The following is a 72,089-nucleotide window of genomic DNA, read 5'->3' as shown; positions in this document are numbered from 1 at the left end:
TGAGAAAAGAAAACTTGCCTGGGTCTTTATGAAGCAAATCCATTGAATCAGGGGAGCGGGCTTCCCCGTTGTTAGCTAAAAGCGGTTTTCCGTGATTCCAGTCACAGACTCCAGGCCCGGAATCTAATGCACGTGGCTTCCTTCAAAATGGCTTCCCGCTACGACGGGATCGCTAGCGTGTCTCCTGGTGCGTCTGAAGGGGTTGTCCCCCCCAGACCCTCCTTTATACTTCCTCACGGGGTCTCCAATGTCAATCAGGTTGGGATGATGCAATCTCTCTCTCAACCAGCCCACTTTGCCCAAGGCCTTTACACGTGGTCTCCATGAGACAATAGTCAATGTCTCCTTATTTTGCATCGTGGTGGAACGCGGTATTCGGCACGTCTCTCCCATTTCCTGTGTCTATTTGGCACGTCTCTCTCTCTCCCCCACTTCCTGTGTCTACTGACCCCCCCCTCAACTAGTGCTCTTATGATTCTCACAAAGGAGGGGGCTGCAGACATAACAACTGTAAGAAGACTCTGTATGTTCTTCCTGGGCGTTTGGGTTTCCTCCCACATTCCAGGGTCGTACTGGGTAGGATAACTAGTCATTGCAAATTGTCCTGTAATTAGGTGAGGGTTAATTGAGGTTTTGGGGTTGCTGGGGTGGCACGGCTTGAAGGGACAAAGTCTGCACTGTGCGGCTAAATAACTAATAAATTTTAAAAAACAGAAAGAGGTCTGAAGCACCATCCTGAAAGGTTACTGACCAGAAAATCTTAACTATGGTTTTCTGTCTCCATGGATGCTCCCAGACCTATTGAGTACTGTATTTTGGAACTTTGTTTTTTTATTTCAACATAGAACTTTGCTTTTGTATTTTTGCCTTTACCATTCTAGGTATTCAGACACTTCCATTTCCAGAAAGTTAGACTTTGAATGCCAGTGTCATAACTACTATAATAGCATCAACATCGTCCAGCATAGAGATGAAAATAGACAAGCAGCCTCTACGGAGAGAAAGAGTGTACAGTATGTCATCATTTTGGGTCAAGACCTTGCTTCAGGCATGAGAGATTGCCAAATTATTAGCAGTTCAAGGGAGGGATGGCAGATGATAAGTTACCAGACTGCAACATGAGATGTTGTCCCTCTGATGTTTACAACTCATCTTCACTTGTCCCATCATTAAAATGCTCCCACAACCCAAGAACTTGCTTTCAAGAACTCCTCATCTCATGCTCGTGATATTTATTACTTATCATTTATATTATTGTTTCTTCTTTTTGCATTGGCATGGTTTGTTGTCTTCTGCACTCTGGTTGAATGCTCTAGTTGGGTAGTCTTTCATTGATTCTGTTACAGTTAGTATTTTGTAGATTTATTAAGTATTCCTATATGAAAATAAATTGCAGGGTTGTATATGGTGACTTATATGTACTTAGATAATAACATCTACTTTGAACTTTGAACCCCATGGTATGGACATTGAATTTTCCCGTTCCAGCCCACTTCTTCTCTGTCTATTGAGGTCTCGTATCTCTTTGTTCACCTTTCCCATCCTCTCCACCTTCTCCTTTCCCTCACCTGGTTCTATCTGCCACTACACTCCTCACCCCATCATTTGGTTCCATCTACGCTCAGTTTAAATCTTCCTTTATCTTGCCCACATAATGAGGACTAAATATGATAGAACACAAAACATAAAATGCTGGAGGAGCTCAGCAGGCCAGGCAGCATCTACGGAAAAGAGTAAACAGTCAATGCTTCGGGCCAAGACCCTTCACATCAGGACTGGATGGAAGGCTACTGGAGGTTGAGGCCCAAAGGTTGAAGAACTTAGTTCAGCATGTCTGGCAGTTGGAAGCTCAATGTCTGCAAGTCTGGGACCAAGCCCTGAAGGTCAGATGCCCAGAGGTTTCCTGTCCTGGAATTAGAAGCCTGAGTGTCCAAGTGTGAGAGTGGGAAAGAGGCTTGTTTTGTTGTTGTAGATTCTTGTGTTGTTTCTGCTGAACATTGTGGGCATGTTATGTTGGTTCTGGAGTGTGTGGTAGCATTTGCAGGATACCCCAGCACATCCTTAGGTTGTGTTCATTGCTAATGCTAACAACACATTTCACTTTATCTTTCAATGTGCATGTGATAAGGAAGTTAATCTGATCTGAATCTAAATCTTTCTACAGATGCTGCATGCCCTGATAAGTGTTTCCAGTATTTTATGTTTTTATTCATTTCCACCTAGCCTTTATTGACTGTCTTGTCCGTCCTGCCTCAAGGGTGAGAATGAATTCCCTGAACCCTCAGATTTGTCTGGGATGTTATCTAGACAACTGCAGACTGGCTGTGATGCACCAACATAACTGACTTTCCTTCAATCTTTATGCAACATTTCTAGTTTAACCAGGATACCTTTAAATGAATCTCAAAATTCAAAGTACATTTATTATCGAAGTGTGTATACTGTATACAACCTGGAGATTTGTGTTCTTGTAGGCAGCCACAAAACAAAGAAACACAATGGGACACACTGAAAACTCCCACGCAAAGACAGTCAAACATGCAATGTGTGGGGAGAAAAAGAACAAATCATCCACAGAACATGAACGACAGAGACCCTGAAATTATGTCCACAGCCATGGAGCCAATGCAGCACAGCAGGAACCTGATGGCTGTGGGCCCCAGCCGCTGAGCCGATTTAGTGAATCAATTCACCGCTGAGATGAGTAGAGCCCCTTGGAGCTCTGAGTTGAACAACGATTTGTCCTTTATTCCTCGCCCTGGATGCCTTGATCTTTTAAAATTGCCTCTGTGCTTAAATTGGCTAAACATCAGTTCATTTAGCAGTCTTGGGCCCGGGTTTGGCCGCTTCATTCTTGCCCTAAGTCCGCTCCAGCAATGGCCACCGTGGCCGTACTTGCATTGTTGAGAGTCCAGTTCGCCGAGTGCTTCAGGAGACCGCAAAGATGCAGATTGTACAGGCAGCTAAAAAGCACAACTCCCACAGGGAAATTGCAGGTGGTGAATTGCAGTGATCATAGTCCAGAAAAAGTAGGATTAAAAGCATAGCTAGTAGTTTTGTTTGCTGCCCACAAAACATTGCTGTGTCTCACCAGTGCCATCTTTGCAGGAAACATTAGCAGCAAAGTACATAGCTTTTATGAGCACAATGCTTTGTGGTTCCATTATGAACGTACGTGGCATATCCCTTTATTCCTGTTAACATTCCATGCCAGGGCACATGATGAACTGCGTATTAAGAGGAAGGATTGTGTTGTACAAAATGCAATAAAATAAATTCCATCTTTGTTTCAATTAGTATAGCTGCCTGCACAATAAAAAAAATCTGTAAAATGAACTGAAATTAATTATATTCTTCAACAGAACGAAATGATTTTATAGATTGAACATTCAGAGAACTAGGGAGGCGTTGTGTGGTCTCAGGGTGGAGGGCTATGTAGCGGAGGCAGGGAGGTGGGAGTGTGAAATGATAGAGAAAAGATTTATATTCAAGTGCCCTTGTGTTGAACTGAAGTGAGTCATTTTGCTGCTAACAACAGAGACTCAAGTGATTTCCCATTACGTTATATAACTGCTTGGCTTACGTCTAGCATTTGGATACACGTGAAAGGATCACAAGACTGCATTTCTAGCCCTATGATGCGATTCAATGTTATATAAAGGTGGTGCAAAATCAGTAGTGTGCAGCAATCTGTAAAAGGGTGACTGTTTTGCTGTAATTACCTCATGTGGAGTTGGTGGAATGAACCAGATTATACTCATGCACGTGTCCATGGAGATTTCCTGGCAGGTGAATGTGACACAGCAACAGCATTTCATAGTACACAACTTATGAAAAGCTTCTTCAGACTTGTGACTCAGGAATTAGATCGTACAGAAAATGACCACAAGCTTTGCAAAAGAAATTCAAAGTCAGGTTCAGATACTTATTATTCCTGACATATGGCATGAAATTTGTTGTTTTTCCACAGCAATAAAATGCAGTACAAGAGGGCCTAATTTAAATGTGATTGGAGGGAAGTATGGGGGGATGTCAGAGGTGTGTTCTTTACACTGAGTGTTGGGAACATGGAGTGCCCTGACTGGGGTGCTAGTGGGGTTTGAAGCCACTTAATTATTATTCTGGTAGCATACCACCCCAGAAGCTGTTGATGAACATTTCAACTCCTGTCTGAGAAGTGGCTTGAATCTGCTCCAATTTGCCTACAGTCAAATCAGGTCAACAGCAGATGCCATTTCATTGGCTCTTCACTCAACCCTGGAACAACAGGAGAGTGAAGATGCTTTTCATTGACAACAGCTTGACATTCAATAGTATCATACCCTCAGAATTAATTGATAAGCTTCAAGACCTTGGCCTCAATACCTCCTTGTGTAACTGGATCCTCGATTTCCTTATTTACAGACACCAGTTACTTTGGATTGGCATATCCTCTACGATCTCTGTCAGCACAGGTACACCACAAGGTCGTGTGCTTAGCCCCCTGCTCTACATGCTTTATACTTATAACTGTTAGGCTAAGCACAGCTCCAATGCCATCTTTAAGTTTACTGATGACACCAGTGTCATCGGCCAAATGAATGGTGGTGATGAATCAGCATATAGGATGGAGATATGTTGCCACACAATAACTTCTCACTTGATGTCAACAACAATTCAAGAAGGAAACTGGAGGTCCATGAGCCATTCCTCATTGGGGGATCAGAGATGGAGAGGGTCAGCAACTTTAACCACGGATTTGTCAGTGCAGTAGATACAGCAATTGCGCTTGAGAATTTGCACATGTCGGCTAATTATTATTTAACCATGATATTACTTAACTCCATATTTGTCGTCATAGTGCTTGTCAAGACATGGACAGAGCACAGCAAAGCTTCGCTGCCTGTTTGCATCAGTCTTGCCTGAGAAATTGGACTGTTGAGTCAACTGACTCCGAAGACTATTGGTATTCATTTAATGTTTAGATGTTCTTTTCAGCTGAAGTGTAGGCTTTGTTTCCTGTTTGAGAGTTTTAGTTAATGGCCCTGTTTGACCTAGCATTTATTGTTTTATTTTCCCTTTAACACTATTCACATTAAACTCTGTGAACTATCGACCTGCTTCAGTGTCTCTCACATTGCACCTGGGTCATATCCGAGCCTGGTGACAACAAATCTTGACCACACAAAAATGGACCCAGCAGAGAGAGGGCAACTGACCTTGGCCATGAGATTCATTGGTCAGGAAGGAGACACAAGCTACAGGTAATAGAATCTGTTCCCAGTGAAGTTACGGAGGCAATGAAGCAGATAATCTTATGCTGACAAGCCCAGTCTCACTTGGAGGAACAGGTATTGTCCCTAGCCACGACTGTTCAACAGCTCACCACAGATGTTCGGACTAAGGTGTCTGCGATTTCTGCACTCACAGCCGTCGTCCACAAACTTACTGTGAAGAGCCAGCATCAGCTGACAGCCATTAACGTTCTGGCCAATGCAATTCAGCCGCCTCAGGCCGCCTCGGTCCCACTCCCAGCATCTCACAGGTCCTCCTTTCCTGCTGCCTGGACAACCTCTGCTACTGATGCTCCCGCCCCGCACCCACACCAGCGCTGACCCCCGCATTCAGACCCCCACAGACACTTGCGTCTGTACAAGTACCGAGTATTCCACTTCCAGGCAGATATTCTGGTGATCCCAATGGTTGCAGGAATTTTATTACCCAATACGAGCTGACATTCCAAGCCCACCTGGTCGTTTTGGTAATGATGCATGAAAACTGGCGTGCATGGTCAATCTTCTTGACAGACCTCCACTCAGCCTGTTCAACACTTTACGGGAGCAAGGATACCCTGCAGCCCAGTCAGTTCGAAATTTCGTGGTGGAGTTAAGGAGGGTTTTTGATCTTCCAGTACCAGGTCAGGAGGCTGCCCACTAACTATTGGACCTGCGTCAAAGCAGAGGAATAGTGACAGTCTATGCAGTCAAATTCCGTACCCTTGCAGTGGAGACGGATTGGAATGAGAGATCTCTCATCACTGCCTTTCAGTGTGTTCTGAATGCAGGGGCCTGGCATGAGATTGCTGTCTGGGACGAGCAGGGTAGTCTGGATGACCTGATTAACCTGGCTATTCGAGTTGACGACTGGATAACTGAGTGGCGTAGGGAAAGAATTTTTCAACCTTCCTACACGTCGGCAGATCACTGTCTTTCCTCATCCTCTCCCTCTCCCTCACCACCCAGCACCCAGCCTACGGACACGGAGGAGCCTAAGCAAGTGGGGTGCATGCATCTCTCTCAGGAGGAATGAGAGCGGCACCAGAGAACAGGTTTCTGTCTCTCCTCTGGTGATCCAGGACACTTCCGGGGGCATGTTCCAAGTGTCCAGTAAAAGAGAATGCCCATCAGCAGGGAGGGGAATCCTGGCAGGTCGGTTCTCTCTTCAGTCAGCTTCCCTTAATTCTGTAATGCTTGCAGCTTCCTTGTCGTGGAGGTCTCTGACCCATGAACTTAAGGCGTTTATTGACTCTGGTGCAGCCGGGAATCTTATGGACATCTCTCTCACTGAAGGATGGGGAGTTCCAACTCAGGAATTAAGAGAAAAGATCAATGTCAAGGTGCTGGAAGGTCAACCTCTGGGAACCGGAGAGATCCACCTCTCCAACCAACCGCTGCAAGTGGTGCTTAAAGAAATTTCTTTCTATCTGGTTAATTCACCTGAACTGCCTCTGGTACTTGGTCTCCCCGATTATCCCGATATAACCTACAGATTGATTGCTCTTTGAAGGTACTCCAGGAGTGGGGTAGACAGGTCTGGGTCCAGCTGAAGCTCTGTTCCATGAAACCCCTCCTGTGTCAGCTAAGGATGTGGACCTGTCTGGGATTCCAGCTGAATATGCTGATCTCCTTGACGTTTTCAGTGAAAGAAAGGCCACCACCCTGCCCCCTTACCAGCCATACGACTGTGCCATCGACCTCCTACCTGGCACTAGTCCTCCCCGGGGTTGACGCTTTTCGCTCTCTCGTCCTGAAACAGTGGCCATGGAGGAATACATTAAAGAAGCGTTGAACATGGGGTTAGAGCTCAGTGAGTTACACAATCTGTTGAAGGGTTAAAGCCTATTCAAACCTTGTGGGTGCCACTTATCTGCTGACAAACACAGCAGATTGATAGGAGGCTCATGCTTTAGCAGTTTGATGCAGGACGAAAGAGTCAGCAGACATATCGGGTTAATAACGGTTTCAATGCAGGCAGCAATTTGAATTGATTGGACTACATCACCTTCAGCTGAACTTGTTTTAATGGTGTGAGCACTGAACCTACTGGAAATGTGAAATGTGGGAAGATTGTATTAGACCCACAAAGGTGGCTTTTTGATGTTAACAGAGCATCACATGGCTACTAGTTTTACATTACCTGTGTTAGTCTAAATCTTGTAGTATAGCTTAAACTGATTTCCTGATATCTTAATATATAAAAGTTAAAAATAGGAAATTTATTAAACATGTCACCAAATACTAAAGATTTACTTTCTCGCAGGCGTTCACAGTAGAACAAAGACATACAATAAATTTCAATGAAAAATTTCACACAAAACTTCAAGCAACTGATGTGCAAAAACAGAAATTTTAAAAATACAGAATAATGATAATAAATAATAACAATAATAAATAAGTAAATAAATAATACTGAAAATATGTGTTGTAGAGCACTTGAAAGTGAGTCCATAGTTTGTGTTTAGTGATCAGTTCAGTGCTGAAGTGAGTGAAGTTGTCCACACTGGTTCAGGAGGTTGATGGTTGAAGAGTAATAACTCTCCCTAAACTTGGTGGTGTGGGACCTCTACCTTCTTCCTGTTGGGAGCAGTGAGAAGAGAGCATAGCCTATATGGTGGGGGTCCTTGATGATGGATGCTGCTTTCTTGTGTCAGTGCTCATTATAGATGTGCTCAATGGTAGGGAGGGATTTTCTTGTGTTGAACTGGCCTGTGTCCTTGCTTATATAAGAATTATGTCATGGTTTTTCCATCACATTGTTTTGTAGGAAAATATTCAATCCTAGATATAAATACAATTTAGTGAAAACTTGGAGTTTGAGAGCCATTATTACTCTTTCCCAAATAAGGGAATAATGTCTCCTTAATCATCCTATCAAAATGTTTATAATTAAACAAAGCTGCCTTGTGTATCTTCTACAAACAAGAGAAAATCCACAGATGCTGGAAATCCAAGCAGCAATATCTTCGAACTGCTCTCTGTCCCTATGGGAACTTTCCCAGTATTCTATATCTCTCCACGTGGCAACCATGTTAACCACTAGTAACCCTAATGGACAATATTAATGTTCTTTGTATAACTTAGAGAACCCTATACTTCTTGTAGTTAAACCACTGAATGTGTATCCTTACCCTTTCCCTAAGAAGTCACCAATTTTCCGTAGCTTCTGCTGCTGCACTTCATAACTAAACAATTGACTTTGCCAAATGACTATTTCCTAAAATAAATCTTTAGTCAAATTCTGCAGAAACACAGAGTGAGTGTGAGTCATCAGCAATTTTAATTCCACTTCCCATTTCTCTTTGCAGCCTCCTCTGATGACAATTTGAGGCTAGAGACAGATTAGAGTATCAGGGACTCGTATTCTAGCTTTGTGGTCTCCAACATAATGGCATGAGCATTGCTTTCTCTAACTTCCAGTAAGCATTCATTCTGGCCCCATTAACCTTTCTCTTCTCCCTTCCCACCTTCTCAATGTATTCATCACCTAAACAGTCTTCCTGCTGGTTCCCCTGTTCATCACTTTTCTTCATTCCATGGTCCACTGTTCTCTCCTATCAGATTCCATCTTCTTAAGCCCTTTGTCACTTCCGTCTATCACCTCTCAGCTTTTACATCATATCCATTCTCCCTCCCCCACCTACCTATCTCACGTGGATCCCTCTATCGCCTGCTCCATCCCTTCCCACCAACCTTCATTATACTGCCTACCTCCCGTGCTTCTTCCCAGTCCCGAAGAAGGGTCTTGACCGAAAATGTTGACTGCCCATTTCCCTTCATACTCCAGATGTCTAGCAGTATCTGCAGTGTTTCTTGTGTAGGCAGTCCGCAGACTGCTAGCTTTGCAATAAAGGATCAACTTTCTAATGCATTGCGACAGCTTTTAATGTACATTGAGTAACCATGCAGGTAATATGATGAAGTACGGTTCACAGCAGGTGTTGTCAGCAAGCCACATCCACCTGGCTCTTTGCCGTAGTTATCCACCCCAGTAAGTGGCTTTGAACGACCTCAAGGAAGGATCTGATCTGGGTGTGTAGCTGTGTCTGAACATTCTCAGGAAGGTGGCTGGGACTGGGACTGGAGCCAGCTATGTGGGCACTTTACAGCCTCAAATAGGGCCAGATGTGTGGATGGAATGGGGCAAGATGTATGGAACCTACCAAATATTGAAAGGCCGGATACAGTGGATGTGGAGAGGATGTTTCCAGTAGTGTAAGAGTTTAGGACCAGAGGGCACATGCTCAGGACAAAAGGACATACCTTCAGAACAGAGATGTGAAGAAATTTTTTTAGCCCAAGAGTGGCGAATATGTGGAATTCATTGCCACAAATGACTGTGGGAGACATGCCAATAGGAAAAGTTAAAGCAAACATTGATAGGTTTTTTTATTTAGTAAGGGTGTCAAAGGTTATGGAAAGAAGACAGCAGAATGGGATTGAAAGGGAAAAATAAATCATTCACGATCAGCCAGACTCAATGGCAAAATAGCCTAATTCGGCTCCTATGCTTTATGGTCTTGTGGAAGACAGTGACAACAGCAATAGACAAATTGTAGCAGCAGTGGGGTTCTATGCATAGCTGAGTGCCAGGGCGTAGTGAGGTATGTGAGCTGAGGACTGAAGTGTTGTCTGGAGCTTGGGCAGATATGCTGAGAGAGGGAGGACGTGTAAGAACCTATGGGAGTCACCTGTAAAAGGGTGGAAGGAGAAAGCTGGGAGAGTGGAGATTATGCTCAGAGAGATGGCGTTGAGGGATGGAGAGAATTGAGGGTATGAGAGGTCAAGAGGAGGGAGGATAATGGAGGAAGCGAAGAAAGAGGCTATGGATAAAGGCATCTTATTGTGTGTGTGTGTGTGTGTGTGTGTATGGACATGTGTTCATGTGTTTATGACTGTGTGTGCATGCATGAGCTAAGTAATACCAATGCATGTACCCACCACCCCTTTTCAGGATGTTAACAGCCGTACAACAGAGCCTAGTTTTAGTTACCTCGGTTGCATTATAACTGGATTAAGATCAATCTCTCTATTATGTCTCTGTGGATAGCTAGAATGCAAAGCAAACCCCCTGTTAAAAGAAGCTATGCAAATGGACTTACATTGCACATACTGTGCAGACTTTAATACTGACAACACCACAGAAGTGTGCTTGTTCTTCAACACCAGGACCTTTGAAATGTTTTAGAGAGATTCAACAGTTCCAGATAACAGCAATGAAGTTTATCAGATGTCTGGTAGAAACTTTTCATTTTCTCATGATAGCTGATGTGATATTGATCTGTAACTTTGAACAAGACAACACAAGGATGCTGATCAAAGTAAAGGTTTTTGTAAAGCAAAATATTGAAGATGTTCATGTTTATGCAAGTAGTGAGCTGTTTGCTTAGAATTCAGTGCTCAACAAATCATGGTTTCATGTCCAGGTTGTACATATCATAAAAACACTAAATGAATGTTTCATCCCTCAGTTAAAGGTCCTGATACTGGAACCTGAAGCAACAATCTGCTGAAGGAACTCAGCGAGGAAAGAAATTCTCAATGCTTCAGGTTAAAACTGTGCATCAGAGCCCTGCTCCATTTCCAATGTGTTTTCAACATTGACAACCAAAGAATCATTTGGTCACACCAGTTTTGAAGTGCAACAGAGTGATAACAAATATCACGGTGTTTAACATCCACAAAACCCTCGAGGAACTCAGGAAGTCGGGCAGCATCTAGGAAAATGAATAAACAGACGACATCTTTTGCCGTGACCTGGCACTCTGCCTGGTAAAGCTTTTTTAACATGCAATGTAAATCCTATTCGAGGAAAACTTCCTTAGCGAAAAGTTTGTTGACTCTGTAAATGTAACATCAATGTAAATTTTGGTGGTGCTCAACAAGGTATGGTGAAGGTTGTAGGTCAGATTAGAAAATGAGATATTTAGTAAATGGTTGTGCTCGTGGTGTTTATAAACTTTCTACCAACAGCTGACAATCCTCCACTTGACTTGAAGAGTTTTGCTGTGAAAGTTCATATATATTTTCTCAGTTATGCTGTTCTTGTCTGAAAATTGAAAAGTGCCTGCTGCTTCGTCGGTCATCAGTATTCAAAATTGTTAGAATATTGCAACACATAGTTCCTGTGCAGAATATTGTCTACTTTTGAGGGAATGGTAGGGATGCATCTCTATTGCTTGAGAAGTGTTCAATATGGTGGAAAGACATTTTAAATAACTGCCACACCAAGCTGTAGCTGGCTTTGTCAGCAAAATAAAGGGACCTTTATTTAAAAAAAAACAGTAGTGGTGCGATCATTTATTCCCTGAATGGAAAACCCCTGTGTGTGACGATATTTAACATAGGGAGGTTGATGCATGAACAGCCACTGCATGGTCCTTAACAGACTGGGATCAAGGCCCAGTGGTGTTGGTGCAAGATGAATGGGGACCCTTCAGTGCCATTGTGATATGTCATCATTTTCCACCGTTGATGTCTTGGTTGGATCACTCTTTGCTTGGAAACTCCCCCTTGCCCTACCAGCATTGCTCTTGGGATCTCAGGATTTTGGGAAAACACTGGAGGCTATTGAGAAAAATGAATAGCTGGTGACTGAAGTTGCACTGTAAAATTGTATGCTGGCAGAGGACTCAGGGAAAATTTTCAAAAGTTCAAAGTATTATCGAAGTATGTGTACATCACCATATTCCACCTTGAGATTCATTTTTGTAGGCACTCACAGTAGAACAAAGAAATACAACAGAATCAATGAAAAACTACACACCTACAGAGACTGACGGACCACCAATGTGCAAAAGAAGACAAATTGTGCAAATAAAAAAGTCAATCAGTAATACTGAGAACGTGAGTTGTGGAATCCTTGGAATTGAGTCAATAGGTCGTGGAATCAGGTCAGAGTTGAGCTGGTTCAGTAGCCTGATGGTTGTAAGGTTATAAAGGTCCTGAACCGGTGGTGTGGGACCTAAGGCTCCTGTACCTCCTTCCGGATGGCAGCAGTGAGAAGAGATCATGGTGGGGGTCTTTGATGATGGATGTTGCTTTCTTTTGGCAATGTTCCTTGTAGGAACCGGAGAATGCAGCAATTTAACAAGAAGATTTATCACGAGTCACAAAGATATTCTTACGTTGTCTGGTGGTGATGGGGAAACTATTGAAGGGGATTTGACAACGCTATTACTTTTCTCCCCTCAATGACACTAAGGCTACGTCCACACTAGACCGGTTAATTTTGAAAATGTCGGTTTCGCGTAAAAATGATAGTCGTCCACACCAGGCGTTTTTGAAAATAACTCTGTCCGCATTAAAACGGGTATTTGGGCAAATCTCCTCCTACTGGGCATGTGTAGGACACATCTACAGAAAACAAGTGACATGTTTTGTGTCGAATCTTGCAGTGAAAGTGCGTGCTTGTGCAGTTACAGACTAGAGAAACTTAAAAGGAAATTGCTAAACGACGGACAGCTGTAGGCTCTCGGCAAGGAGGACTTAAAACTAAAAAAAGACAAATACTGGAATGTATGGAGGCAACCGACAGGGAGTTCATGGATAGATTGACCCGGCTGACGACGAACATTGAAAAACTGACTAACTCTGTTGTATTAATAAAGCACCTTGTTAAATGTATAAAACATGTCTACATCAGTGTTATCTTGTATCTCCATACAATGTTACATTAGGCTCTTACACATCTATTGTTAGAGAAGTACTTGCATAAATAGGTAAACCACCTTCATACAAGCAAGGACAGAAAACAGGACAAAGTGAAAATACTTACTTATTCTGTAAGTTATGGGTCAAAGTATTTGGTGAGTACATTTCTAACTCTTCTGGCTTCATTCTCGTTGCATTCTGTTCTGAAATTGTTAGGTTGTGTGAAAACAATGAAATAGCACACTGTCATCTGTTCTGGCACATCATGACAGCATTTTTAGAAATCTCCGGTTGCCCGATCCACATTGCTCTGCCCAATCAGCATTTTCAAATTTACACACACTGGAGAGCATTTTAGAAAAGCTCTATTTTTGGGGGAGGAAAACATCGTTTCAGTGTGGACGGAGGGTCAAAATGAAGAGAAAAAGCTTTGGTTACAGATTTATCCAGTCTAGTGTGGACATAGCCTAAGTAACACACACAAAATGCTAGTGGAACACAGCAGGCCAGGCAGCATCTATAGGGAGGAGCGCTGTTGACGTTTCGGGCCGAGACCCTTCGTCCTGACGAAATGTCGACAGCGCTTCTCCCTATAGATGCTGCCTGGCCTGCTGCGTTCCACCAGCATTTTGTGTGTGTTGCTTAAATTTCCAGCATCTGCAGATTTCCTCGTGTAGCCTAAGTAATCTGGGTCTGTGGAAAGGAGCTTTTGAATGCACTGTCTGGAGGGGGTTTCTCGAACATATTGGTGTAGAATGATATGTAATATAGTTGTGCCACTTGCTAGTCAAGAATTGCCATCCTAATTCTAAGAGGAAACAATGATTGTTTAAGTAAATCAACAAATGTAAAAGCAAAAATCTTTCTACAGATGTATAGAAGTTCTTTCTGCAAACTGACACAATGTTTTTCAGGAGATGAATGGAAATATGATGCAATAATTAGATTTGGCAAAGGCAATTGAATTCATGCAGAGTCAACCTGGCAGCAGAGGCCCCACTGAACAAATCATTTTCATAATGAACACTCTCTGGTCACCTGAAAAGTCGTTCACAGTGAAGGCTATGTTTTGTGTAGAGAAATTTTGACCTTGGACGACTTTTATGATAAACTGTTGATAGACAAATGGACTTAACAAAAGACAGCTTCAAAACAAAAACATCACCCAGAGAAAGCATTGAACTACAGAGAGAACAACAGTGAGAAGGTTCTTTCTCCAGAGCAACAGATAATAGAGGAAGTACTTAAAAATTGATAGCAATCAAGGTACAAAAGTCACGTCCTTAGATGGAATGAACACAATGTTTCTGTGAAAGGTAGGAATGGAAACTATAGAGATTTTAACTATGATCTTACAATTGGGTTGCTGTTAAAGAAATTAAAAATGACCAAATACAAATTTTTTTTTAACAAGCGGATAAATCCAATTTGTAATTGCCAGACAGCCTAGAGAAAATAATCTACTGCAGTATAATATGGTAGATGGAAATAAGGCTTAATAAATTAAAGCTTAAATGGCCTTGTTAAAAGCAAAATCATGTTTAACTAACCTAACTGAGCTTATCAATGAAAGATGAGAAAAATTGATAATGACATTATTATGGAAAATGTGTAGATGTGCCATCAAGCAATTTTGATTTAACATCACAGACCAAAAGTTAGCAAAATGCAAGTACATAGGATTAAGAGGACATTGACCATGTGTATGTATTTTTTAATGAGGGACAAAAAGTAGTTGGGGGTAAGTTCTCATTATATCCTCCTAATTTTTGACAGAGAAATTCAAAATTTTCATGAGTTATATAGGGTAGGTGACTATCCAAGCCTTTCCAGTGGTAATAGAATCAGTAAACTGACAATACAGAATGGTAATTGTCAAAAAGAATTAGAGACAAAGGGTACACAGAGAAGAATCATCCATTTTCACAATAATATTCAATAATTCTAAACAATATTACTCAAGGATGTGTACCACAGAGAAAATTATCACATGGTCATCTTCCACTGTTTCACATTAACGGTCTGGGTACTGCCCCCTGAACTGATGTGTGCATCTTTCCATCGAGAGCCATGATTGACATGATCCATGCAGTGCAAAAGCCCCAGGAGAAATGCTGGAAACAACATCAGATCTTATACATTGCCCTCACTATAATCTTTTTACTCCAGTATGTGAGGGAGATTGTGAATGTTTCCTTCTTAGCTTTGTTGCGTGTGGAAATTCCTCTCCATTTTACATCTTTTTTGCAATGACATGGAAGTTATGATATTAATGATAAATGCACAACAGATCTAATTAAAGTTCATACCAGTGCCAAGGAAAACTGTATCACTCAGTTTTATTTTACCCATTAGTTTTTTTTTCAGTCCTTCTCATTATGATGCTGCACCTCACTTCCAACAATCTTACAACTGGAGTAGCGCAAGGATGAAGGACAGATAGGAAAGTACTGAGTCTACGTCCCCTCCATTCTAGAACCAAGATCACCTCACGTGTAGTCGTCTACTTGTAGAACATTAAGAATGTTTGCATATAAAAACTTCTCAAATGCGAATCACTGTCAACTTGTTCAATGAAGCTTAGGATCATAGAAGGGGCTATTATACTTAACATTCTCAAAATAAAGCTCTCCAACAAACTGTCCCTAATGCACAACGTTATTTTCATAACAATAAAGTCCAGAATGAGCTGGTGAAAAATGTGGATTATGTGGATCTCTCAGGAGCCAACCCTCGATGAAGGCAGACATTGATGGATCACCATTAATTTCAATATTCCAAAATGATATTTCACCAACTGAAGAATTGAATATTTGAAGATCTGGACCTCAGACCTAGCACAAAGTTTATGTTCCATTAGATTGCCGTGACCCCTTCCTTCCTGTACATTTCTGAGACATAACCTAACAATGACAGACATCTTGAAATATTGAGAGCAATAACAACTATTTCTACAAAAACCTTTGAAGTGTACTGGTTGTAGTGTTCTCACTCAGGAGTAAGAGAACGCTGAACTAAACACTGAGGTAAACCGTAGTCAATGAAAACAGGATCGCAGTAAGATTAACCATTTACTGTTCACTCTTCCACATTAAGGTATGGTGAAAACTGTTGATAAAACAATACAAAATGCACACAGTATTTGTTTCCTTCTTGATATCACACTTACATCATAAATACTTGCAAAAGTAAAACTACAACAACTACATTACATTAAAGTGCAGCATATAGTCAGAATCTACCTACGCCATTGACTGCTTTAAATACACTTCAACACAAACTATCCGCAACTCTTTAACTAACGAAAACATAAACCTTATCAACCGTCGTTAATTTTAACAGAATGAGTGTTATCATTTTTAATTCAACACATCGATTATCTCATGAACTTACGGAATTGTTTCACTGATTGCGTAGAAAGAAAACTTTTCTTGCGCTGATCCTGCACATGTGAGCCCCCTCCTTCCCGTTTCTCCAAACCGGTATTTTCCCACAAGACGCGGCAAAACTGGGTGTGACATGATCGCATGCCGCGATATATCACAGACAACAAATTTACTTTAAACAATCTTAACTTTAACTAGAAAATGCTAACAAACGAATTACTAAAGCAAAAATATTATAAACTAAACAAATGCCATAAAGGCAACACACTGGTGGTTAAACAAAACCAATGTTTGTGTCCCCTTCCAGGCTATCATCCCTGGAATGATTTCCAATTAAACTTGATTGCCCTCAAACTGCAGGTAACTTTGTTTATATGCTGAACAGCTGAGGTACAGTATGTCCAAGATTCCTCCTTCTTCAGTCTTTGAACATTCACATCCACCAGGCTTCACTTATCAGCTGCCCCTGCCCCCTCCCTCTCTCGGCCTGAAACGTTGACTGCTCGTTTCCACGGATGCTGTCTGACCTGCTGAGTTCCTCCAGCATGTTTGTACGTGTTGCTTTCATCTTTCAGCTTCCAGCTAGCCTCCTTCCCCTCCCCCCATATTCTGGCTTCTTCCCCCTTCCTTCTCAATCCTGAAGAAGGGTCTTGGCCCGAAGTGTCGACCGTTTAATCATTTCCACAGATACTACCTGACCTGTTGAATTTGTGTGTGTTGCTTTGGATTTCTGATACCTGCAGACTGTCTTGTGTTTAAAATACGTTGATAATTTCATGTTGTGTCATTACTGTTGTGTTTGCTTAGCACTGTTCTTTAGCTGATCCTAAGAGGCAGTAAATGGGCAGGGCCTGAATGTGTCCAGAATTGTTACAAGGATTCATACAAAAAAGAGGAAAGATAAAACTGCTTGTGAACTAGCTAACATTCTTGGATACATGCTCTTGCTTTAAAATTGGCTATAAACTCAATGCTACTTATAACAAAGAAACTAAAGGATATAAGAACACAAAACTAAAATTTGCAGTTTCACTCTCCAAGCTTAAACCAAATATTTTTAAAGTAGTATTAAATTTAATTGCAAAGAAACTAATTAATACTCTTTTTTGGCACCTACTGACTATTGACAAACCAAACTTGGCTGATTTATCTTTACTACAGTTTAATTAGGCCGATGTGTGACCTGACGTCTTGGATTAAACAGGCTCTTGTTAATCATGATTCAATTACTTTACTTTTATTAATGTGGGATGCCATGTATCGAAAATATAACACAGGGTCAGTATGACCTTGTTTTTGTTTTATCTGAAAATGGACAAACTGCATCAGACCTTCCACCCTCTTTAACACAAAGATACTCAGCACAAATTCTGAAGCACTTTAACCAGTTATATCACGTATAATGTAACTGCAATGGCAAAGCCAGAAAACAGTGTGTTGTGGAGTCTGTTACAGCTTCACAGATGAAACATGGACATAAGTCAAGAACCTAAATCACAGCAGCATGCAAAAAGTGCTGGAGGAACTCAACGGGTTAGGCAGCATCTACAGAAATTGATAAACAGTCGATGTTTCAAGCCAACAACCTTCTTCAGGACTGAAAAGAAAGGGGGAAGGCGGGAGGAGGGAAAGGAGGATAGCTAGAAGGTGATGGGTGAAGCCAAGTGGGTGAGGAAGGTAAAGGACTGGAGAGGAAGGAATTTGGTAGGAGAGGAGAGAAGAGCAAGGAAAAAAGTGAAAAAGGAGCGACTCCAGGGGAAGGTGATAGGCAGGTGAGAAGAGATAAAAGGCCTAAGTGGAGAATGGAGAAGAGGGAGGGGTGAAGGAATTTTTACTGGTAGGAGAAATCTATGTTCATGCCATCAAGTTGGAGGCTACCCAAACAGAATATGAGGTGTTGCTCCATCACCCTGAGAATGGTCTCATTGTGGCAAAAGAGAAGGCATTGGACTGATATGTTGGAATGGGAATGGGAATAGGAATTAAAATCATCAGCCATTGAGAAATTCCACTTTTGGCTTATGGATGGAGGTGCATGACAAACCGATCCCTCAATTTATCATGGATCTCACCAATGAAGAGGAGGCAGCTGAAGCACTGGATGTAATAGATGATCCCAACAGATTCACAGGAGAAGTGTTTCTTAACCTAGAAGGACTGATTGAGCCCTGAATGGAGGTGAGGGAGGAGGTGAATGGGCAGGTGCAGCAACCAGATGGCATGAACATTGATTTCTTGTTCCAGTAAAAATGTTCCCCTCCCCCCACTGTTCTATTCCCCTCCTTGTCCTCTTATCTCTTCTCACTTGCTATTATCTCCTCTAGTGTCCCTCCTTCTTCCCTTTCTCTCATGGTCCTCTGTCCTCTCCTATCAGATTCCTTCTTTTCCAGCTGTTTACCTTACCCATCAACCTGGCTTTACATATCACCTACTAGCTATCCTCCTTCTGCTCCCACACCATTTTATTCAGGTGCCTTCCTCCTTCCTTTCCAGTCCTGAAAAAGCGTCTCAGCCCAAAACATTGATTGCTTATTAACTTCAGTTGATACTGCCTGACCTGCTGAGTTCCTCTAGCATTGTGTGCGTGTGTGTGTGTGTGTGTTGCTTTGGATTTTCAGCATCTGCAGAATTTATTGAGCTTAGTTCACAGCTGAGATGTTCTGCTCGGGCTCTTAACTTTGTAAAAGTTTAAAGTAGTCCAAGCACTGCTCTAATAATTCATATTGGTGATGGTGTTCAAAGGGGAAAAAAAAACATAATTAAATTGTCAAACCTGTTCAATGAAATGTAATGTGGATTTAAGGGAAGCATATGAAAATAAATGGATTATTGCCATTGAAGTTCTTGTTCTTTTTAATTTGTATTCCCACAGGATGTTTTTTTTTGATCCACCTGAGATATTTGGGATATGGAAATTCTATAATTTAAATTCAATGAAATCCATTAATAGCTCAAAGTAGATGATTGCTATTGGGTGGTATCTGTGCATGACAATGTTTTTAAAAACTGCTATTCCTATTTCTTGAGTCCTGACGAAGAGTCTCAGCCCGAAACATTGACTGCTCGTTTCCACGAATGCTGTCCGACTTGCTGAGTCCTTCCAGCTTGTTTGTACGTGTTGCTTTATAACCATATAACTATATAACAATTACAGCACAGAAACAGGCCATCTCAGCCCTTCTAGTCTGTGCCGAACGTTTACTCTCATCTCATCCCACCGACCTGCACTCAGCCCATAACCCTCCATTCCTTTCCTGTCCATATACCTATCCAATTTTACTTTAAATGACAATACTGAACCTGCCTCTACCACTTCTACTGGAAGCTTGTTCCACACAACTACCACTCTCTGAGTAAAGAAATTCCCCCTCGTGTTACCCTTAAACTTTTGCCCCCTAACTCTTGTTTGAATCTCCCCTCTCAATGGAAGAAGCCTAACCATGTCAACTCTATCTATTCCCCTCATAATTTTAAATACCTCTATCAAGTCCCCCCTCAACCTTCTACGCTCCAAAGAATAAAGACCTAACTTGTTCAATCTTTCCCTGTAATTTAGGTGCTGAAACCCAGGTAACATTCTAATAAATCTTCTCTGTACTCTCTCTATTTTGTTGACATCTTTCCTATAAATCGGTGACCACAGCATCTGCAGTGCACTTTGTGTTTCCTATTTCTTTTCTCCAGATTTTCATCCTCCTTTTGTGATGGTGCAGTAATTCAATAAGAGCTGATTCCACCAACCTGTTGGGCACCAGATTAATTTGAGGATTTCTCTTCTGTATGTTTAGCTATTGATGCATTCTATTAAATTAGGAGTGAGTGTGGGGGAGGGCAAAACAGCTGAACTCTGCTCTAGAGTAATACATACAAAATGCTTGAGGAAATCGGCAGGCCTACCCTAGTTTGAAATTCATCTTTTGCCCTTTGCTCCTGTTGGTGTTTCCTTCCCACAGTTTGCCTTAATGAAGGGAATCAGATCAGTCTGGCTTTAGATGATGGAGATTCATGGGAGTGAGTGACCCAATGAGTGACGGAAGAAGGCTTATAAACAGATGATAGTAACATTAATTTCCCTTTTGCCTCACGTGCAAGTAGAGTCATAGAGAAGTACAGCACAGAAACCGGCCCTTTGGCTCATCTAGTCGATGCTGAAACCATTTAAAAATAGATAGATAATTGAAGCCCTCAACTCCACTGGAGCTTTCTTCTTGACAAAATGCTTGGACACAATCATGTTATAACCAATACCTTGTCTTACTAAGCACAAGAACCTATATCAGTACCCCCCTATTTCAATCGCTGGCAAGTTGTTGGATCATGACATAGTACAAGTAACAGCTGCACAAGGATGCCTGCATCAACTACACCGTGACAGTACAGATAACTGTTGGACTTTATCTCTGCCTAATTCACTCTGTTGCTGCCACTAATTGAAACAAATGAAAAATGAAGCAAGAATATTGTTACCTCAAGGAGCAATACACACAATATGCCGGAGGAGCTCAGCAGGGCAGACAGCATCTATGGATGGGAATAAACAGTCAATGTTACGGGTCTTCATCAGGATCCTTACCTTCAGGATCCAATATAGGTAGTTATTCATTCAGAGCACCTCACGGTTAACCCAATGTGCTCAAGCAGCAGGAGATAAACAGTACACATAAACACAAGAGGTCTGGAAATCCAGAGTAACAGACAAAATGCTGGAGGAACTCAGCTAGTAAGGCAGCATCTATGGAAAGGAATAAAGAGTTGTCGTTTCATCTGGAGCTGAACAGCAACTGCCCTGCAGTCCATCACAATTGACAACTGTTTTGCTCTTTTTGCACTTTTCGGCCAGAAAACACCAATGCATTGAAGAGGACTTGAAGGTCCAGGAATGAATTAACTAAGTTGAATTGGAAATGACAATCCTCAGCTCTACTAGTGTCCAATGGTTGAGGTTCATCAGAATCCCTTAAGTTAAAGAGAAGATGTTGGGTGGAAAGAATGCAGGAGATCAAAAAGCTCACTAAAACCCACGGTGCATGGATTCTAACTACGGTAAGATCTGCAGATGCTGGAAATCCAAAGCAACACACACAAAATGCTAGAGGAACGTAGCAGGACAGGCAACATCTATGGAAAAGAGTAAACAGTCAATGTTTTGGGTGAAGACCCTTCATCAGGACTCATGGATTCTTTTTTTTAAACTGTCCTTCAGTTATTAGCACAATCCTTGACTGTGCCAGTGATCAATGATTGGGGTGCAATTCCTGACATCATCTATAATGAGCTTCTCCCTGTGGTTACGTGGGTTTCCTTTGGGTGCTGCAGTTTCCTCTCACATTCAGAAGATGTATGGGTCAGGGTTTGTAGGTTGTGAGCTTGCTGTGTTGGGTCCAGAAGCATAACAACACTTGCTGGTTGACCCAGCACATCTCTGGATTGTGCTGGTCATTAAAGCAAGCAATGTGTTTCACTGTATGTTACAATGTACATGTGACAAATAAAGCTGATCTTTAAATCTTTAATCTGTCTTTGGATGTCACTGATAGAAATAACGTAATTAATTGATTACCAAAATACATTTACTAACATTTATGTGCAGGTGGGTAACCTTATTCAACTGAATGCGTCTGTGATGGATCTGGTCATTATCGCTCAATAAACTGAGGCGCCAAGTATGAAATGATTGTAGCCCTTTGCTGCAACATGTTATGTAGTCAGTTCAGGTCAAAGTAGGAAGTCAGATGCATTATCAGAGACATCCATTGCATTTCATGTTACAACATGGCTGTGTGCAAGCACACTGTGGGAAGTGCCAGGTAGAACCATCCTGATCTTTCCCACTTGATTCAATCTTAATGGAGAGTCTTGGCCTGAAATACCAACTGTTTACTCTTTTCCACAGATGCTGCCTGACCTCCTGAGTTCATCCAGTATTTTATATACGTTGCACTGGATTTACAATATATGCAGAATCTCTTAAGACCTTAATACCATAAGACATATGAGCAGAATTAGGCCATTCAGCCCATTGAGTCTGCTCTGCCATTCTACCATGACTGATCCTGGATCCAACTCAATCCCATACACCTGCCTTCACATCATATCCTTTGATGTCCTGACCGATCAGGAAATGATCAACTTCCATCTTACAAATACGCACGGACTTGGCCTCCACTGCGGTCTGTGGCAGAGCATTCCACAGATTTACTACTCTCTGGCTAAAAAAATATCCTTCTTACCTCTGCTCTAAAGGGTCGCCCCTCAATTTTCAGGATGTGCCCTCTAATTCTGGATACCCCCTCCATAGGAAACATCCTCTCCTCTTTTGTTAATGACTTGACCCTGTTGTTATTTGTGAGAGATTATTGAAGAACTGACAGTCCTGTCTGTCATCTTTCTAAAAGATGCTTCAATCATTTTGTCAATTTCCAAACATGCTGTAGTGTTTATGTGATCTGGTTTGTGACTTATTCTCTGTGTATAATACTGGTTGTGCTGGATGCAGTCCTCCGCTTCTGAAAATTTGATTCTGTTGCTTTCAATGGTGGCTGAATATTGAAAGCAAAGCAGAACATGCTGATGTGACTATATCTAACATTTATTGTTATAAACTGGGGATGGGCTGCCTTTTGTTTGCCAAGCGTGTGCCAAAGTCCCCAATGTCAGTTCCTGTGCTAAGAGTGCAAAATGAATCTGCTTATTCGTGTTTTTTTACCACAGTCCATCATTCTGTTGCAATCAATACAACTTTGCCTCCATCTATATACGCTTAAAACTCCTCTCCCTTCAAAACAACTGCTGCAAACTGGAAATAGACAATAGACAGTAGGTGCAGCAGTATGCCATTCAGCCCTTCTAGCCAGCACCACCATTCACTGTGATCATGGCTGATCATACACAATCAGTACCCCGTTCCTGCCCTCTCCCCATATCCCTTGACTCCGCTATCTATAAGAGCTCTATCTAACTCTCTCTTGAATGCATCCAGAGACTTGGCTTCCACTGTCTTCTGGGGCAGAGCATTCCACATATCCACCACTCTCTGGGTGAAAAAGTTTTTCTGCATCTCTGTTCTAAATGGCCTACCCCTTATTCTTAAACTATGGCCTCTAGTTCTGGACTCACCCATCAGCGGGAACATGCTTCCTGCCTCCAGTGTGTCCAATCACTTAATAATCTTATATGTTTCAATCAGATCCCCTCTCATCCTTCTAAATTCCAGTGTGTACAAGCCCAGTCGCTCCAATCTTTCAACATAGGACAGTTCCGCCATTCTGGGAATTAACCTTGTGAACCTATGCTGCCCTCCCTCAATAGCAAGAATGTCCTTCCTCAAATTTGGAGACCAGAACTGCACACAATACTCCAGCTGGGGTCTCACCAGGGCCCTGTACAGCTGCAGAAGGATCTCTTTACTCCTATACTCAATTCCTCTTGTTACAAAGGCCAGCATGCCATTAGCTTTCTTCACTGCCTGCTGTACCTGCATGCTTGCTTTCATTGACTGATGTACAAGAACACCTAGATCTCCTAACTTGACTCCATTTAGATAGTAATCTGCCTTCATGTTCTTGCCACCAAAGTAGATAACCTCACATTTATCCACATTAAACTGCATCTGCCATACATTTGCCCACTCACCCAACCTGTCCAAGTCACCTGCATTCTCATAACATCCTCCTGACATTTCACACTGCCACCCAGCTTTGTGTTATCGGCAAATTTGCTAATGTTACTTTTAATCCCTTCATCTAAATCATTAATGTATATTGTAAACAGCTGCGGTCCCAGCACCAAACCTTGCGGTACCCCACTGGTCACAGCCTGCCAATCCGAAAGGGACCCGTTAATCGCTACTCTTTGTTTCCTGTCAGCCAGCCAATTTTCAATCCATGTCAGTACTCTGCACCCAATACCATGTGCCCTAATTTTGCCCACTAATCTCCTATGTGGGACTTTATCAAAAGCTTTCTGGAAGTCCAGGTACACTACATCCACTGGCTCTTCCTTATCCATTTTCATAGTTACATCCTCAAAAAACTCCAGAAGATTAATCAAGCATGATTTTCCCTTCATAAATCCATGCTGACTCGGACTGATCCTTCTACTGCTATCCAAATGTGTCGTAATTTCCTCTTTTATAATTGACTCCAGCATCTTTCCCACCACTGACGTCAGGCTAACCGGTCTATAATTCCCTGTTTTCTCTCTCCCTCCTTTCTTGAAAAGTGGGACAACATTAGCCACCCTCCAATCAGCAGGAACTGTTCCTGAATCTATAGAACATTGGAAAATGATTGCCAATGCGTCCACGATTTCTAGAGCCACCTCTTTAAGTACCCTGGGATGCAGACCATCAGGTCCTGGGGACTTATCAGCTTTCAGACTCAACAGCCTATCCAACACCATTTCTTGCCTAATATAAATTTCCTTCAGTTCATCCTTTACCCTAGTTCCTTTGGCCACTATTACATCTGGGAGATTGTTTGTGTCTTCCCTAGTGAAGACAGATCCAAAGTACCTGTTCAACTCATCTGCCATTTCCTTGTTCCCCATAATAAATTCACCTGTTTCTGTCTTCAATGGCCCAATTTTGCTCTTAACTATTTTTTTGCTATTCACATACCTAAAGAAGCTTTTACTATCCTCCTTTATATTCTTGGCCAGTTTACCTTCGTACCTCATTTTTTCTTGGCGTATTGCCTTTTTTGTTATCTTCTGTTGCTCTTTAAAAGCTTCCCAGTCCTCCGAGTTTCCCGCTCATCTTTGCTATGTTATACTTCTTCTCTTTTATTTTTATACTGCCCTTTACTTCCCTCGTCAGCCATGGCCGCCCCTTACTCCCCTTAGGATCTTTCTTCCTCTTTGTAATGAACCGATCCTGCACCTTCTCCATTATTCTCAGAAACACCTGACATTTTTGTTCCACTGTCTTCCCTGCTAGGGTATTGTTCCCTTGAACTTTGGCCAGCTCCTCCCTCATAGCTCCATAGTTCCCTTTGTTCAACTGCAATACTGACACATCCAATTTTCCCTTCTCCTTCTCAAATTGTAGGTTAAAACATATCATATTATGTTACCTACCTCCTAATGGTTCCTTTACCTCGAGGTCCCTGATCAAATCCATTTCATTGCACAACACTAAATCTAGAATTGCCTTCTGCAGTACCAGCTGTTCTAAGAATCCATCTTGGAGACTCTCCACAAACCCCCTTTCTTGGGGTCCAGTACCATTCTGATTCTCCCAGTCTACCTGCATGTTGAAATTCCCCATGACAACTGTATCATTACCTTTGCGACATGCCAATTTTTAACTCTTCATTCAACTTACACCCTTCATCCAGACTGCTGTTTAGGGACCTGTAGATAACTCCCATTAGGGTCTTTCTACCCCCTTGCAAGGGACTGAATATCATTCCTCACCAACAGAGCCACCCCACCCCCTCTGCCAGTCTGTGTGTCCTTTCAATAAGATGTATATACTTGAATACTCATTTCAAAGTATGATAATGATCTGTTAAATATATAAGTGGCAATGAAAACTGGCTCAGAAGTAATTCAGAACACTTGGGCTGTCACACTTTTAAAATAAAACAGACTTTCACTTGGTAGAAATTGTAGTTTTATTCAAATAGCCTAAAATAAAACACTTTACTTGTAGAAGAAACACTGGGGATTCTGCATCTGCTTCTCAAGTCTCCCTTAATCGCCAGATAAAGGAAGTATGCTAATATGGAAAGCTCAGTCAAATTAGAATGTAAACTCAACAGAGGCAGGAAGATAAGTAAGGTATTTTAAGTGTTTCGCCTGAGGCCCTAGTCTGGAAGCAAAGGATGGTGAGGAGCTTGAAGTACATGGCATGGAAATCCAGGTGAAACAACACAAAAACTTTACTAATTAGGCATCAATGGGGCTGATTGCTTTGTTTGCTATAGCATTCTTTGACTGTTTTGCTTCAAGATAAAGTCAAGATGTAGAATTGAAGGAATGATGGGGTGTTAATGCAAGTGTTAATGTTACGCTTCAGCAGATCAATCCAAAAAAAAGGATACTGTCTGTCTGCAACATTCTGAAGTCAATTTTACTGGTTTTAATAGTTTTAGATGAAATAAAGAGAGAAAGATTGCAATCTTGTATTTCTTTAAGGAATTCAACAGGATGTCAATGTTCTTTGCAGGTAAATGTTTGGAATATTTGTATTCTCTAGGAGCCAGAGGAGGTCACTGACCTAACAGCCATAAAAGAAATTCTGATCGGCCACCTCAAAGTAACAGTGTGTGGGAAAAACTCCTACTTTGTTGAGAGGTCAGGAGGTCACTAGAAAGGCATCCTATTTGTCATTCAAAATCTCTTTAAGGATTATCCTTTCTTCATGACCAGGTTTGCAAATGCCCAGTTTGTAAATATGAGAAGGAAGTGAATGGTTAGACTGCCTGTGATGTTCTTTGAACTACATGGCAGTCGTTATCAAAATACCTAGTTAAATGTGAGTGGAAAAAATCTCATGGCCTTGTTAATGAAGTCTTATTGGAGAGTTGTCCTCTATAAACAAAGGAATTCACATGCCTGATTTGTTTCTTGCTTTTCAGAACAACTCCATAACATCACATGTTTGGTACTTGAAAACCCTGTATTAAAAGATATTTCTTATTCTTTGAATGCCTGTCTTTGTATGCTCCATGTATTGCTGTTGTTGCCTTTTAAAGTGTATTTTTCACAAACTGGGATTATATTGAAATGCAATTATTTTCAATTTAGTGTGAATTGATTTTGAGTTAAAAGATTAGAATTTTGCCAATACTGTCAGTGTGCATCCTTCTTTGAAATTAACATTAGTATTGTACTGAAGTAGCGGTTGTCTGGTGTAAATACTGCGGATGAAAGCGCTATTAGGTGAGATTTCCAGCATAGTATCAAGGTGGTATGGGAGCAGCGTGAGTAGTTCCCAGACTCGTGATGATCGCCCTCCCCCATGAATCACAAACAAAATGATTCTGTTTGCAGAGAGAGGTCAATAAAGTCTGACCCTGCCAATTACAGTTTGCGTAGTCAGCTGGATTTCAATTTTGTAAATTAATTGGTTCTTGGATGATATTCAATGTCAGGTTAAGGTGCTACACAATTTCACTGTCATTTTACCTCAGTCTTGAGCTCTTCATTATTTCCTGCTAGGCTGAAGAAAACTAAAGTCCTGGTGAGAAGATGAAGAGACTGAAACAGTCTTTATTTTTGCTTTTTTATGTAAACCTCAATGATTTAATATTATTTTCGATATTTTGATCACCATTTAAAAAAAATTCTTTGCATCCATTTGATGGGGGGTGGGGAGAATTGGAATGCCATGGAAAGTGGAAGAAAGTTTGAAAATAGTTACAGACATTTGGCTCCTGTGTATAATCCACAGAATCATAGTAAAATTACAGATTGGAAAGTGGCCATTCAGGCCATTAAGACTGTGCTGCCTCTATACAGGAGCGGTATCATGGTGAAGTAACACTTAGCATTGCTACCTCATTGATTTAGATTTAGCAAGGTGAGCGGAGGCAAGATGAGGCAGAGTCAGGGCAGGTGGCGGTGTTGAGCCCCCATAATATATCAGAGCGACAGAACCTGATGTTTGGCTGATGATTTCAGCACCGGGCCAGATTGGAAAGGTCAGTGTGTGGGATGGGCATCTGGCTCATTGCTCCGTGGCGTTTTCTCAGCTCTGCGCTGCACCGAGCCTGTGGACGGACTCTCTTTTGGGGACTTCAGCTCTGAGTGCTATTTGCTTGCACGATTTGTTTATTTCTCTCTGCACATTGGGTGCTTGATGATCTTTTTTCAATGGGTTCATAATAAATGTTTATTGAACTTTGATACAGCACTGTAACAGGCCCTACTGGTCAACAACCCCTTGTCACCCATTGCCCAATTAACCTACTAAACCACACACCTTTGGAACGTAGGTGGGGACTAGAGCACCCAGGAGAGACCCACAGGGAGACCTACAAACTCCTTATACCCAGGATGTTGATGGTGAAATAATGTTACATTAACTACACTACCATGTTGCCCCAAAACTCCAGAGATCTGGGTTTGATCCAAACTCAGGTGCTGTTTCTGTGGAGTTTACATCTTCTCCTTGTAATTGAGAAGATTTCCTCCATATGCTCTAGTTTTATCCCATCTGCTAAGGCCATGTTATCTGGCAAGTTCATTAACCCTTATCACACAAATAGCATCCATGCAGGATGAGGGGGAGAAGGTGAATTTATCATGATATAAGATGAAGACGGCTACTTGACAGTTGGTTTATTATTGTCACATGCACCAAGGTACAATGAAAATCTTGTTCATACTGATCAATTTATTACACAGTACCTAGAGGGAGAACGAGTTCAAACAATAGCAATATAGAATAAAGTTTAACAGCTGGTACAGTGCAAGTCGACAAGATCATAATGAGATAGATTGTGATGATAAGAATACAGTTTATCATTTCAGGGAACCATTCAATAGTCTTAAGACAGTAGGTAGAAGCTTTCATTGCTTGGTGGCACGTGTTCTCATGCATCTTCTACCTCACGAGAGAGTGAATAGAGAATGACTGGGGTGGATGGGGTCTATGATATGCTGGCTGCTTTACTGAGGCTGCGAGAAGTATAGACAGACTCCATAGAGGATTCACTGATGCCGTGAGCTTTGTCCACAGCTCTTTCCAGTTTTTCGAGATAATGGACAGAGCAGTTGCCATTGACCCACAAGCCCTGAAGGACATGTTTCCACGCTCTATCCACTCCACATACTGAAGGCCCCTCATTTCTGAAATTAATTTCTGAAAACTTGTCTACACTTTAAAGGCTTTCGCATCTTCCCTAAAGAATGGTGGTTGGAATTGGACGCATTAACCCACGAGCGGCCAAACTGAGGTTCATCACAGCTTTCTCTTTCACTCCTTGCCTCTGTTCGTAAAACCCAGGATTACATGCATTCTTTCATTCCATTCCCAACCTGCTCAGCCACTTCAATTGTTTATGCACATATTTCCTCAAACCTGCCTCTTCCTGCATCCCTTTTAAGTTATATTCTTTTTCCTTGTTCTTACAGTTAAGATTTTTTGGGTCAAGTTTTATATGTCAGATTCTTCTAAAGTCTATAACTATCCTCTTCAAATTCCACGGCGCATTTAAAAATTGAAAGCAGCCAATCAATTTGCAAGTTATGCTTTGTGCTCCACATCCATGTCTTCGGGAAAGCAGAAGTCCAAGGGGAGAAGCAATATTCTTCAGTCTGCAAAACAATTATTCCCTGTTACCTGCGTTGACATTAAACAAAAATTAGAATTTAGGCTTGGATGAATTTCCAAGGATACCGCTCAAGGGAACAGTCTAATGGCAAACAGAAGAGAGAAAAATACCATGAGAAGGAATTGCTATTTTCTCATAGTTTGTGGTTGAGGTTACCACTTTTTAAAATTAGGCTGTGGAATGTGCCGAGAAGCCTATTCTTGTGATACACCATACGATGACCTCATTTTGTTGTTTTGAAGTGTTGAGACCATACAGAAAGGGAATCTGGAGGGAGAAATGAGTAATGCTGCTAAAGACCAAATGCTTAAAGCTCAGCAACCAGAATTAAAGTGCATAGTATTCAGTTTGCTTCCACTAAAAACAAACTCATTATTCCTTTTTATTGCATTATTTATTTTGTAATTTATAGTAATTTTATGCTGCTACAAAAGAGTTTAATGAGTTCAATGATAATAAACCTGATTCTGATTCTGAATCATTCAATGTATATTTTTCATCTCACTCTTTCTATTTTATCACTACTATTTAAGACATATGTATACTTACTGTAATTCAGTTTTTTCCATATATTTATCATATTTTTCATTGTACTGCTGCCATAAAGTTAACAAATTTCACAACATATGCTGATGATACTAAACCTGATTCTGATTCTCTATCAACGGCAACATGAGAGAATCTGCAGATGCTGAAAATAAATAAAAACACAAAAACTCAGCAGACCAGACAGCATCTATGGGAGGAGGTAGTGACGACGTTTCGGGCCGAAACGTTAAGGGTTGCTGAGGTCTGGCCTGCTGAGTTCTGCCAGCATTTTGTGTTTTTATCTGATTCTCTATTTCCTCCTTTCCGCACATTAACCCTCACCATCCAAATATTCACCGATTGATACGTTTCATTGATTTTTCTTTGCTAATAATAACATTCTTAGCAATGCACACAAAATTCTGGAGGCACTTAGCCAGTCAGACACCATCTATGGAAATGAACAGTCGACATTTCGGGCCGAGACCCCTCGTCGGGACTGGGAAGGAAGGGGGAAGACACCAGAATAAAGCGGTGCAGGGGGGAGGGGGACGAGGATTTAAATAGAATTCTTAATTTAAATGAATTACTCTCTAGGAATGTATGCACACGGATAGATAGAGTTTACTATGACATATGAGGGCATCCCTACTTTGGAACATAAGCCGTGCAGGTTTGAAAGCTGCTGTCATAAGATGTAGCTTTAAAACATCTATCGGAATTAGCCTGGAGAACAAAAATGTATATCTGCATTTAAAAGAAACATTATCATCAGGAATGACTGGCTCAGAAGACCAAAATTCCTGCGTACCAAATACAGTAGTCCCTTTTTTTTCAAAGGACACTGATAAATATTAGTTACCTGCTTTTCAACAAGTTTTAAAGATGCAGCCTTCATTTAAAACATAATGCAAAAAAGGGAAAAATGAATGAATCGGAATCAAGTTTATTATTCTCACTCCAAACGAATGCCAGCGGCTTTGTAACACTTGCAGATAGACAATAGTTGAGATGCAGGAATTTCTGATTTGTAAACCAAGAATTCCTGAAAACAATGCTCCTTTTAACATCCTTGACTGGTTAGTGAAGAAGTACAAAGCCTTTTGGGGGATGTTACTCACTACGTTCAAAAGATGGATTAGATCTGCTTGGGACGGAAGGGATTAAAGGATAGGTACAAAATAGTTTCTGAAAACATTTTTTACATGACAAGGTTGTGTTCGTATGGAGTCAGAATAAGTATTTTTCTAAGTATTCTATGCTCCTCCTCAGTTTCTGAACAGACCGGTATTGAATTACTAGTCACAGCGGCACATAGTTACTTTTTCACGCTGAAGATCACAGAAGGTCCTGTTTGGCTGTTTGTATGAAGCTAATGAAAATATTATGAGTTGCAACTGGTTTTGAACCTGGGACCGTTTTAGAGTTTACTCTGAATTAAGCATGGAGTAAATAAATACACATATTTAAGATGTTTCTTCAAACATAAAGTGAAAAGTTCTCAGTTACATTAGGGAGGCAGAGACACTAATTGTTGAACTTTACAGATGTTCATTTTATGGGATGTTTTACTGAGCAATGTTTGGTTTCAATTACTGGTAGGTAAAGTCTTGTAGGATGGTATTTGATAGTGCTGGTGAGAAGCTCCTTGGAAGTGTGGGTGGAAATGGGATGTGGGGAAAGGAACGGTGTGGCATTAAAGGAACCACGTGAGTGTACACGCACCGCCCCCCCCCCCACCGCACCTAATAAGGTGTATGTTTGTGGTCTTCTGCTGCTGTACCAAATCCAAGTTCGATCTGCTGTGCATTCAGAAATGCTCTCCTGCACACCAGTGTTGCACATGTGGTTACTTAGTTATCGTCACCTTCCTGACAGCTTGAATCCATCTGCCATTCCCCTCTGACCTCTTGCATTAACGAGGCATCTTTACCCCCAGAACTGGGGCTCACCGGACTTTTGTTTTGTGTTCTCTGTAAACCTTAGGGACTATGGTGCGTGAAAATCCCAGGAGATCAGCAGTTTCTGAGATACTCAAACCATGTCATTCCACTGTCAAAGTCCGTTAGGTCTAATTTCTTGCCCATTCTGACGTTTGGTCTGAACAACATCTGAACCTCTTGATCATTTCTGCATGCTTTTATGCAGTGAGTTTCTGCCACATGATTGGCTGATTAGATATTTGTATTAACAAGCAGGTGTACACCTATACCTAATAAAGTGGCCACTCAGTGAGGATATATAGATTTTATTTATTCACGGAGATACAAGATGGAGTAGGCCCTTCCGAGTGGAATAGGCCCTTCTGGCCCTTTGAGCCATGCTACCTAGCAGGTCCGTGATTTAACCCTAGCCTAATCATGGGACAATTTACAATGACCAATTAACCTCCCAACGGGTATGTATTTGGATTGTGGGAGGAAACTAGAGCACCTGGAGAAAACCCACAGGGACAGCGTACAAACTACTTACAGAGAACGATGGGTATTTAACCCGAGTGGTTGATTAAAGCATTGAGCTAACCACTACACTGCATGCCATCCCATATGTACCAACTGAGTTGGTGCAAGAACATCTTGTGATAACTACAGGCAAGAATTGTAAAAGAAAAATAAACCACAATTTTTTATGGTTTTCATTGCACATCATGTTTTAATTCTTTATTCTTAGGTCTGTGGACATTGGGATAAATGCCACAAGCAGTGATACACTGAGCATAGAATTAAACAAAATTCTGCAGATGCTGGAGATCCAAGCAACACACACAAAATGCTGGATGAACTCAGCGGGCCAGGGAGCAGCAATGGAAAAGAGTAAACCATCGACATTTTGAGCTGAGTCTCTTCACCAACAGCCAGGCAGAATCTACGGAAAAGAGTAAACAATCAAAGGGTTTGATGAAGGGTCTAGGCCTGAAATGTCGACTGTTTACTCTTTCCCATCAATGCCGTCTGGCCTGCTGAGCTCCTCCAGCATTTTGTGTGTGTCACTGAGAATAGGTGCTTTTTTTGGCAGTGTTCACACTTCAGGTGTGCCTGGGAATGTTTATTTCTTACAGCACTGAGGTACAGGTATTTGGAAGTCCTGCCAGATTCAAAATGAGACAATCTGTTCTGCTACTCTCCGAAGCTGTTCCTTGCATAGTACCAGAACTACAGGATTATTGTAATTAGGCAAAGAACTTATCTTAGATACACAAACTGAACAATAACTCCTCAACTGCCTAATGTTTTGCTCAAGTATATTGTCAAAATAATTCTAGGACACCAAGCTTCACTTTAACACTGTCATGTAGCAACACTTAACCAGCCAGTAACTGAAACCAAATCTTTCCTTGGTAACTGGTCTGATATCAGGGGTGGGATAACTCATTCCTGGAAATGACAACAATTCTGAAAAAAAATCAAACAACAACAAGTATTACCTGTTATAGTATCCAGAGGACAATCTAAGTTTCAGTATTCAAAGTTACTTAATCTTGAATATCTCTTCCAGTACACAAGTTCAAAGGAGAGCAAAGTAATTGTTTCTTTGGATCTGAAACAGCGCGAGAAAAAAAACACAGTACGATAAAATAAGATAAAGAACACCACAAGAAAAAAACCGGAATGTATATATAACTACCTAAGATAGTTTATCGACATAGATTGACCTATCCAGAGAGACTAAGCACGATTGTTTACATAAAGTGACTGACAGGAGTGGGATGTAGTCGGTGGGTTAATGGGTGGAGGTGTTTGTCAGCCTTACTGCTTTGGAAAGTAATTGCTTTTGAGTCTGGTGGTCCCGGCGTAGATGCTACGCAGCCTCCTCACTGATGGGAGTGGGATAGCCAGTACATGAGCAGGGTGGGTGGGATCCTTCATGATATTACTTGCCCTTTTCTAGAACTTTTCTGTATATATGTCCTTGATGTCAGGTAGGCTGATGCTAGAGATGCATTGGGCAGTTTTGACTAGCAATTATAGGGCCTTCCTGTCTACCACAGTGCAGTTTCCCTACCATTCAGTGATGCAGCACATCACTGCTCTCTACTGCACATCTGTACAATGATGTGAGTATGGACATGCACGGTCCAGCTCCTACCAGCCTCCTCAGAAAGTCGAGGCATTGGTGAGCTTTTCTGATTGTGTACAGCGCGTTCTGGAACTAGGAGAGGTTGTGTGAGATGTGCACTCCCAGGAGTTTCAAACTGCTCACACATGCCACTGATGTGAAGAAGGGTGCAAGTGATGCGAGTTCTCCTGAAGATGATAACAATCTCCTCTGCCTTGTTGACACTGAAGTAGAGGTTATTGACCTCAAGATCTTCCACTTCCTCTCTGTAGGCTGTCTCGCCGTTGTTGGTGATGAGCCCCACCACTGTGAGTGTCATCAACAAACTTGATAATACGATTGTATATACAGTTGTTTGACCGTGCAGTCATATGTGAGCAGAGTGCACAACAGCAGACCCACACAGCCCCAGGGAGCATCCACATTGAGGATGGTGGGAAGGCAGGAGCAGACTATCTGCGATCTGTTGGTTAGGATGTCCAAAATCCAGTTGGACAGTGGTGTAATTCGACCAAGGAATAGGAATTTAGTCACTAAGGTTTGTGGGACAACGCTGTTGACTGCCAAATTAAAATCAAGAAAAGGTATTCTGACATAGGTGTCCTTGTTTTCTGGGTGTGTGAGGGTTAGGTGCTTGACAGAAGCTATAGTATCTGTCGTAGTGCAATTCTGTCGGTAAGCATATTGGTGAGTGTCCAGTGTGGCAGGAATGTACTGTATAGTCTTTAATACATATAATTACTGGGCATTCAAAACACTTCATGATAATTGGAGTGTGGTGAACTACATATACCTGTCTGGACAGACCTCCTGCTGACTGCTCCTGTGGCTCCTCCCACAGACCCCTGTATAAAGGCGTTTGAGGTCTGAGCCTGGCCTCCCAGTCTCCAGGATGTAGTATGGTGGTCACTCACTGCTTGTTCCTTCTTCCAGTCAATAAAAGCTGATATCTCGCCTTTACGTCTCAGAGTGGGTTATTGATGGAGTCAGTGCTGTTCGGCACTAGTCGTTTAGTTCTGCAGGTGTCGAGTTCTTTGATGCAGCGATGATGGTGGCTGAGTTGAAGCATGTGGGGACAGCAACCTGGATGAGTGAAGTGTTGGAAATATCCATGAAGACAGCAGTGAGCCAATGTGCACACTCCCTGAGCGCTCAGCCTGGGATGTCTTCTAGCCCGGCTACCTTTCCAGAGTTGTCTCTCTGCAAAGTTCTTCTTACATCAGCAACTGTTACAGATGATGGCTGCTCACCTGTGGGGGTGGGGTGTGGGTAATTTCCTGGCCATCGTTGCATTGCATACCCAGAATTATAGACAATAGACAATAGGTGCAGGAGTGGGCCATTCAGCCCTTCTAGCCAGCACCACCATTCACTGTGATCATGGCTGATCATACACAATCAGTACCCCGTTCCTGCCCTCTCCCCATATCCCTTGACCTCTGCAATGTTTAAGATAGCAACGGTAAGAACTTTGCCAAATGAATGTTGGTGGGACTAGAGTTACAGGGACACATTAGTTGGTCAATTTCATGATCTATAATGAATATTTTCTCTTGTACTCCCTCTAAGTAGGTACACTGAGGTTCTACTAGGGAAAAGCAGTAACAAGAACAGATCGAATGCATTGCAGGTTGACAATAAGGTGCCAAGTCCAGGATAAGGAAGATTGAATGGTTAAGTATTCTTCTTTATTGTTCAAGAGGTTTGTTGAATATTATTTGTGTCCACAACTCTCTTCAGCTTCTTGTGGTCCTGGGTGTATGAAGCCTTGCTGCAACTAGAGAGCATAATTTCTGTGGTGCATCTGTAAATATTGGCGAGAGTCAACATGGTCATGGCAAATTTCCAGAGTGTTCTGAGGAAGGTGAAGGAAATTCTGCCTCTGCTCGTACTCCAGTGCTCCTCACGTTGGTTGATACATTTTGTTGAGACAACTCTAAGATCACTTAGGCAGCTGGAGCTGGAGCCGGATGACCTATGGATCATTCAGGGAGAATGAGGAGTTGTTAGATGGTGATAGGGAGGCTGTCACACCTAAATTTCAGGAGGCAGGTAGGTGGATGACTGTCACTAGAGGGAAAGGGAATAGGCAGAGAATGCAGAGTAACTCTGTGGCCATCCCCTCAATAAATCTTATAACACTTTGAATACTGTTGGGCGGGATGACCTACCAGGAGAAAGCTGCAGTGACGGGGTCTCTATGAATGAGCCTGCCTCTGTAGCTCAGAAGAGAAAGAGGAGAGTAGTGATAGAGGATATAGTAGTTAGGGGAGCAGACAGGAGATTCTGTGGACATGAAGTAAACTCCTGGATGGTATGTTGTCTCCTGGGTGCCAGGGTCAGGGATGCCTCAGACTGATTCCTCAACATTGATAAGGTAAAGGGAGAGCAGCCAGAATTGTACCAATAGCATAACAAGGAAAAGATAGGAGGTCCTGAGGAACAAATTTAGGGAGCTAAGAAGGAAGCTGGAAATTAAGATCTTGAGGGTAGTAATCTGAGTGTTGCTGCCTGTGCCATGCGCTAGTGAGGGTAGCGTCTTCAACAAGGTTCCTCATTTTAAACTCAGCTTAGAAGTCAGGATACATGGGATCCAGAGAAACTTGTCAGCATGAACTCACAGTAGGTGAAGTAGATGGTGGTAGATGGGGCACAATTCTGCCTGGAAGTCCTGGACTAATGGTGTCTCCCAGGGATCCTCTGCTCTTTGTGATTTTTATAACTTACTTAGATAAGGAAATGGAAAGGTAGATTAGTAAGTTTGCAGATGACATGAAGGTTAGTGGTATTGTGGATAGTGCAGCAGTTGCTGTAGGTTACAATGGGTCATTGACGGGATGCAGAGTGGGACTGCAAAGTGGCAGAAGGAGTTTAATCCAGAGAAGTGTTAAGTGATGAAATGATACACTTTGGAAAGTCAAACTCGATGACAGAGTACAAAGCCTGCCTCAGCAAGGACCTGGGCCCACTGCAATTTGCCTATCGCCACAACAGGTCTACCAGAGATGCATTCTTCACACGGCCTGAGATCACCTGGACAATACAAACACCATGTTAGAATGCTGTTTGTTGACTTTAGCTCAGTGCTTAACACCATCATTCCCATGATAAGCTACAGAACCAGGGCCTCTGTACCTCCCTCTGCAATTGGCTCCTTGACTCCCTAACCAGAAGACTACAATCTGTGTGGATTGATGATGATATCACCTCTTTCCTGACAATCAACACTGGTGCGCCTGAGTGGTCGGTGCTTAGCCCACTGCTCTACTCTCTCTATGACTGTGTGGCTAGGTATAGCTCAAAAGCCATCTATAAGTCTGCTGATGGTAAGACCATTGTTGGTAGAAACTCAACTGCACAGGACCGGAAGAAGCTACAGAAAGTTGTAAACTTAGTCAACTCCATCTTGGGTACTGGCCTCTGTAGGATCCAAGACATTTTTAAGCAGTGATGCCTCAGAAAGTCGACACCCATTATTAAGGACCCCCATCACCCATGCATGCCATCTTGTTGTTACCATCAGGAGGGAGGTTCAGAAGCCTAAAGGCACACATTCAGTGATTCAGGAACAGCTTCTTCCCTTCTGCCATCTGATTCCTAACTGGACACTGAACCCCTGAGCACTACCTCACTCTTTTTTAAAAAATAATTATCATTTCTGTTTTTGCACTATTTTTAATCTACTCGTTATAATACATATACTCATGTAATTGATTTACTTACTTTTTCCTTTCTATATTATCATGTTTTGCATTGTACTGCTGCTGCTGAGTTAGCAAATTTCACAAAGTACACTGCAGATGCTGTGGACAAATCAACACGTACAAACAAGCTGGATGAACTCAGCAGGTCGGGCAGCGTCCGTTGAAACGAGCAGTCAACTTTTCCGGCCGAGACCCTTCGTCAGGAGTGATTTCACAAATTTCCCAACCCATGCTGGTGATAATGAACCAGATTCCGATTCTGAAGTTAGTGGCAGGACTTTTAGCAGTGTGGAGGAACAGCAGGATCTTTTGGCCTTTATTCCTCATGGGGGAAATAGCTAATATGAGAAGATCTATGTTTCAGGTGACTGGAGTAAAGTATAAAGGGGATGTTAAAAGTAGTTTTTTTTACACAGGGAGTGATAAATACATGGATTGCACTATTGGGGTTGGGGGTAGATGCAGATACGTTAGGGGCATTTAAGAGACTCTTACAGAGGCATGTGGATGAAGGAAGAATAGAAAGTTATGTAGGAGGGAAGGGTTGGATTGATTTTGGAGGAGGTTAAAAGAATTGCGTAATCTCATGGGCTGAAGAACCTATCTTGCGCTGAACTGTTATGTTCTACATTCTATCAGTTTATGGGATCTTGCTGTACACAGGCTGGCGGCTGCACTTCCTGCATCACACCTAGGACTGCTATCTGCAGAGGACTATGACTGACAAAAGATGTTATGCAGATGTGCATCAGTTATTTGAAAGCAAGCCCCTTGTAGAAATGTTTCAACAAATGAGATTTTCACTTCAGCATTTCCAGTGTGTGGCTGGATCATCAAAAATTTTTGGTCTGTGCAACAAAGGAAAATCGGGAGCTGTGAATGGAAGACTTCAAGATAAATGCCCAGGATGTTTTATTCCCCTTTGACTCCCCAGATTATTTTAATGAACTTAACCCTTATTGAAGTGTTTACATTACTCACTTCAATTATGAGATTGAAAGCTTGCCTCAGATCTTAAACAAAACTGAGTGGAATTGATCTGCATAAATACAGATGATTCTGGGTTTCTACTGTTTGCTGTTTTACTGTAACTACATGTTTTATTCACTTACAATATTTAAACGTTAACACCAAAATCCCATGACGAATTTCCCTTGAAATGAGTGGCTTGATGTGTCAGTTCAGAGGGCAGTGAAACATATGCCCCGTTGTTGTAGTTCTGGAATTGCACAGAAATCAGTTGGATAAAAAACTGGACATTTCTTTCGCTCAGTGGTTGGGTTGAGTTTTTGCCAACATTGTCACAGTCTCCATTACGGATACCACATGAGAGTAAGGGGCTGATGCTACAGAGATTTATTTACTCTAGGCCCCAATTGAAAATATGGCACTTGAAACGAGCAACACTCAAAATGCTGGAGGAACTTGGCAGGTCAGCTAGTATCTATGGAGGGGAATAAACAATTGACATTTCAGGCCAAACCCACATCATCAGGACTGGAGCACTTGAACAGAGGACAGGAGGGGAAGCAGGGCTTGGGGCTTGCAGTACAGTGGGTGTTCAGTTCTGTCGGAAAAGGGTAGAATGGGGCACTGATCAGATAAGTTGCTGGGATGAGCAGTACTGGCAACACTTAGTACCTGACCATTGCTGGAGGTTGGGGCGAAGTGGGGAAAGGCAATGTGGTGAAGTGATGGAGGTGAGCATTGGTAGATATACAAAGATTAAGAGATTGGGGCATCTCTCTGGGGATTGGGGAGTCACTGGAATGGCTGAAGATTGGGGAGAGATTGGCAAATGGATGGGATGAGGCCTTTGTATAATTAGCGAATCTGGAGTTCCAAGGAATGGTAGTGGGCTAGAGTCTTTTCCTCATGAGTTAGGGCATTAGGCCCGAGGAGTCAGTGGGTCAAATCCATTGGAGGATCAGGGTCATCGGAGGATGTAAGCCTCAGCAGGTTCTGGGTTTGGGGCCTGGGTTTCAGGGCACAGAGAAAAGATCAAAATAAAGGGTGAATGGGAGGACCTGAAACCTCAAAATTTGGGAGTCTCCAACTGAGACTACATTACAAGTTTGCCCTGGGCATGCACAATAGTCACTTCCAGCACAATGGTTTAGAAAAGGAAAAAAAAATTAACTTTATCTAGAAAGAAAAAACACCATTATTTGTCTAATGTACGGACAGTGAAACATCAAAATATTCAGTGAAATGTGTCTTCTGTGCAAGGACCAACACAATCGGAGGATGTGTTAGGGGCAGCCTGCGAGTATTGCTGTGCTTCTGGCACTAACATAGCATGTCAACAATTTACTACCCTTAACCCTAACCCGAATGCCTTTGGAATGTAGGAGGAACCTTGAGTACCCTGGGAAACTCACAGTCACAGGGAGAACATACAAACTTTACACAGACAAGGGTGAGAATTGAACCCTGATCACGGGCACTGCAAAGCATTGTGCTGGTTTGGAAATTGCATAAGCAGTTATGGGAATACCACTTTTCACACTGTTCTTTAGGGATAAAAAACACTGGGAAATGTCCAATAGCATTTCTGAACTGACTCAGAAATAGTCGTCGTTGTATTTCATTGCAGGGTAAGTCCATTTTCAACTCTGTAGAGCTGAAATAATCAATGCTTACGTGATCTAATTTCTCGGCGACAGAGTTAACCTTTCAGGCCATTGACCTTTTGTCAGTTTTGTGTAGCTACTGCGGTTTAACTGGGAATATAAACCCTGCAGAGCTTCCCAAACAACCACAACTACAAGCAAGCTGGTGGATGAACAAAAGGATGATTACCATGTAAATAATGAACAAAAAGACAATCTGTCTGAATTCAATGTTATGCAGCAAAAAGTACGCTGGAGGGTGATCAGCAAAAAGGCTGTTTAAATTCAGCTGCTTTAGAACTGGTTTGGGGCAATCCTGAGATACAGAAAGTTATATTAATCCAAAATATAACTAATATAGTCCTACTGCAGGGTCTCGGCCTGAAACCTCGACTGTACTCTTTTTCATAGATGTTGCCTGGCCTGCTGAGTTCCTCCAGCATTTTGTGTGTGTTGTTATAACTAATATAAAGTTATATGTATATTGAAAATAATAGCAGAAACAGTTGATTTAGTAGTTTGAACTTACTTAAAATTGCTTCATTAATCAGTTTGTTAGATTTAAACAAATTCAGATCAAATAATCTGACAATTTTGAGTTTAATTTCTTTTTCAACCCTTTTAAACTACTGGACAGGAAGGCTCTACAACAGGTAGTCAACCTGCCCAGCACATCACCCACACCAGCCTGCTTGCCATCAAGAACTCGTATAGAGAAAGGTGCGGGAGAAAGGCCAGTAACATTACGAAGGATGTCACCCATCCTGCCTACAAAGTGCTTATCTCAATCCCAGCAGCGAGGAGATTATGTAGCATCCACTCCAGGACCATCAGACTCAAAACCAGCTACGTTCTCCAAGCAGGAAGTCGGATCAACACCTCTACCCACTAACCCAATAAATCACCCTCCCCACCACGACTACCTTATCCTTTCCTGTCAGAGTCACCTTAAGTACTGAGCTCGCTTTATGAACAAAAAAAAGTAATCTACGTATATAAGCTCTCTAATATATTTATAGTTTTTCTTTTGGTTATTGTGTTCTTTATCTTATTGTGTTATTTTTGTACTGCATCAAATCTGGAGTAACAATTATTTTGCTTTGCTTTACATGTGCACACTGGAAATGATGTTAAACAATCTTGAATCTTAAATATCAGACACTCTACTTAGTCCTTGGGAATAAGTGGGTGCTTGGGTACATTTGGCCAATACACCATCAAAGCTATGTTATGCATTTTTGATATGTGTATTATTACTGTACACCTGTTTGCAATGCTGCGTAGTTTATTTTGAAACCATGCATGTTTACAACAAATCTGGAACAGTGTTCTCCTCTATTTTTATCTGTGAAGGTGATTTGACAGATTTACCTTTCATAGTGAAGGCAAGATTGTGATAATGGCAAGCCAGATGCAATGCATCACCGATTTCCACAGTGCCAACGTCCAGGAAACAGATGGTTGGATAAAGGGTTGATGATGAAGAGGTAAAGAATATGGCAAAGACCAGAGAATTTGAAAGGAAATGAGGAGTAAGATAGACAAAGGGGGTTAAACTGAAGGTACAGAAACAATGAAAAGTAGATGCGGAACTTAATTTTAAACCAAAACACACCACACATCGGACTTTCAATGCAAATAATTAAATGAAAGATCTGTGTTATTTTGTCTCTATATTTTGCTGCTCAGTGTGCCAAATTCAGAAATTATGCCAGGAAGAAGTATACCTCAGGTTAGATCCATCTCAAATGAGGTGTGTAATTCTATGCACGGCTCCAGATATCATGCCAACTCTTGATGGATGGATGTGTGTGTGTGTGTGTGTGTGTGTGTGTGTGTGTGTGTGGTGCAATCACATGACCTTCTACTTCCAATCAACATGGCTACTCTTTTCTCACAGATGCTGCCTGACCTGCTGAGTTCTTCCCGCATCGTGTAAGTATTCTAACGTCCCTGTTCTACTAGCTCTTATCTCCTAATCACATTTTATTATCTAGTAACTATAAACATTACCAGATGAAAATTAGGAAGTCGCTTTTTGTTCTGGGTTGTCCATGGTAGTACTCTGTTCATGTCAGGGAAATCCTGGGGATTTGGCATTTATATGGTAGTTCCTGTACCTGCAATAAGGTGAATGGTTTTGATGTGGGGCCCTTAGTTGTTCTGTGTCCAGGAGCTGTGCTACTGAGTTACTGCTACTCTTGATGCACTGTCTAAACGTTCTTTGCTTTGACTTTTGAATAGTCCTCTTGTGCGTGTATTTTATTCTCTGCCACAGTTGCAGAGTCAGTTAAACTTTAGCTTGCCTTTTTTATATCTTTTTAACTATTTCCATGAAATTTTGGCTAATTGGGACAACCACTTACCAAAATGTACAGGTGCCAATGAGTCTCAAATAACCAGAATCTTTGTGATTGTTTGTGCATATAGCAGACTATTTGGACCTTTGCAATGTCATCATCCATTAGGAGGAAATGTCATACCTAAGCCTCCTGAACTAAGAGATTCTTGGATCCTTGCAGAAGAAAATGCAATTGCCACTTAAGAGTGTGATAATTTCCTTCCCCTTCTGAGAAAGTAGATTTTGATTTTGTATTTAAATCTGTAGACGGAATATTGATTAGGGTCTCTTCTTTTCATCTAGTAATCGTTTTTTAAGCTGCTCTGAAATCTCTGAGAGACGTAATAAAAGGTTATCTTTGTAGTGACATTCAGGAGCTCTAAGTGCTCCCTGGCTCCATTTCAGCATATAACCAAGCCATTGAGATAGTTGTGGAGGAGCCTCAGCTCTTGAGCTTGCCCAGTAGGTCTAAGATTGTTGCACCCTGTGAGGATGAGAAAGGGGGCTGGAGGAAAGATGAGCAACCAAGCTTTGGCACCGTGATTCAGGAAGCCATTTGGTTTGGGGCAGGAGAAGACAAATGCAGTTGGGATGTAATAGTTAGACTCAATTCTCTTCTGCAAGGATCCAAGAATCCCTTAGGTTGTGCTGCCTGGCTGGTGCCCAAATTCAGGACATCTCATCTGACCTGCAGAGGAAGTTGCAGCGGGAAGGGAAATAACCAGAACAAGGAAAGAGGTTCTGCTGAGAAAATGAGAGCAGCTTGGGGCTAAAGTAAAATACAGAACCAAAAAGGTAATAATCACTTGATTGTTACTTGAGCCAATGTGCAAATTGGCAAAGGATTAATAGGATCAGGCAGCTAAATGTGTGTCTCAGAGACTGGTGTAGGAGAAGTGGATTTGAATTTGTGGAACAATAGGGAAGGAGGGAGCTGTTCTAATGGGATGGGCCCCAGCTGAAAAATGCTGAGTCTAGGATCCTGGCAAATCTCAACAAGGGCTGTGGATAGGGTTTTAAACTAAATAGTAGGGAAGTGGGTTCAATAATTTGGAAAATTGAGGACAAAGTTGAAAGGAAGTAGAGTACAGGAGAAGTTACAAAAGTCTCCAAAATAAAAAAAAATAATTTTCGATATCATGGAGATAAAATTGAAAAGGGTGATGAAAATTGATATGGTTATTTATTGAATTTATTTTAGTTAATGTATTTTTCCCAATACTTTGTACTGTAATTTATAGTTCTAATTACAATGCATTGCAATGTTCTGCTGTTGCAAAACAACAAATTTCACAACATATTCTGCAGAAATGAAACCTGATTCTGATTCTGTAGTGCAGTTAGAAATTGGCAGTAATGATGTTGTGGGCATCGTTGATTCGTGAATGAAGGAGGATCACAATTGGGTGCTTAATATCCAAGAATACACATTGTATTGAAAGATTGAAAGGAGAACCTTGATAGATAAAAATGAAAGCAAATCCTTAGGAAGATGAGGTATAGGATCAGAAGATGTAGAACCCTTCTGAGTAGAGATAAGAAACTGCAAGGGTAAAATAGTTATGATCGGAGTTATACACAAGCCTCGAAACAGTAACCAGGATGTGGGGTATAAACTACAATAGGAGATGCAAAATTCATATTAAAATGACGTTATGATGGTCATTGGGGATTTCAATATGCAGGTAGATTGTGAAAAGTAAGTTGGATCCCAAGAGAAGGAATCTGTAGAATACCTGCAAGATGTTTTTTTTTTAGAAAAGCTAATGCTTGAATCCACTAGGGAAAAGGTAATTCTCGATTGGACACTTTGCAATGATCCAGATTTGGTTAGAGAGCTTAAGGCAAAGGAACCCTTAGACCCTTAGGAGACAATGATCATGATATGATAGAATACACTCTGCAGTTTGAAAGGGAAAAGCTAAAATCGGATGTATCAGTATTACAATGGAGTAAAGGAAATTACAGAAATATTAGAGAGGAAATGACCAAATATGTATGTATTTATTTATTTCTTCAGAGATAAAGTGAGGAACAGGGCTTTCCAGTCGAATGAAGCCACGTTGCCCAGCAACCCACCTATTTAACACTAGCCTAATCACAGGACAGTTTACAATTAACCTACTAACCAGAGTGGGAGGAAACTGGAGCACCCGGAGTAAACACATGCAGTCACGGGAGAATGTACAAACTCCTTCCAGACAGTGCCAGAATTGAACTCCAAACTCCAACAACCCAAGCCATAATAGTGTCACGCTACTGCGGAAGCACAAGTTCATTGGAAAGGGCATTGGCAGATCTCTCAATTGTAACTCATTGTAGTACGAGATGAAAAAATATGTTTCTAAAAGTATGTATCATGCAGGGAGGTCATGCTAATTCCATGCAAGGTTCCCAGGCTTGGATACTCGAGTTGTGTTTACTAAGCTCGCTCTGAGGTCTTCCTTCAATGGAAGTGAACCTCAGTTCGTTGGTTGGGAGTTGCTTCATGGTTTGAGATCTCATATTGTGGTGAACTACATACTACATACACCTGTCTGGACACGCCCCCCCCCCCCCCCACCGCTGACTGCTCCTGTGGCTCCTCCCACGGACCACGGTATAAAGGCGATTGGAGACACAGCCCCGGCCTCAGTCTCCAGGATGTAGTGTGGTGGTCCTTTGCTGCTTTTTCTTTCTTCCAGCCAATCAAAGCCTATATCTCGCCTCATGTCTCCGAGAGTTATTCTTGGTGCATCACATATATGTATCACAACCTTGTGCCTAGATAGCACCATGAGTTTTGCAAGATACTTGCCATTATTTTACATCTCCAATGGCATCTGACAATGGTACGTCAGTTCTATGGAATATCCATATCTAATTTCTGGAAATGCACTTGATGCAGCCAGATTTTTTTTGTACAAAGTTTAATTTCATCATTTATGTAATTGTGTTGAATGAAGAGTTTCCAAGACAATTTTTTTTCCAGGGCAACAAGGTAGAAGCCAAGTTTTCTCCTCTTGGTTGTTTACGGAGTACACTTACTTTAGCAGACAAATATCTACGTGTTTTATCATTTGTAGATCTTGATGTAATAAGCAAAATGGATTAAGTGAAACAGTTTTCTGGCTTTATTGAAGATGGTCAAAAGAACGATTCCAGCAATGAAAGGTTTAACAAATGGAAAACATTTGATGTCTCTGGTGTGCTTAGTGGATTTCATAAGGATGAAGAGTACCTCACTAAAACCTACTTGATACTGAAAGGAACTTACAGAACAGCTGTGGAAAAGATGCTTCTGTTAATAGGAGAGTCTAGGATCTGAGTGTGCAGCCTCAGATTAGAAGGCCATCCCTTTAAAACTGAGATGAGACCAGATTTTGTCTGCCAGAGGGTGGTAAATCTGTGGAATTTGTTGCCATGCAGGCTGAGGATGCCAATGTATTTTTGTGTATTTAAGGTAATAATTGGCAAGTGGGTTAAGGGTAATGGGGAGAAAGCGAAAGAATGGGCTAAAAATAATCAGACAAATTTAACTATGAAGTAGATTCGATGGGCTGACGGACCCAAGTCTCCTCCTATATGTTATGGTCTAGTGGTCCTCCTTCAGCCTCCAGAGACTTTACCTGAACCCCTGCACTCCTCGAACAGTTTGTTACTTCTGTCCTGATGAAGGGTCTCAGACTGAAACGTTGACAGTTTACTCTTTTCCATAGTTGCTGCCTGACCTGCTGAGTCCCTCCAACATTTTTTGTGTGTTGCTTTGCATTTTCAGCATCTGCAGATTTTCACAAATTTGCTCACAATTTCACAAATTCTCTCCGGATTACAGCATCGACTGTCCCTTGTGTCTCAGTGGTGCTATCACACCTTTGCAATTGGCAATTGCCTGCCATTTGACTGTAGTTAAAAAGACAAAGGCCAGGTCTGTTACCTTTTTGTTTAGGTCCAAAAAGTGGTAATGTACTGGTATTCCCCAAGCAAAAAAAAGCCTCATTTGCTGTAATCATCCTGGAACTGAGTCATTAGGGAGATCACTGATCTGTAATTACATTTGTATCTCACTCTTATGTGGAATATTTTGTTTTACAGTGCTAAAGGTGTGTTTTCAAAGTGAATTGTTTAATCAGAAGAATTCTTCAGAGTGCTTGGGCGTTATTGGTCTATGGATGCCCTCTGAACAGAGCCAGGATGATGAGTCATCAAAAATGCAAATTCTTCTTGCTCATTGACCTTTAATTATAATGACACATGCAGAATGCTGGAGTAACTCAGCAGGTCAGGCAGCATCAAGTCAGCCAAATTTATCTAATTTTTTATCTTATTGTTTGACCTTTGTCTGGCCAGTTCTTGTTACAGGCTTCACCCTTCTGAATTAAATCCACAGATTGTCAGACCCTTCAGGTGGAAAGGATGCTGGATTGGTCAGACTAGTTGCTTCAGCCTTACAGAGGTAGACTCTGGCCCCAAATACCAACACAAACTGGTTACAGTCTGCAAGCAACACACACAAAATGCTGGTGGAACGCAGCAGGCCAGGCAGCATTTATAGGAAGAAGTTTAGCATTGATCTGGCAACTCAGCCTTGCTAAAAAGACAAATGCTGAAGAAATGGCAAGGTTGCCACCTGATGCTTTACCATGCATGGAGAGGAACAACAACAGGCTGTTGTTTAGGCAGAAGTTGATCCCACCCATGACCAATCTCTCAAAGCATTTCATCACAGTAGGTATGGGTGATGCTCATTGACGCAACTCATCCTGCTCTTCTAAGGCACTGGTATGATTATTACTCTTTTGAATCAGGTAGCAACCTCTGACTGCAACAGTTAAGAGATTAAAGATGTCCTTGAACTCTCCCGCCAATTGGTTGGCACAGGTTATCAGGGCTTGATGACTTGCAAGGCTTCACCCTTTTAAAAAATGTTCTGACGTCGATCTCCAAGACAGAGATCTCAGGGGCTCTGAAATCTGCAGGGATTTGCAAAGCCGTAGTTTTATTCTCTTTTTCCAAGTATGCATAAAAGGCACGGAGCTCATCTGGGAGTGAAACGTCACTGCCACTCATGACATTAGGTTTCCATTTGTAGGACGTAATGGCCTGCAAACCCTGCCAGAGCTGCCATGCATCTGATTCTGTCTCCAACCTCATTCAGAATGTATTTTTCACTATGGACTTCTTATATTGTTCTAGGTCATCAGTTGTAGATACTGTAGATCTAGCCCTAAGCAGATTACAAATCTTCATCCACCGTTTAACTTCAGGTATGTCTGGTATGTTCTTAAGGCACACACTCATGCACACAGGTTTTGATGAAGTTCGTGACAACTGTGGCGTAGTTATTCAGACTCAAAGACCCTGAATGTTGTCCAGTCCACTGACTCAAAACTGTAACTGTAAGCATTTCTCTGTCTCCCCCCTTGACCATACTTTCTTTGTCTTCACCACTGGCGCTGCGGTCTTTAGTCTCTGTCTATATGCCGGGAGTATAGGTGATCAGACTTTCCAAAGTTGGGCGTGGGATGGCATGGTAAGCTTTCTTGATGGTGGTAAAACAGTGGCTAATTGTGTTGGTTCCTCTGGTTCCAGATGTGATATATTCATGGTGGATGTTCAGAGTCTTCTTCAAACTGGCCTAGTTGAAATCCCTCGCAATGATAGGGAAGACATCAGGGCTGTTTCATGTCTATTGATTACAGAGCTTAGCTTCTCGGTGCCTGCCTGACATTGGACCGAGGTGGAATTTATGCCACTACCAGGATGAGGCAGAAAACTCCCTTTGCAGCCAGAAAGGATGACATTTGACTGCTAGATGTGCCAGGTTGTGTGATCAGGACTAATACAGAACCGTCACATCTGTGCACTGAAATAAGCTAATTATAATTGATACTCCACCTCCTCTGCCTTTAAAAGACTGAAATATCCTGTCTTAGTGGAGAATGATGAAGCCATCGAGCTGCAGCACTATGTCCAAAATGATGGGGGATAGCCATGTTTCCAAGTGAAACAAAGCACACATCAGTCCCTGATGTCCGTCTGGTACAGAAATCTTGCTCTGAGGTCTTCAATGTTATTTTCCAGAGATTATACATTTGCCAGCAGGATAGTTGGGAGCGGGGTCTAAAGCCTCTGCATTTCAATATTACTTGCAGCCCAGCATGCTCACCTCACTTCCTTTTCCTTAAAGGGAAACTGCACTTGCAACCTTCATCTACAGTCCAGGATCTGTTGAATTTGAATATCGATAGATTTTGAAGAACGTTTTAGAACAATGCTTCTTACTGAAGTTCCCATGGCTGTGACTATGGATTTAAGCTGCAGCTTAATGGGAATGGGAATATTTGTTGATTCCCATTGGAGACACACACAAGGAGTTGCCCTTATCAGCACCATCTTTCAGAAATGTGGTGTAGAGCGTTTGGATTATATTTCTGATTCCCTGCCCAGAACTCATTTTGGGCAGCATATACATACATCATATGTGGCTTGGGGTATGTGGGATATCAGTTTGCCTGCTTTATTCTCGTGCCATATCTCTAGAGGGGAAAGATGCTCTTTTTAGATAACGAAGTTAGTACAGAAGATGGTAGGTGAAAAATCGCTTTTTTTTGTACTTTGTTGATAATGAGTGCAGAACAGAGTGAATACAAAAGCTTCTATATTGCCTTCGTTCTTTCAAAGGTTCATTTTATTGTCAAAATATGCATGTATAATACAATTCTAATATTTGTCTGCTCCAGATAACCGTTAAATACAGAAATACCATGGATGTTGATGAAAAGAAAGACATCAACTCTCCCCCAACCAGCATGAAATAGAAAAGAAGCAAAACTTGCAAACCCTAAAATTCTCCCCTCGTCCACAGCCTAAAAAACAGGCACAATAACAGCCACAATAACAATCAATGGCCCTTTCACATGGAAAAGAACGGTAACAATAGCACCAAACCCCAAAACCCCTTCCTACACACCAAAAATGAACAGATCATTCACCCGCCAATTGTCCACAAGAAAGAAAACATACTGAAAAACTGAAGGAAACCAAAATAAAGTACAGTCCAATAGTCTCATAGGGGAAACATGTTTTCGTCTGCACATGAGGAGAGCAGCCGTATGAACTCAGTCATTCTGTAAAGAGTGACCGTGTCCCAAAATATCAAAGGTGCAAAGAGGCTTGGGAGTCCTTGTACAGAATTTCCTAAAGTTTAATTTGCAGATTGAGTCAGTGGTAAGAAAAGCAAGTGTAATGTTGGCATTCATTTTCAGAGATCGAGAATACAAGAGCAAAGATGTAATGCTGGGGCTTTGTAAGGCATTTGTCAGATCACACTTGGAGTATTGTGAGCAGTTTTGGGCCCCTTATCTAAAAACAATGTACTGGCATTAGAGATGGTCCATAGGAGGTGCAGAAGAATGATTGTGGGAACGAAAAGTTTAACATATGAGAACCATTTGTTTACTCTGGGCTGTACACATTGGAGTATAGAAGAATGAAGGTGAATCTCATTGAAACCTATCAAGTATTGAAAGGCCAAGAGAGAGTGAAAGTGGAGAGGATGCTTCCTATAGCAGGGGCATCTAGGACCAGAGGACACAGCTTCAGAATTGAGGGATGTCCATTTAGAACAGAGATGAGGAAAAATTTCTTTAGTCAGTGGGTGGGGAATCTGTAGAATTCATTGCCACAGACAGCTGTGCAGGCCATGTATCGTGGAGGTTGATAGCTTTTTGATTAACCAGGGCATCAAAGATTCTGAGGAGAAGGCAGGAAAGTGAGATAATAAATCAGACATGATTTGCATGCCATCTTGGACAATGTCTCCCATCCACTCTATAATGTACTGGTTAGGAGTACATTCAGCCAGAGACTTATTCCACTGAGATGTAACACTGAGCGTCATAGGAAATCATTCCTGCCTGTGGCCATCAAACTTTACAACTCCTCCCTCAGAGTGTCAGACACCCTGAGCCAATAGGCTGGTCCTGGACTTATTTCCACGGCACAATTTACCTATTATTGTTTAATTATTTATGGTTTTATATTGCTATATTTCTCCACTATTCTTGGTTGGTGCGACTGTAACAAAACCCAATTTCCCTCGGGATCAATAAAGTATGTCTGTCTGTATGATGGAATGGCGGAGCAGATTTGCTGGGCCAACTGGTTTAAGTCTGCTCCTGTGTTTTATGGTCTTATGGTTTTATTACCAATTAGCCTTCGTTCAGAGGAAAAGCAGATATGTCCTTCCCTGACATTGGCACATACATGCTGTCAATTGCAGTCACTGGATGATCATCAGGAATAGGAAACCTTGTCAGTTTCCTTTCCCTCAACCCTAGGTTATTGATTTAATTGTGGTACTATGTCATCCTTCTTGTTCAAAATTAGATTGCTGAATTCACCTTAAACATTGAGCCCTTTTGCAATTGTAAAGCTCAGCGGCTCTTTGTTTTAACCAGATGGATTTCATATTTGAAAATTAATTCAATCTGGATCAATGGTTCAGTGCAAACAATTGTTACAAATGGGTATGGCTTCCTCTATTCACGAATGTAAGCAAAAAATGTACTAAGACGTATAAAGCCAATGGTTTTTTTGTCTATCTTGATTCTTAAATGTAAAGCAAAATTTCTTTCATTCAACTAATTTAATCTTGATGAGTGCGAAGCGATTAATAAGGGTAAGACATAGACAGCAAGTGGAACTGTTATAAGGAGTGTTGATGAACAGAGGAACATTAACACTGGGGAGGGGGTCGATAGATCCCCGTAAATGGCAGCACTGGAAAATAGGGTGGCCTATTAGAAGGCATTAAGAAATGCTTGGCTTCATTGTCAATGGCATAGAATATAAGAGCAGGAACATCATGTCACAGCTTTTTAAAATGTTGGTTATGCCACACATTGAGAATGTGTGACTGTCTGGTCCCCACACTATAGAAAGGATATATAGTAGCTTTTGATTGATTCTATTGTATTTCTTTGTGAATGCCTAAAAGAAAATGAATCTCAAGGTAGTTATGGTGAAATATACTTACTTTGATCATATACTTACTTTGAACTTTTGACATTTGAACTTTTGAATAGGGTGCAAAAGGTATTTACCAGAACGTTGCCTGTAGTTGGAGCATTTCAGTTGTAAGGATAGTTCTAACAGGCAAATTAATTTCCTACGGAACGGAAGGGGCAGAGGAGTGACCTGACAGATGTACATAAAGTTATTAAGGGATCGATAGGGTGAATAGGGAGAACCTTTTTTCCCCGGTTGGTTTATCTCAAACAAGGCAAGAGGTTTGAGGTAGGTTGACTGTACTTTTTTCCCCCACAGATTCTGCCTGGCCTGCTGAGTTCCTCCAGCATTTTGTGTGTATTGCAAGATATAGGAGGTTTAGAGGAATTTGAGTAGGAATCTTTTTCCCGAGCGAGTGTGCAGAATCTGGAATGCATTATCTGTAAAGGCGGCGAAAGCAGATATTCTCACATTTAAGCAGTAACTGGGAAAGAACTTGAATCATTAAGGCTTAGAAGGCTAATGGCCAAATGTAGGGAAATGGGATAAGTATAGTAAGTACAATAATAGACGTGGGCATAGAGGTGCAGAAAGGTCTGCTTCGGTGTTGTATGACTCCATGACTCTATGACCCTATGAAAGGAAATAGTACATCACAATGACCACCACCTCCTGAATTCAGGAGACAGATGGCGTAGACAGCATGCATGTATCACCATCCCCTCCAAAAACAACTACTAACATGATAAGGATCCCCCTATCTGAAATGGTAAATGTTTTTCTTTCCATAGTTGCGGTTTGATCTGTTATTTCCAGGATTTCATATTTCTGGCCTCTGCACTATTTTTGCCATTTATTAAAAATATTTAAAATACATGGATGGAGGGGTTTAGAGGGATATCGGCCAAACATGGGGAAATGTAGTAGGTTGTTAGTTACCATGGATGAGTTGGACAAAGGACTTGTTTCCATACTGTATTAATATGTGACTCAATGTTAAGAACTTGTGTAAATGTATGCAATTCATGCAGATATTTGACACTTTACTTTAGATTCCTGTTCCAGTGGGCCCATACCTGAAGCGACAAAGAATGGCCACAAATGCGGCTTTTGAGGATCATCTATTTCCTGAGGAGTAAATAAAATGCCTTGCAGCTTTGTTTCCATTAAAAATTGTGAAAATATCTGTGTCTCTCTCACAAACAGGAATCAGTACTTTGACTAACAAGAGAAGTTCTGCAGATGCTGGAAATCTGAGCAACACACACACACAAGTTCCTGGAGGAACGCAGCAGGCCAGCCAGGAAAAAAAGTACAGTTGACGTATTGGTCTGAAAATCTTCGGCAGTACTTTGACTATGTTGCTTCATCAGAAATAAGCTGCCAGAGGTACCCAAACTGGGGTCTGCGGACCCTTTGGTTAATGGTAGGGATCCATGGCATTAAAAAGGTTGAGAATGCCTGACTTAAAGAGACTACATACTTCATTATTTAAAAACCACAATTCCAAGTGTCTGCTCAAAATCAATGATCTTATTTTTTTGAGATCAATATTCCTTTATATATTTTTTGTTGGTTTAATATCCTTTATTTACAAAAACTAAAACTGCACATGTAATTCCAAAAAAAGACTATCAATGCCTTTTATAATTTCTGTAGTGTACTCAGTCTGGCGATCCTTTTAAGACAGCATCAGCATTAACTATTTATCTGCAGCAATTAATTTAGAAAATCATCTCCAGGAGCTTCACAGGCACATACTGTGATCCAAAACCACAAACAACATATACAAATTCCAAAATATTAAGCAGTCAGTTATGATCCTCGGGTTTATTTCTTGATCTGCTTTCTCTTACTGGACAGAGTAACATCTACAAACTCACTGGATAGTCTTGGATAGTATATAAGTGTGTCTATTTTCATAATCTCCAATGTTCTGCATTTGTGCCCACTGCCATCTGCTAAGTAGGAGATACACCTAATTCATCTATATTAGGTTGCTGCCTTTTTACTTTGAACTGAGAGCTAATCTCTTTGCCTATATTTTTTCTGAGCTCTGTTAAGGGAAGGGATTATAAGAAAGACAGAGGGGAAGATTCAAAGATATTTTCAAAGCCTCCTTGATCAAAAGTAAGCTGATCCAAGTTGACTCCCTATAGTTCCTTGCCTCTTGATTGCTCAAGTTAGAGAAGGAGCTTTGGGATGATGCTGACAAAGATGTCCATTCATCAATGCATCAGGACATACACAAATCTTGTGTAAAGGGCAGAAGAAATATACCACTTTTCAAAGTATCTGCTACCCCATCCCATCAAACACCTCCTGGTAGAACTGAAATTGACATATACCAAGATACAGTGAAAAGTTTGTTTTGCATACTGTTCATACAGAATAAATCATTGACACTACAGTGAGGTAGAATAACAATGTAGAGAAATGTGCAACATAGGTAGACAATAAAGTGCAAGTTCATAATGATGCAGATAGTGAGGTCAAGAGTCTGATAACAGTGAGTAGAAGCTATCCTTGAACCTGGAGGTACATGTTTTACATTTTGTATCTTCAGAACCCTCAGAATCAGAGTGTGAGCCAAGCATTGTTTATCCTCAGTGACCACCTAAAAGATATTTTGTCATTGCATTCTAAAATTACATATTAACTGTTGTTTGCATCATTTATAAAGAGCCATTATTCTGAATAAAAGTGACTTAGTTTGGAGACAGGTTAAATTTATGTTTCTTCTGTACGTATCCATTTTAATGAACATTTTTATACGGAACATGTGCAAGTGTGTACAATCACGTGTGTATCACTGTGAGTGTGTACAAGCACGTGTGTGTAAGGGTGAGTGTGGACAATCATGTGTGTGTCAGTGTGAGTGTGTACAATCATGTGTGTCAGTGTGAGTGTGGATAAACATGTGTGTCAGTGTGAGTGTGGACAATCACATGTGTGTAAGTGTGAGTGTGAACAAGAAAGGCTTGTATTTGCATATTTTTTCCACATCTTTTTCAAAATGTCCATAACTGTTTGGATATAATGAATGACTTTTAAATTTTGATAGCATAGTTACAGTAGAATATAGAAAATGGCTTGGTTTAACATTTCTTCTGAAAAATAGCATCTCTATTAACTTAACGCTCTGCATTGAAACGTCAGCCTAGAATGTTGTATCCATTAATCTGAAATGAACCTAGTATCATCTGAATTCAAACAAAGGATGCTACCAAATGATCTACAGCTGGTCCTCAAGTCATTTAAGTATACTTCAATTTCTGTTGAAAGTGATCAATGCCATTCAGGGCACACAGAACACAGTGGATGCTGGAGTTCAGAGCAACCAGTAATCTGTGGCAGGAACTCGGTAGGTCAAAGAGCATCTGAGGGAGGAAAGGAATTTTCTTTCCTCCTTGATATGTCCCGATGCAGGGTTTCATCTGGAAACGTTATCTGTTCCTTTCTTCCCATAGATGCTGCTTGACCCATTAATTTCTCCCAGCACATTGTTCCTTTGTTCTTCACGTGGGCTATCAGCGGGTGAGGCTCCGATTACTGAATAGTGACAGCAGCAGCACAAATACAGAAATGGGCTCTGTCTCAGGTGTACAGTACATGGCCACCCAATCGGCTAGAATGTGCAACAGAATTCCGGATCCCCCATTTTTATCAGCGCTGGGATGAACCTGCCCTTGACAGAGGTTACCTTATGTGGGGATTGAGAGCTGTTGTACCATCCAAGTTGAGAGCTAAGTTGTTGGAGAGGCTTCATGCCGGTCATATAGACACAGTCAAAATGAAAACATCACGTACAACAAGCTGGAGGAACTCAGTAGGTCCGGCAGCATCCGTGGAAATGAGCAGTGAACGTTTCGGTCCGAGATCCTTCATCAGGACTGAAGAGGGAGTGGGCAGGGGCCCTATAAAGAAGGTGGGGAGAGGGTGGGAAGGAGAAGGCTGGTAGGTGTTAGGTGAAAAACCAGTAAGGGGAAAGATCATGGGGTGCGGGAGGGGAAGCAGGGAGGGGATAGGCAGGAAAGGTGAAGAAGGAATGTAAGGGGAAAGCACTATGTGTAGTAGAGGAAGGCGGAATCATGAGAGAGGTGATAGTTAGCTGGAGGAGGAGGCAGAGTGAAACTCAGATGGGGGAAGGGAGGGAGAGGGAATTAGCAGAAGTTGGAGAATTCAATATTCATGCCATCCAGCTTGTTATACATGTTGCTTTGACCCCAGCATCTGCAGTGTACTTTGTGAAAATGAAATAGTTAGTGCACAGCTGTGCCTGTTGGGCTGGGATGCCAACATGTCCAGAAGAAAGGTGTACAGAGCTGTCAGAACCACTTCCAGCAGTTCTAGAGGCAATTTCTACAACAACCACAGGAGTCCCAGAGCCTGAGATTGTTTTACTTATCGAACACAGACGCACCCCCTTGTCAGGAAAGACATTATACCACAAGAGTTAGATCCTCCAAAGTGATTAAATCTTTAGGCCTGAATGGGACAATTTAAAATTTACTATGTTATTGATGTCTATAGAGTTGTTGCCTTATATATAATTTGATATGCTTTCTACATTGAATTGGAGTTTATTGCTAAGCAGGGAGGCATGTTGTGTATTTAATATTTGACAATATTGTTTGATTAAGCATTCTTTGTTGTTTAAATAACTCATTAATGGGCAGATGTAGAAGTTCATGAATGGCATATATCATCATTCCAACACATCACATGTACAAGCCACACTTAAAGTAAAAATGAAGTTTACAGTATATGCATCTCTCGGGCTCTCTTGTTTTTCTTTCGATTAGTTTTATGCTTTAGAGTAGCAAAACGTAACAATGAGCAGTTTCCGTAATACTCAAACCACACCGTCTGGCACCAACTTTCATTCCACAATCAAAGTTGCTTAAATCACATTTGTTCCCATTCTAATGTTTGGTATGAACAGCAATTGAACTTCTTGACCATGTCTGAAAGCTTTTATACAATGAGTTGCTGCAATTGATTGGCTGATTATATATTTGCATTGATGAACAGATGTACCTAATAAAATGGCCACAGTGTATTTCATGTACATTAAATAGAATACTAATCAAAGGAATGTGTATCCATCATTTAATAATATTTGTGCGACTCTTCCTTAATGGTTGTTCTAACCATGGTAATGGTAAAAGTCGTGGTGTTGACAACTTTTCTCTGGAAAAATAGAAGACAATAGACTAAGATGATTTCTGCTAAAATTTGTCATTGTTATTCAGACTTTTCTTTCAAAATAGTACACAGTGTTTTCTCTTGAAATGCGTGAGTCAGTTTTACAGACATCCTGTTAATGTACCAGACCAGGCAGCCACCCAATAGGGAAATTATTTAATTGTGGTATTTGATTTAGCTGTGTTGTGACAGAACAAATGCACAGCAAGAGGTTCAAAACATGTTTTCTTTAGACTGATCAGTGCCACTCCTAGTGAAATCATTACACTAAAATTGGGTTTAAACAAATTTGCTTTATTTGCTTGATCAAAGCTGATTTGAATCTTTTTTTCATGAAATTCCATTTCACCACCAAGAACAGCCCTAAGGAAGAAAAGAGATGAGTAAAGGAAATAATGTACTTGCTGAATTCTCTCTGTAGTATACTCTGCACTAACTGTTCCTATCAGTGCTGTGCTGGTGCCTCTTCACTTATGATTAATAAGAAAACTTAAATTTCTTTTGATTTAGATCCAACTTTAATCTTTGGATACTACCTCACTTTTTTTAATATACAATATTTTTGTTTTTGCATGTAGTTGAATCTATTCAATATGCATAATTGATTTACTTGTTTATTTATTATTATTATTTTTCTCTGCCAGATTATGCATTGCATGGAACTGCTGCTGCTAAGTTAACAAATTTCACGTCACATGCGAAATTATCACATCGGGTAATAATAAACCCGATTCCGGGTTTAAATGGTGTCAGAACCAAAGCTAGGAAAAATCTCACATATCTGGTTTGATGTAAACGTTTCATCTTCTTTTTCCTTTCCATTATTGGTACTTGTGATTGATTTCACATACTGTGAATCTGTAAATTAGTTAGGTTTATGTATTACAGTTCAAGTTCAGGTTTCTATTTTCCCTAAATGTTTCCTGCAAAGAATTACTGAGAGTGATATCAAGGCAGTTGAAACAGATCTATGTTATATGTGTATTGGTCTGAGTCAATTTTTTTCCAATGAAATTACTGTATATAGAAATTGCAGCTTTAAAGCTATTCAGCCCCAATACTGTAATCAGGGTTTGGTTTTGTGCTCTTCAGGATCCTCCTCCAGTCTTTTTTCACTTAATCATACTTTCATCCAGCACAATTCTATGATAAATTTGTCCATCTGCAGATGGTCTTCAGATCTCAAAGTGATGGTTTCAAATTCACCATGAAAATTAAATTTTTCTTTTAAATATTGTTCATCACTCTCCATAACTTCTAAGTTACGAAACTACAAAGAAGTTTGAATAAAATCAGGTTCTAACAACAAGGTTTCACTTTGAACAGAATTAGGTTCTAATAGCTAACTCATTGAGATATAATATGCACAGAAATATTATTGAGACTTGTAAATAAAAATATTAAGCAGATGGTTGTACAGTATGCCAAATCCTGTGTTGAATTGTTGTAAATTTATGGCATTGGAACAAAAACACTAGCATTGTTAGCAATTAACATCACAAATCATTACTTAATTAGTTCACCAACAACTTTTCCTATATTTCCATTCATGAAAATTCTGTTGAATTAGCTTGTGAGAGGAATTCAAAGATGAAAATGTAATGGTGCTGGTAATAAGCAGTAATTATTCTGGTGAATGTAGGTTTGCAAAACACATTTGGATTTAGCTTTCTAATTTTAGGACTGATAGATGCAATCAAGCTTCGTAGCCAGCAGAAACTGTGAATATTCAGATATAGCCATCTGACCATCCCAAGTTTTTTTTTAATAGATAGTGTTTATTTTCTATAATTAGATCGATGAAGTGTACTGATAGGTGATTCAGCATGCAAACCTGCTGGAAGGACATAACGGGTCAAGCGGCATCTGCAAAAGAAAAGGAATTGTTGATGTTTTGAGCTAAAGCACGACTTTAGCACTCATGGAAGATTTTAATCTGAAATATCAACAATTCCTTTCCTCCCATAGATGCTGCCCAATCTGCTGAGTTCCTCCAGCAGATAGTTCATTGCTCTAGTTTCCAGCATTTGTGGTCTCTTGTGTCACCTGGTGCTTTATCTGTATTTGAAAGGGAAATATAAACTAATACTCACATTTGAAAAAAAAGGTTCAAATTAAAAAAAATAATCCCTTTAACAGCAAGCATTTAAGGTTTAATTTGGAGAATAATACTTTTGGAAATGCTGGGAAACATACGAGGCAAATTAGCTCAACAACTGCCTTTTAGCAGCTAATGAAGCAATCCCATTAACCCCATTCCTTTGTCTTTCCCCGTTTCCCTGCCAGTCATGCTCCCTCAGCTTCCCATCCCATTTCCTTATGAAACTATCTGCTTCCACAATTCCCACAGGCTGCGAATTCCAGCTATAACCCATATTAACCTTTTTAAAACATTCTGAACAAACAAGAGAAAATCTGCAGATGCTGGAAATCCAAGCAACATGCACTAAGTGCTGGAGGAACTCAGCAGACGAGACAGCATCTATGGAAAAAAGTGCAGTCGATGTTTCGGGCCGCGACCCTTCAGTAGGACTGGAGGACTTTTCCCAGTCCCGCCGAACGATTTCGGCCCGAAACGTCGACTGTACTTTTCTTTCATAGATATTGCCTGGCCTGCTGAGTTCCTCCAGCATTTTATGTGTGTTGCAAACATTCCCCTTATGTCTTTTTGCCCTGCTCCATTAGCCAATGTCTGATTGAAACAATTTCCTCTAATTAGCTATTCCAAATATATATTTTTGACTCTATTAAAAAAATTATATTTTATTTTAGGAGCCCAATGAAGATGCAGCAGTCGTATAAAAATAAACAGGAGTGAGCCATGGAAACAAACCTACGTACACCATAATAGCTAATAAACATTGCAGATAAATGGATATACAGATGCAATGGTATTTAATAAGTTAACCTTGCTCATAATCATCAGTAATCCAATCCAATGTTTGCTTGTCCACAACCAACCTACTTGCATTTCACATTTGCATGTGGAAACTTCACTCGCAGGTAACTTAAATTCCTGCCTCAGAGACTGACTCTTAGATATGACTGGGTGTGTAGATATTAACCATGCTTGGTTGTTGAAATGTTGACTATTTTCATTCCAACTTATTCTAAATATGGATTTATATAATTGAGAAGATGAGGTATATATTGAGTGAAATCAATGTGCTAGTTTAATAAGGGATCAAGTATTTATTTAAGCACCTTAAGGATTTATAAGAATGGCATATAAACCTTAAGGGAACTTACAAATACAAATGCTTGCTTTAGAATATCCTCGAAATTGATTGTAACCAGATATGAACTAGAATCTTTTTTACACCAATGAAATTAAAATAAAATCACATTAATTACAATAAATTTACATTTATTAGAATAACATCTTATTGAAATATTGTGGCTCATTTTTTATTTATCACTGAAATTTTGTGCCACAAATGCAATGTAATGAATGGACAGACATTTTTTTTGTTCCATTCACAGAGAACCACAGATAAGGGGAACAGATATCCCCTGTGATAAGGGGAACTTGTTTTATAAAGTAATGTGGGATGTTCTGTCTGGAACAGGTTTATTATTTTTGGAGACGCAAGAGACTAGAGATACAGGAATCTAGGACAAGTCATAATCAGACTCAGGTTTAATATCACTGGCATATGTTGTGTTTTGTGGCAGCAGTATAGTGTAATGCATAATAAGAACTATGAAATACACAACTTTTATATATATATGTATTTGTTTGTATACATAAGCAATAAGCAATTAAATTAAATTGCAAAAAGAGAGCAAGACAAAAATAGTTTACATGGTTCCATTGTCCATTCAGAAACCTGACATTGGAAGGGAAGAAGCTGTTTTTAAAATGTAGTGTTTGTTTCTTCGGGCTCCTTCACCTCCTGCTTGTTGGTAGCAATGCAAGGAGGCCATGTTCCGGGTGATGGGGGTGTCATGGTCCTGGCTGGCATTTCCCACCTTTTCCCTTTCTTCCCTAATTGGTCCTTAATCCCCACACTTGATTCCCAATCTTTCCCAATTCCTCTCAATCACCAGCACCTGGTTTCCATTAGCCACCAGAGGATAAAGCTCAGACAGCTCTGGTCAGCCCTTACCAGATTGTTGGGGGAGGGGAGGGGAGAGGAGAGGGGAGGGGAGGGGAGGGGAGGGGAGGAGAGGAGAGAAGAGAAGAGAGGGGAGGGGAGAAGAGAAGAGAAGAGAGGGGGGGGGAGAGGGGAGGGGAGGGGAGGGGAGAGGGGAGGGGAGGGGAGAGGAGAGGGGAGGGGAGGGGAGAGGAGAGGAGAGGGGAGGGGAGGGGAGGGGAGGAGAGAGATTTGACAGCAGTAAAAACACACTAGATGCCATTTTTTTAAAGCCAAAATTTGATGACTTTTCATAAACTGACTCAAAATGCAGAAAAATTGAAAAAAAAGTTATACTTTTGTACAGGTGCTACAAATGCTTGCACATTGAGGTTGTTCTGGGTCAAATTTGACCCGTATCTATTAAAATGGATTTTAGATCTCTGAAACATCAATTAATTAACTTCTTCACACAGAGAGTGGTGAATCTGTGGAATTCTCTGCCGCAGGAAACAGTTGAGGCCAGTTCATTGCCTGTATTTAAGAGGGAGTTAGATATGGCCCTTGTGGCTAAAGGGATCAGGGGGTATGGAGAGAAAGTAGGTACAGGGTTCTGAGTTGGATGATCAGCCATGATCATACTGAATAGTGGTGCAGGCTCGAAGGGCCAAATGGCCTACTCCTGCACCTATTTTCTATGTTTCTATGTTTCTAAGGACTAGTCACCCATTTATTAATGTCAGAGAGGCTATTTATACATTCTAAATAGATCTGTGGTTCAAAATTTAGTATAGACACTTGTTATGAGGGGATTCTTGGGCCGGGTCAAAATTGACTCAGACCATACTGTGAAGATATAGAATATGAACAGTTTGTAAGGGTTAATGATAGATGCTGCCTTTCTGAGGTATCGCCTTTTGAAAATATCCTCAATGTAGGGGAGGCTAATGCCCATGATGGAGCTGGCTGAGTTTGCTATTTTCAGCAGGCTCTTCTGATCCCGCGCAGTGGCTCCTCCATACTACACAGTTAGTGTTCTCCATGGTACATCTGTAGAAATTTACTAGTCTTTCGTGACATACAAAACTCCTAATGAAATATAGCCACTGGCATACCTTCTTCATAGTTGCATCAATATGTTGGATCCAGTGTAGGTCTTCAGAGATGTTGACATCCAGGAACTTGAAACTGCTCACCCTTTCCTCTTCTGATTGCTCAATGAGGACTGTTGTGTATTCCTTCGACCACCCCTTCCTGAAGTCCACAATTAATTCTTTGGTCTTCCTGATGTTGAGTGCAAAGCTGTTGTAGAGACACTATTTACTCCTGCAAGTGGACGACAAACTTGTCATGGTTTGGAAGCTTACGTGCCTCAGTGACCCAGAGATCTATGTTGGTTGGAGTTAGCGCTTTATGCTTTGGCTTTTGGTCAGGGTCAGCCCAGCCAAACAGGTCAAAAGGTGGTCCACGGGTCCTTCAATTTCGGGGGTTCAGCTCCGGGCTAGCAACCCTGACTGGTTTAACAAAACTCTTATGAAAACAGCGATGTAAAATCCTTCTACACTTGAGTGGCCAAGCAGAGATGGAGGACCTTCCCTGCTGCCCTAAACTCCAGAGGTGTGATGGGCAGTAACAACTTAACCAGCTGATCTATCTTTCTCCTGAACGCTGCCTCGTCACCTTCTGAAATTCTGCCCACAAAAGTTGTGTTAGTTGTAAATTTTTAGATGATGCTTGAGCTGTGTCTAGCCAGACAATCATGGGTGCAGGGAGAGTAAAGCACTGGGCTAAGCAATCATCCTTGAGGAACTCAGCAGGTTGAGCAGCATTTGTGGGGGAAAAGGAACCTTTGATGTTTTGGATCTAACCTTGCAATGGGACTCCTGTTATTTTATCTGGGAGATTATCTAATGATCACTGCACCTAAATAGGAAACAAATGGTTAACTTTGGAATGATCCACAGTACTGAAATAGGGCATTCAACTCAAATATGGCAGTTCTATTCTTTCCAGCACCACAATTGGTCCCACCATCACCCGCCAATTCACTTTATTTGTCTTTCTCCTGCTCCCACATAATTCAAGTTCAAGTTCAATTTTAAGTTCAAGATTATTGTTATCTGACTGTACATATATATAACCAAACAATACAAAGTTCCTCCAGATCACAATGCACCCACAATACATATATCACACACAGCACATGAAGCAAATTATTACCACAAGTAAATTAATAGAATATAATTCAAAAGCCAAGCTTTATTACATCAGTGAGGTCCGGCTTATTCACTTTCTCATTACTTACTGTATATGGAAATTCCTCCAAGTTCCTGACTTGATCTGATCAAGATCTTGTTGTGTTTCTCCTCCCTTGAGTCAATTGTACATCAAAGCAATTAACATCAAAGCATCTCTCAATAACTACAAAGTGTTCTGTAAATTCAATCCCTACTCTGTGGTGTAGTAGTGATCGCAATGACACAGTCTTGAGGAATGTTGTGTTCCTTATTCCTGATTAGGAGAAGGAAAATGCTATTATTCAAGATTCCTGCTGCTGATCATTTTTAGAAACTATTAATGAATCACAGACACATGAAAACTGTCCAGCTCGGTGAAGTAAAATATCTGGCAGCAGAAAAATTATGTCTCAGCATTACTTAGCATTTCGAGGTGAAGGAGAGCAGACTCGAGGGGGAATGGAAAGTTCAAGTGACTATAAGTTCTACTTGTGTGGTCAGAAATTTATCAATGTTAATTAGAAGACATAATAAGATCATCTTACACAATAAACAAAAGCCAGACTTTAAAAAATGAAACTATTTTGCTTCTCAGAATGCCAGAAAATCGTACACCAGAAACTTGTTTAAGCAAAGTTTAAAAAAAACCCACTCAGTCCCGGGGGGCGTGTATAAACCCCTTACAGGCAGTGAGAGGAATTGTGTTGATTGTTAACGCAAATGATGTATTTCACTGAATGCTTTGCTGTACGTCTGATTAATAAATCAATCTAATCTAATGTAATCTATTAATAGGGCAATTTGAGGCTGTCCAAGATGTGATGAGTTGCAAATGGCAAGTCAGCATGTATTAAAGGAGAAGGAATAAAACACTGAGCTAATATCACAGACAGGTGACTTTGTAAAAATAACCAATTCTAAATATAGATGGAGCAAGTAAGTTATCAGAGCAAGCCGTTTCTCTAGTTTGCATTAGCCTTGTTATTACCAGTTCAGGAAATAACACACCGATAGATCTAAGTGAGAATGGAATGGAAAATTACAATGATGGGCATGCAGAAAGTTGGCATTGTTCGTGTGGACCGATGGCAAGTGACCTTCAACAGCTTTATTTTTGTGGTACTACTGTCACAGTCATTTTGGAATCAAGCTCATGGAGGTAACAGTCACCTCTTGCTGGTTGGGGGATGACGCAGATTGGGGGACCACTTTGTCGAGCACCTACGCTCCGTCCGCCACAACAGACAGGATTTCCCGGTTGCCACTCACTTAACTCTCCTTCACATTCCCATTCGGATATGTCCATACATGGCCTCTTCTACTGCCATGATGAGGCCAAACTTTGGTTGGAGGAACAACATCTCATCTACCGTCTGGATAGTCTCCAGCCCCTTGGTATGAACATCGAATTCTCCAACTTCCGGTAATTCCCTCCCTCTCCCTTCCCCCATCCCACCTTCACTCTGTCTCCTCTTCTAGCTGCCTATCACCTCTCATGACTGCCTTCTTCTACTACCCATAGTGCTTTCCCCTAGATTCCTTCTTCACCTCTCCTGCCTATCCCCTCCCTGCTTCCCCTCCCCCACCCCTTGACCATTCTTCTGATTGGTTTTCCACCCTCCCACCACCTTCTTTATAGGGCCCCTGCCCCCTCCTTCTTTAGTCCTGACGAAGGGTCTCGACCCGAAACGTTGACTGCTTCTTTCAACGGATGCTGTCCAGCCTGCTGAGTTCATCCAGCTTGTTTGTACGTCTTGTATCTGTTGATGGTTTCTGTCATGGCATAAATGAAGCAAGTAAGCCTGATTGGATGGTGACATAATTGGATCGGGGTGCTGTCATAAGTTTATGCAGCAACCTCTTTGATAAAACAAAGATTATAGGAATATACACTCAGTGGTGATTTTATTAGGTACAGGTGTGGTCTTCCGGACAATAACTGAATCTCTTGACCATGTTTGCATGTGTTTACACATTGAGTTTTTGCCACAAGGTTGATTGATTAGATATTTACATTAACAAGCAGGTATACATGTGTACCTAATAAAGTGGCCACTGTATGGGAAAATATTGAGATAAGTAGCCTGCCATTGAAAGGAGGAGCAGGCGAATGAACCGGAAGGCCTAAAAGGGTTTCTGTTTCTTACATTATTATGTCTAAGCAGTGAATTTACTATCTTGCTTATGACTAATCTTTTTTTCCGGTTATGAAATTCCTATCAAGATTAGTAGTTGCAGGAACATTGATTGCTCACATTTCAAATTCAGCATAATGAGTCTGGTTGGAAATTAACTGATTCATACAAACCAGGAATGTCAAATATTTAATTCCAATCTGAGCAGTGTTTGTTGATCAAAGCAACACACTTGTCTCAATACATTGGGTGTGAGTGGGGGAAAAGCAGTTAAGGTTCTTAATGCTGTTTACATTTGAGCGAGTGCTTTTGGAAGTTTGTGCATGTGGGTATTGAAGCAGGAGAGAAGCAAATTTGAATTTGATGCCTTATGAATGAATAGGCCATCAGCAAACTCCTTCAAGTTTCACATATGATTAATAGTCTCTTGGGATGGTGCTATAGTCGACGGAGAGGCTATGCCCTATCAGACAATTAACCCTTCACAAGAGCAGAAAACGAACAAAAAAATTAAAAACAAAACTTTCATTACTGTAACTGAATCTTTTAGAAATGTATTCCATTAGTAGAAAGATCCAATATCAAATTCAAGATTTAAGATTCAAAATAGTTTGTTATTCTTCAGTGCATGAGTGTAAAAGAGAAACCTTTACGGTAATGTAACGGTTAGCCCAATGCTTTACAGTATCAGCGAACAGGGTTCAATTGCCGCCACTGTCTGTAAGGAGTTTGTATTCTCCCCGTGACTGTGTGGGTTTCCTCTGGGTGCTCTGGTTTCCTCCCATTACCGGTCAGTAGGTTAATTGGGCATTGTAAGTTACCCCGTGATTAGGCTTGGGTTTCTGGGCAACAGGGCTAGAAGGCCTGGAAAGGCCTACCCCACACTGTATCTCAATAAGATAAAAAAAAGATTGGTACTCCAAATCCATGTAGCAGGAAAAAACACAATAACTATAAAGAACACAATAAAAAATATATCATAGCGGTTAGTGCAAAGTGATAGGGATCTATTAATGTTCTGTTAGTGTCTATAAGGCGTTTATATGTACTCTCTATAATTCCATGGGATTCCTCTGTATGCTCTGGTTTAATGCCATATTCCAAAGATGTACGGGTTAGTAAAGGTTGGTAAGTTGTGGGCATGTTACGTTGGCACCGGAAATCTTATGACACTTGTGGACTGATCCCAGCTCCTCTTCAGCCCATGTTGGTTGCTGACGCAAACAACACATTTCACTGTATATGTCAATGTGCATGTGATTGATAAAGCTAATCTTATCTCATAATGAAATATTCTGTTATCTCATTTCCCACTCGAGATGTGCTCCTAGGAAAGAGACCACTCAAGGATTTGTCACTGAAAGGGATGATTAAGTTATCATGCATGCCGAGACGTGATGGTGGTGTTGGAGGAACTTGGCACAATTCCTTACTGTGCTGCACATAGGCTTACTGGGAACCTAGTTGTGGGCTCAGCTCTCTTCTGCTAATCATGCAGCAATGAAACATGCAGACCTGGTGTAAAGTGAGCCCTACAGATAAAGTGCAGGATGGATAAGAGAAATCAGTGGGACCACTCGGGGATATCAGTGTACAAGTGCTGCGTTGTGACCAATAGGGTGAGTGAGACCATTACAGGGGACTAGCAACACCTGTAGATGAACCACCCAGATCTGAGCTTCTTCATTCATGTCATGTTGGACACTGCTCTTTGCTTGGCTACACTGCTCTCTCAAGCCTGATGTCTCCCAGTGGTCACAAGCTCAATGGCCAGAAGACACTGTTGAGTTTGTCGTCATTGAGAAATCTTTAGGTGGGAGGAACAGTTGGTCATTGCAGAAAGTGGGGAGGCAGTATCTTCCATGACATTCAATGGGGAGAGTGACCATGTCACTCAGAGCAACGCTCTGGTGTCCTTAGAATGGGCTGCACTTCCTACAATATATAGGCCAGAGTGCATCTTTGCACCTCTGCACCGCACACTTTCAAGGAATCTTCACTACTCATGTTCTCAACATTTTTTTTTCATTTGCACAGTTTGTCTTCTTTGCACTTTGTTTGTTTTTCTTCATTTGTGTATGTATAGTTTTTTGTGAATCCTATTGTACTTTTCATTTTCCTGTAAATGCCTGCAAGAAAATGAATTTCATGATAGTATACGGTCATCTGTACCTGATAATACTACTACTTTGACAAAATGCACCAGCTCCACTGATTGCATAGGCAAACCACGATCAGCATCCTCTCCCAGGGCAACATTCTTCTGATCTCTCACAACCAACTTTGATATGTGTCCGAATACCCGCAGCAAGTGGTCCAAACGTTGCCACAGTACGCTGTTTCCAAGACAGAGAAAACATTTCAAGAATGCTCTCAATGATTCTTAAAAAAAAAGAACATCTCACTGATCATGGGAATTTCTAGTTACTCTCAGGGGCATGTGTAATCAAGTGCCCGCAATGGAAGGTGCTGCAGAAATGTGCCGACCAACCATCTTGCCAAACTACACCTGTACACTTATGTGGCAAATCTCTGAGAGGAATCCGCAGTCACCTCAGACTACACAGAATATTCCTTTACCTCCAACGGACAGAGGAAGAAGAGAAGGGGAGTAATTTCAAAATAAGATTCGTTAAAAAGGAAAATTGTCCTATGTAACTGGTTGTAAATCTATGGAATTTGCTACCTCAGAGAGGTTGAGCACTTTATCAGCAAGTATTGACATTCAAAGGATCCAGCAATATATTGATCAGGTGGGAAGATAGATTAGATACAGAGTTAGTCTTAGAATTCAAAGGTGGATCGGGCTCAAAGAGCAAAACTTCTGCCTAACATATTGAAACAATTACAAAGAAGGCATGACAGCAAGCTATATTTTATTAGCACCGTCCAACAGACTCTCGTTTACTGCTGCTGGAGGAAGGTGTCCGCGTGTGACAATTTCTCTCTCCCACTTGCTCGCTGCTCCCAACAGAAGGTCCCTGTGTTTGAATGGTTTCTCACTCTCATTCTCACTCTCACTCTCATTCTCACTCTCACTCTCATTCTCACTCTCACTCTCTCTCACACTCTCTCACTCTCTCTCACACTCTCTCACTCTCTCTCACTCACTCACTCTCACTCTCTCTCACACTCTCTCACTCTCTCTCACTCACTCACTCTCACACTCACTCTCATTCTCTCACTCTCACACTCTCTCACTCTCTCTCACTCACTCACTCACTCACTCTCATTCTCACTCTCACTCTCATTCTCACTCTCACTCTCTCTCACACTCTCTCACTCTCTCTCACACTCTCTCACTCTCTCTCACTCACTCACTCTCACTCTCACTCTCATTCTCACTCTCACTCTCTCTCACACTCTCTCACTCTCTCTCACACTCTCTCACTCTCTCTCACTCACTCACTCTCACTCTCACTCTCTCTCACACTCTCTCACTCTCTCTCACTCACTCACTCTCACTCTCACTCTCATTCTCACTCTCACTCTCTCTCACACTCTCTCACTCTCTCTCACACTCTCTCACTCTCTCTCACTCACTCACTCTCACTCTCACTCTCTCTCACACTCTCTCACTCTCTCTCACTCACTCACTCACTCTCACACTCACTCTCATTCTCTCACTCTCACACTCTCTCACTCTCTCTCACTCACTCACTCACTCACTCACTCTCATTCTCACTCTCACTCTCACTCTCTCTCACACTCTCTCACTCTCACTCTCACTCTCTCTCACACTCTCTCACTCTCTCTCACTCACTCACTCACTCTCACACACTCTCACACACTCTCACATTCACTCTCACACTCTCTCACTGTCTCACACACTCACACTCACTCACTCTCACACTCACTCTCTCACTCACTCTCTCAGACTCTCACACTCTCTCACTGTCTCACACACTCACACTCACTCACTCTCACACTCACTCTCATTCTCTCACTCTCACTCTCTCTCACACTCTCTCACTCTCTCACACTCTCTCACTCTCTCTCTCACTCACTCACTCTCACACTCACTCTCATTCTCACTCTCACTCTCACTCTCTCTCACACTCTCTCACTCTCTCTCACTCACTCACTCTCTCTCTCTCACATTCACTCTCACACACTCTCTCACTGTCTCACACACTCACACTCACTCACTCTCACACTCACTCTCTCACACTCTCTCAGACTCTCTCACTGTCTCACACACTCACACTCACTCTCACACTCACTCTCATTCTCTCACTCTCTCTCACACTCTCTCACTCACTCTCACTCTCATTCTCACTCTCACTCTCACTCTCTCTCACTCTCTCTCACACTCTCTCACTCTCTCTCACTCACTCACTCTCTCTCACACTCACTCTCACACACTCTCACATTCACTCTCTCAGACTCTCACATTCTCTCACTGTCTCACACACTCACACTCACTCACTCTCACACTCACTCTCTCACTCACTCTCTCAGACTCTCACACTCTCTCACACACTCACACTCACTCACTCACTCTCACACTCACTCTCACACACTCTCACATTCACTCTCACACTCTCTCACTGTCTCACACACTCACACTCACTCACTCTCACACTCACTCTCTCACTCACTCTCTCAGACTCTCACACTCTCTCACTGTCTCACACACTCACACTCACTCACTCTCACACTCACTCACCCTCTCAGACTCTCACACTCTCACTCTCCTTCCTCTTCTCCCCACCCCCGGCTCAGTGCTGCCAGAGGATTGGGCTGGAGTCCTGGGTCTTGGGTAAAGGTTAATCAACGACACGGTTTGTGGATTGGGCTCTGTAGTTTACGTTATGATGTGTTTCTGGTCGCTCCTTTTTTCTTGCTGTTTTGGGCTTTTTTGATTGGGGTGGCTATACTCTTTAGGAGTTTGAAGAGATTTGGCATGCCAACAAATACACTCATAAACTTCTATAGTTGTACTGTGGAGAGCATTCTGACAGGCTGCATCACTGTCTGGTATGGAGTGGCTACTGCACAGTACCAAAAGAAGCTGCAGAGGGTTGTAAATCTAGTCAGCTCCATCTTGGGTACTGGCCTACAAGGTACCCAGGACATCTTTAGGGAGTGGTGTCTCAGAAAGGCAGCATCCATTATTAAGGGCCTCCAGCACCCAGGGCATGCCCTTTTCTCACTGTTACCATCAGGTAGGAGGTACAGAAGCCTGAAGGCACACACTGAGTGATTCAGGAACAGCTTCTTCCCCTCTGCCATCCGATTCCTAAATGGACTTTGAAGCTTTGCACTTTTTTTAATATACAGTATTTCTGTTTTTGCACATTTTTAAAATCTATTCAATATACATAATTGATTTACTTGTTCATTTATTATTATGTTTTATTTTATTTGTTATTATTATTTTTTTTCTCTGTCTCTGCTAGATTATGTATTGCATTGAACTGCTGCTGCTAGGTTAACAAATTTCACATCACACGACGGTGATAATAAACCAGATACTGATTCTGATTTCAGAGATAATGGACAACACAGCAGTAGATTGAACTAAACTGAGCTGAGCTGAATGTGCCTGGACTCTTTCGATTTTGTGCTTTGTATTCTGTGTTTTTCATTTTTTTTTACCATTTGTGCAAGTTGTTTTATTTTTGCACATTGGGGGGAAAGGTTTGATTTTTTTCTTTGAATGGGTTCCATGGTTTTCTTTGTTTCACAGTTGTCTGTGTCTGTATGCTGCACATGTACTTTGAACTTTGAACATTGAACTTGATTAGAATTGATATGGTACCAAAGGCACTCGTAAATTTCCACAGGTGTACCATGGAGAGCATTCTATCTGGTTGCATAACTGCCTGGTATTGAGGGGCCACAGCACAGGATCAGCAAAAGTGGCAGAAAGTTGTAAACTCAGCCACCTCCTTCATGGGCACCAGCTTCCCCAGCATCTGGGATACCTTCAAAAGATGTTGCCTCAAAAAGGCAGCATCCATCACTAAGGACCCCAATTGTAAATGGATCATACTCTGCATGGAGGTCGGTGACCAGTGGTGTGCCTTAGGGATCTGTTCTGGGACCCTTTCTCTTCGTGATTTTTATAAATGACCTGGATGAAGAAGTGGAGGGATGGCTTAGTAAATTTTCTGATGGCACAAAGGTTGGGGGTGTTGTGGATAGTGTGGGGGTTGTCAGAGGTTACAGAGGGACATTGATAGGATGCAATACTGGGCTGAGAAGTGGCAGATGGAGTTCAACCCAGAAAAGTGTGAGATGGTTCATTATGGTAGGTCAAATATGATGGCAGAATATAGCATTAATGGTTAGAAACTTGGCAGTGTGGAGGATCAGAGGGATCTTGGGGTCAGAGTCCAGAGCACTGTCAAAGCTGCTACGCAGATTAACTCTGTGGTTAAGAAGGAATACAGTGCATTGGCCTTCATTAATCATGGGATTTAAGTTTAACAGCTGAGAGCTAATGTTGCAGCTATATATTGGACCCTGGTCAGACCCCACTTGGAGTATTGTGCTCAGTTCTTGTTTCCTCACTACAGGGAGGACGTGGAAGCCATAGAAAGGGTGCAGAGGAGATTTACAAGGATGCTGCCTGGATTGGGGAGCATGCCTTATGAGAATAGGTTGAGTGAACTCGGCCTT

The sequence above is a fragment of the Hypanus sabinus genome, chromosome 25 (genome assembly GCF_030144855.1).
Source record: "Hypanus sabinus isolate sHypSab1 chromosome 25, sHypSab1.hap1, whole genome shotgun sequence".
NCBI classification, from domain to species: Eukaryota; Metazoa; Chordata; class Chondrichthyes; order Myliobatiformes; family Dasyatidae; genus Hypanus; species Hypanus sabinus.
Note: the sequence above shows the minus strand (reverse complement) of the source record.